Source organism: Entelurus aequoreus, linkage group LG02 (genome assembly GCF_033978785.1).
Source record: "Entelurus aequoreus isolate RoL-2023_Sb linkage group LG02, RoL_Eaeq_v1.1, whole genome shotgun sequence".
NCBI classification, from domain to species: Eukaryota; Metazoa; Chordata; class Actinopteri; order Syngnathiformes; family Syngnathidae; genus Entelurus; species Entelurus aequoreus.
The window spans coordinates 26,964,332-27,036,420 of NC_084732.1; positions in this window are offsets into that span (position 1 = coordinate 26,964,332).

Here is a 72,089-nt window from a genome sequence, read left to right on the forward strand (position 1 = left end):
GGAGAGCCCCGCCGCCCGGCGGAGGAAACTAATTGCGGCCGCTTGTACCCGGGATCTTGTCTTTTCAGTCATAACCTAAAGCTCATGACCATAGATGAGGATGGGAACGTAGATCGACCGGTAAATTGAGAGCTTTGCCTTCCGGCTCAGCTCCTTCTTCACCACAACGGATCGATACAGCGTCCGCATTACTGAAGACGCCGCACCGATCCGCCTGTCGATCTCACGATCCACTCTTCCCTCACTCGTGAACAAGACTCCGAGGTACTTGAACTCCTCCACTTGGGGCAGGGTCTCCTCCGCAACCCGGAGATGGCACCCCACCCTTTTCCGGGCGAGAACCATGGACTCGGACTTGGAGGTGCTGATTCTCATCCCAGTCGCTTCACACTCAGCTGCGAACCGATCCAGTGAGAGCTGAAGATCTTGGCCAGATGAAGCCATCAGGACTACATCATCTGCAAAAAGCAGAGACCTAATCCTGCAGCCACCAAACCGGATCTCCTCAACACCTTGACTGCGCCTAGAAATTCTGTCCATAAAAGTAATGAACAGAATCGGTGACAAAGGGCAGCCTTGGCGGAGTCCAACACTCATTGGAAACGTGCCCGACTTACTGCCGGCAATGCCTATTCAAACAATAAATAGAAAATCAAAATTTAAAAACACAGAGGACCACACAACTCACGTAGTGTTAAAAGCCACAGAATAAAAGTGGGTCTTAAGACGAGACTTAAAACATGGATGGGCAGAGTGTTCCAGAGCTTAGGGCTGTCTCCCCTGGTTTTAAGTCTGGTCTTGGGCACCACGAGCTGGAGCTGGCTATCGGACCTCAGAGCGCGCGCAGGAGTGTAAATTTGGATGAGGTGCCAGTCCATGCAAAGCTTTAAAAGCAAACAGCAACATTTTTAAAAATCAATTCTAAAATGAACTGGGAGCCAGTGCAAAGTCTCAAGAATTGGGGTTATATGCTCGCGTTTCCTGGCCCCTGTTAGAAGTCGTGCTGCCGCGTTCTGGACTAACTGCAACCGGGAGAGAGCTTTTTGGCTAAAGCCAGCACAAAGTGCATTGCAGTAGTCCAGGCGACTTGAAATAAAAGCATGCACGACTTGTTCAAAAAGGTTAAAAGATAAAAACAATTTTACCTACGCTAAAAGACGAAGATGATAAAAACACGATTTTAAAACGCCATTGACTTGTTTGTCAAGTTTAAAATCACTGTCTATAGTGACGCCAAGGCTGGTGACTTTGTGAAAATGTGTGGAAAAGTTGCGAGGGTTGGACAAACTAGTAGGTTGAATTTGCATGAACTGGCGCCATTGTGACATTGCGATTGGTTGATCAAAATGGTGTACGTGTGAACACTATATGACATACTTCAAATAACTCTTACATTCTTTTGACAGGTTCACCCATGTAAGAAGACTACCACAGTGCATACTCTGCTGTAAGTAAGGCGCCTAATTCACATGCCTGTAGCCCAGGGTGTTTGTGTTATATGACAATATAATATCAAATCTGACAGAGGGTGATTAAAAGAACATAACAGTGCTGAATAACCGCAGTCTAGTGTGTGTGTGTGTGTGTGGGCGGGGAGGAGAATATAGCTTTGTCCACGTTCTATAGTATTACCTCCAGCTCCCCTCATTAGTCTCTCTGTTAGTCTTTGTGTGCGGGCAGCAGGAGGTTTCACTCCAACAAAGCTTCCATCAGCACGACTCGCCTGGAAGACCTTCTCTTGCAGAATTTTTTAACTGCCCAACAGGCTAATTACGTCCTTGGCACGTGGCCTCCACCCCCCCCCCCCTCCCTTACGGGGCAGAGTCAGAGCGCGTGTCTTCGGCGAACGCTGCAGGACGACCTCCGACCTCGTGACACGCGGGCGTCGGAGAGACCCAGCATGGATTTGGTGTTTTGATCACATTTGGTAAAACGGCATCGCAGCATGAAGTGACTTGCAACATGTGACTGCACCTGCGGAGTCAATTACATATCAAACGTTGTTTTGATTTCTGAGGAACAAAGGGGGACACAACTGGTTGAGGTGATTTGATGCAATGTTTTGGAGTAATATAATTTCACAGGAGACAAATTGTTCAATAATGTGTTTTTTTGTACTAAGTTAACATGATAAGCTTACCGTATTTTCTGGACTATAAAGCGCACTTAAAATCATTTAATTCTCTCAAAATTCGACAGTGCGCCTTATAACCCGGTGCGCCTTATGTAAGGAATAATTCTGGTTTTACTTACCGACCTTGAAGCTATTTTATTTGGTACATGGTGAAATGACAAGTGTGACCAGTAGATGGCAGTCAAACGTGTAGACTGCAATATGACTCAAGTAAACAACACCAACATTTTATATGTTCCATTGAAAATATAGAACATTACACACGGCGCTGAAAAATCTTTAAAAATGTTTTAGTTTGACTTTGGTCAGCTATGAAGCTGCACCGCTTAATGGATTGTTGGCACATTAAACATATGAGTATTATTATGGTGTGTGTATAAGGTAAGACATATTATCAGCGTTTTGTTTTGCTATATTGTGCAAAATCAAATTGTCTTACCTTCGTACCTGCTGATCTGTATTTGGGATCTGCATAAGTCCTGAAAATTTGCGCTCTTCCGCCTTTGTAGTCTGTGGGAACACCTTAGTCGATAAGCTTCTTCTTTTTCCCTATCTTCTTGTCATGGGACATTAATCCTCCGCTGTTGCCATTTCTAATTCAAAGTTGTGTAAAGTTCTTACTTATATCTGCCATGAAGGCGCTTAAACATACCGGTGTAGTGAGTTTACATTATTCACCCAAGGAACTTTAGTTATTAGAGAGGTCCGGTCGGACGTTTTTTCACGGGACACATTTCCGGCGGATAAGGAGATGCTGCTCCGTTATTGATTTAAGTAAAGTCTGAATGTCATTAAAACAGTTAGCTTCATCTTTTGACACTTCTTCCACTCCCGTCCTTGCACGCTACACCGTTACAACAAAGATGACGGGGAGAAGACGCTGTCAAAGGTGAGCCACGTAAATAAGACCGCCCACAAAACGGTGCATCCTGAAGCAATTGTCAGAAAGCGGCTTGAAGATGATCTGTAAAACATAATCCATGCAACATTTTGACCAAAGAACCACCATTACATGTTATGTAGACCACAAGGAAGTGTTTTACATTAAGAAAAAAAAAAAAAGACTCCTATAATCCGGTGCGCCTTATATATGAAAAAAGATTGAAGATAGACCAGTCATCGACAGTGCGCCTTATAATCTGGTGTGCCCTACGGTCCGGAAAATACAGTACTTGTTTTTTTTTTTAAGATTGCATAATGATTTCGCTTCATGTTTACTCTGTATGCCCTGGCTGAGGTTCAAACCGACACCCTGAGTGTGTGAGCCATTACTGTATGCCACCATGCAGGTATTATTAGACAAATGAGAGTAATTTATTTTCTTATTTTACTACCTTACTCGTTGCTATGAGTTTGGTTGTGCTCCTTCGACGCTCCTAAATTCAACTGCTGTTCTTTTTACCAATCTCACTGCTGCTTGTTAGCTTTGACGCTAATTTAGCTGTTGCTCCTTCATTGACAAGCTAACCAGCTAGCTGCCAAGCTAGCGAAGCTAGGCTAGTTTTGGTTCGAGACCCATTACTCGCTCAGAGGACAGTAAGAGCGCGCCTCAATGAAGGAAAGCCACCTTCTGCCCAAGACGTATAACCAACTTAAGCTAGACGCCATCCAGGTCTGCCACAGCCGTCATTAAACACGCATCACTGGCACGAGCTCACTACCATCCGGCTTGTTGATAACTCCGCCACTAGCCAGCTGCCATCCGTACTCCAACCAGACACCAACTGCACCAGCAGCCATCCGGCCCGGCTACGACTGCACCACCACTTAGCCGCTATTCGGTCTGGCTACAATTGCGAGACCAGCTAGCCGCTATCCGATCTGGCTACAATCGCGCCTCTAGCAAACTGCGCTTTCAAAGAGCCGCCATCCAGCTGGGCAATCTGCCCCGACAACAGCTAGCTACCACCACCAGGAGGGATAAGGCCTGCTAGCATTAGCCAACTGATCCATACCACCACCTATATAACCTCATACAACCTCTAATTTGTACATCAAAACTCATACCACCCAAGAAAAACATTTATTCAAACGAAGTGGATGAACTTAAATAAAGTCAATGGAGTTTTATGAGGAGAAGTATCAGTCATTAGCAAACAACAAAAACAAATCATGCTTTTGGTAGAAGTTAAAGAACTTAAGCTACAAAATGTTGAAAAAGATTGAAAACATTGCTGCCCTCGTGAACAGGGTAGCTAACCTAAAACAATATACAATAATTAGTGGCCTGATAATTACAGGTTTGGAAATAAAACCGTGCTCAGGCATGTGATTTGTTCGTCTATAGTCAAAAATCTGTCTTTTTTATCTCTGTAAAAATATATTTTTTAAATTTCCTTTTTTCTTCGTTTTTTCCGATCTACAATGTGTGTTAAAATCTTGATCCGTCTCTTTACCATACCTGCCAACAACTATGGTTTTCCCGTAATGAGTATGGTTTTTGATAATCCAGTGGTAAAAACTACGGTTTTCCATTAAAAATTACTAACTTAAAAATCGAAGCTACGTAGCGAAGCAACTCCACGGGCAGGGGACAAAATGTATGGGAAACATTAATGATGATTTGTTGGTTTATGTATAACAAAATCCATGATTGGTTGGTTGGTTTACTATGACGAGTCACGATTGGTTAAGATTAGGGCAAAAAATTACGGACAGGCCAATCAGAGGCAAGATACGGCGGGTCATCGAACCAGGAAGGGAAATCACAACAGACACACACATCACAAATGACAACAAAAGAGTCCGAGAAGAGAAGGAATATTCAACCGGGCAATTTATATATTAAAAAAACTAGTGGAAGTTGGCAGTGGGATTCTCTTGTTGGAGGGGAGCGGTTAAAGAGTGGGCTGCGTCTTCCTCCAATAAGGGCGTACATGGACGACATGACAACAATAACAACAACAAATGCATGCACCAAACGCCTACTGGATAAACTCCAGGGAAACATCAAATGGGCACGAATGGAGGTCAAACCAAGCAAATCCCGCAGTATCTCCATCATCAAGGGCCAGCTCACCAATGAGAGGTTCCACATCAACAACGAGCCAATACCAACAGTTCTAGAAAAGCCTATCAAAAGCCTTGGCCACTGGTATAGCGCAGAACTCAAAGACTCCAAGCAGGTGGACCAACTCAGGCAGGATACAATCAGTGGCCTCAATCAGATCAATAACACCGCTCTCCCTGGGAAGCTGAAACTGTGGTGCTTTCAGTTTGGGCTGCTGCCCCATCTCATGTGGCCAATTTCCATCTACGAGGTCGCTCTATCCCATGCCAATCGGCTGGAGAGGCTGGTGAATGCACAAGTGAGGAAATAGCTTGGACTGCCGAGATGTCTTAGCAGCGTAGGCCTGTATGGCAACGGAGCCCTCTCCCTACTGATCTCAAGCGTGGTGGAGGAGTACAAATGTGCCAAATCAAGGCTAGAAATGACTCTCACAGACTCCCGGGATCCATTCGTCAGAGGTGCTGCTCCAACCCTAGCGACAGGGAGGAAATGGAATCCATCTGCAGCAGTCGCAGTGGCAAAGACTGCCCTCAGACACCGGGATATAGTGGGGCATGTCCAATATGGCAGAGGGGGCCTTGGTGTGGAAGCAACAACACCCACGTGGCAAAAGGCAACTGCAACCGAACGGCGGCACATGGCGGTGGAGGAAGTGTGCCACCAGGAGGAAGCAGCCAGGTGTGCCAAGGCAGTCTCCCAAGCCCAGCAGGACCGCTGGATGAGGTGGGAGGGCGTGGAGAGGAGAACAATCACGTGGAATGAAATATGGAGCATGGAGTCTAATAGACTAAGTTTCATCATTAGAGCCACATATGATGTCCTGCCCTCTCCAACCAACCTGCATCTCTGGTATGGAGAGGACCCAGCCTGTCTCCAGTGTACAGTCCCGGCAACCCTCAAACACATCTTGGTAGGTTGTTAGACCAGTCTGACTCAAGGGAGATACACCTGGCGCCACAACCAGGTACTGAAGTGCTTGGCTGCCGAACTTGAGAACAAGAGAGCGGTCACCAATGCCATGCCTCTAAATGCTCAGGCAACCTTCCCACGCAAAACAACTTTCATCCGGGAAGGAGTGAAACAGCGGACCAAGCCATCACCTCCAGACTTGGGCCCACTAAACGCAGCCCGATATTGGGAAATGCGGGTAGACCTCAGCCAGAGACTTATCTTCCCACCTGAAATTGCAGCAGCCAGCCTGCGCCCAGACCTGGTCCTCTGGTCCATGTCCTGCCGCCGTGTCTTCATCGTTGAGCTAACAGTCCCATGGGAGGACGCTATCGATGAAGCATTCGAACGGAAGAGGCTGCGATATACCAACTTGGCAGCTGAAGCAGAGGCACGGGGCTGGAATGTGAAGGTGTGGCCCGTGGAGGTGGGCTGTAGAGGCTTTAAGGCCAGTTCCACCACAAGGCTCCTGAAAGAAGTAGGAATCAGAGGACAGGCCCAACGCAAGGCTATTAAATAACTTTCCACCGCAGCAGAACGGAGCAGTCACTGGCTGTGGCTGAAGCACAGGGATGCAGCATAGGCTGCCAAATAACCACGTGGTGCCACCATGCGACACACACCCAGGTCTGATCAGCCTGTGGTGGGCCAACCTCGGCAGAGGGTGTCTTGTGATTAATGGCCGAAACGCCCAATGACGTTGGGGAACACAACTGAAGATGTGTTGTACTGGTGGCACCACGTGATTAGTGCCAAACTCCACCCTACCCAAGAGGACATCTCCAACTCCATTTAATTGTTGTGCTGAATATTTAGGGATCTTTAACAACTAGTCCTATTAAGAATCCTATTCCTTAGATTTTTCTTTTAGCAATGTAGACGAGGTCCAGGAAACCCACAAAGTGTCTACTTGGCCACATTTGGACAAATGTATGTGTCTGGATAAAACAATGCCCAACACATTCATTTCAGTTGTTTACCACGTAAGCCCAAATCAAAACTGCTCTCAACATGGAAGATGTGGAATACACATTTAAGAACACACATGATTGTGGCAGACATGTGATGACTTTGGCTACAATTTTATAGCCTGTCTAAATGCTACATTTCATTTTCATTGGTGTTTTAGAACAAGACAGTAGCTGACATTTTGCTCATTATTTCTACTGTTTACATTTTGACATTGAATAATTAAATCATTTTGAAACATAAACATCACGACTGCAAAATATTAGAATTTGGCTATAAAAGCCAAGGCAGAATCCACTAAAGAAGAAACAAAAAGGAAAATGTAAGCTGCTCAGAAATTTGCCAGGAAGGTTAATCTCAGAGCCATCGAAGCAAAACTGCCAAATTAATGTGTAAATAAAGTAAATAACTAGATGAACCATCTGTGGCTGTGAAGTGAACACTAGTAAGGCTGTAAATCAGGGGTCCCCAAACTTTTTGACTCGGGGGCCGCATTGGGTTAAAACAATTTGGCCGGGGGCCGGGCTATATTTATATATATATACATACATACATACATACACATATATATATATATATATATATATATATATATATATATATATATATATATATATATATATATATATACATACATACATACATACATACATACATACATACATACATACATATATATATATATATATATATATATATATATATATATATATATATATATATATATATATATATATATATATATATATATATATATATATATATGTACATATACATATATATAAGATATATGCACTTTCCGCGCGTGCGATGATGTCACGTTATCGATGAGAAAATGCATTTTTAGACAATATGATTTGCCTGAGCGGCTAGGAGACTTTGTGAGTAGCAAGCGGTACAAAGTGGAAAAGAAAAGACAGAAAAAAATATTTAATTTTTTTAAAAAAACAATTTTATACTTGGGACTTCCCGCGGGCCTGATTTTGGACGCTGGCGGGCCGTAGTTTGGGGACCCCTGCTGTAAATACTGTATAGAGTAAGCTAACCCATGTGGTTCCTGTGGATGTGAACACAAATTGTACAAACCCCGTTTCCATATGAGTTGGGAAATTGTGTTAGATGTAAATACAAACGGAATACAATGATTTGCAAATAATTTTCAACCCATATTCAGTTGAATATGCTACAAAGATAACATATTTGATGTTCAAACTGCTAAACTTTTTTTTTTTTGCAAATAATCATTAACGTTAGAATTTGATGCCAGCAACACGTGACAAAGAAGTTGGGAAAGGTGGCAATAAATACTGATAAAGTTGAGGAATGCTCATCAAACACTTATTTGGAACATCCCACAGGTGAACAGGCAAATTGGGAACATGTGGGTGCCATAATTGGGTATAAAAGTAGATTCCATGAAATGCTCAGTCATTCACAAACAAGGATGGGACGAGGGTCACCACTTTGTCAACAAATGCGTGAGCAAATTGTTGAACAGTTTAAGAACAACCTTTCTCAACCAGCTATTGCAAAGAATTTAGGGATTTCACCATCTACGGTCCGTAATATCATCAAAGGTTCAGAGAATCTGGAGAAATCATTGCACGTAAGCAGCTAAACCCGTGACTTTCGATCCCTCAGGCTGTACTGCATCAACAGGCGACATCAGTGTGTAAAGGATATCATCACATGGGCTCAGGAACACTTCAGAAACCCACTGTCAGTAACTACAGTTGGTCGCTACATCTGTAAGTGCAAGTTAAAACTCTCCTATGCAAGGTGAAAACCGTTTATCAACAACACCCAGAAACGCCATCCGCTTAGCTGGGTTTGAGCTCTTCTAAGATGGACTGATACAAAGTGGAAAAGTGTTCTGTGGTCTGACGAGTCCACATTTCAAATTGTTTTTGGAAACTGTGGACGTGGTGTCCTCCGGACCAAAGAGGAAAAGAACCACTATCGCTGAGCGAACTTTGTTATAGGCGCAAAGTTGAAAAGCCAGCATCTGTGATGGTATGGGGGTGTATTAGTGCCCAAGACATGGGTAACTTACACATCTGTGAAGGCGCCATTAATGCTGAAAGGTACATGCAGGTTTTGGAGCAACATATGTTGCCATCCAAGCAAGGTTACCATGGACGCCCCTGCTTATTTCAGCAAGACAATGCCAAGCCACGTGTTACATCAACGTGGCTTCATAGTAAAAGAGTGCGGGTACTAGACTGGCCTGCCTGTAGTCCAGACCTGTCTCCCATTGAAAATGTGTGGCCCATTATGAAGCCTAAAATACCACAACGGAGACCCCCGGACTATTGAACAACTTAAGCTGTACATCAAGCAAGAATTGGAAATAATTCCACCTGAAAAGCTTAAAAAATGTGTCTCCTCAGTTCCCAAACGTTTACTGAGTGTTGTTAAAAGGAAAGGCCATGTAACCTCAGTGGTGAACATGCCCTTTCCCAACTACTTTGGCACGTGTTGCAGCCATGAAATTCTAAGTTAATTATTATTTGCAAAAAAAAAATAAAGTTTATGAGTTTGAACATCAAATATCTTGTCTTTGTAATGCATTCAATTGAATATGGGTTGAAAATGATTTGCAAATCATTGTATTCCCTTTATATTTACATCTAACACAATTTCCCAACTGATATGGAAACGGGGTTTGTAATTACTGTAGTGACTAAATAACACAGTGACTGAAACAAACAGTGATTCTTTTGGATGAATGGGGTATGTATTTATGTAAACTCTGTTGATAATTGTTCAATTCTTTAAACACTAAAACATCTTTAAATGGTGCTTTTTTTGCCCAATTTTTGCATAATCAATTGCTGAAAAACCAGGAGCTTCAGCTTCCTTGTTCCCCCACCAGGGCACCGCCCTGGACCTGGCTGGGGGACCTGCGGCACCCAGACACCGGCTTATTTTCAGTCTTTTTCATTAAGATCAAATCACATGCCTGCGTGCATATGTCAGAGCTGTGACCAAAAACCCAGACCATGAATCAGACGGAAGGGACAAAATATCAATAGAAGACCAACAATTCTTTGTTGCACTCAAAAGGGATTATAATGGACACAAAAAAAACATTGAGGCATGTCATCCTCTCCTAAAGAGAAAAAAGAAGACAAAGCAGCCATTATCTTGAGATTTGCGAACAGAAAGCATAGGTTGGAGCTTCTGAACATCTAACCAAGAATAGCGCAGATATTGCCAGAAAAGCAACTACGGAAGCAACACAAAACACAATCTACTAGGAGATCAAGCTATAAGGTTTTCATAAAACTGAATGGAACACCACAGGAAGCCAGAGTTATAGTTATTAGAAACCTAGAAGACCTGGTAAAATACTGACAAAAAATGACATCTTTGTACTTTAAAAAGTATACAAATTGGACTAATATATCTTACCATGGGCATGCACTCCAGCAGTACATCATCATGTATGGAATTGGAAAACTTTCATGACATGGACAATACAAATCTGGAACTAGAAAATGAGATAGATTCAGACAAAAACAAGTTCTCCCAGATTAGGAATACTTGCTTTTATTACACAGAGGAACAATATAACACCGACATTCAGTACGACAACAAACTGACAATCATTCATTTTAACTGCAGACGCAAATTATACCAACTTGAAGTATGTTCCCAAACAATTGAAGAAACCCTTCAAAGTAATTGCTATCTCTGAGACATGCATTGATGAAAAAAGGAATGGATTTTGAACTAGATGGATATGAACTAAATTACATAAACAGAACCAACAAGAACAGAGGAGGAGTAGCTGTGTACACGATAAAGGACTTGCACTACAAAGTGGTAAAAGACATGTCATTTGCTATAGATGATATATTGGAATGTATAACCATTGAATTATGTCATGAAAAAAACAAAGACTGTATTACTCAGTTGTGTTTATAGAGCACCAAAGTTGAGTATTGAAACGTTTACGGATTAGATTAAGGAAACCTTCAATCAAAAAAATCTATCACAAATGATTTTTCTTATGGGGTGACTTTAACATTGACGCTTTGAACATTAACAAGCAAAATAAAACTGATGACTTTACAGGTACCATGTATAGCATGAGCTTATATCCTAAAATCACAAAACCAAGCAGAGTTACAGGACATGGTGCCACACTCATTCGTAATATACCCTATTTTTCTGACTATAAGGTGCACTTAAAATCCTTTCATTTTCTCAAAACTCAACAGAGGCGAAAGTAGTACCGATTTATAACACTGGAGACAAACTGCCATAGTTTTCAAAAATTATCGAAAAATTGTTCAACGACAGATTGGACAAATTAATTAAAAAAAACACTTGCAGAGAATCAATACGGTTACTGAGCAAACATTTCTTCATCGATGGCATTAATGGAAATAACGGAATAAATTATCAATAATAGATATTAAACAGTATGCAGCAGCAATATTTATGGACCTTACAAAAGCATCTGACACAATTAATCACAACATTTTAATAAAAAAAATTACAACGATATGGCATCATAGGGTTGGTCCTGAACTGGGTAAGTAGCTACTTAACAAACAGGAAGCAATATGTGAAGCTAGGTGAATACACGTCCACAGCACTAAAAATAACATGTGGAGTACCCCAGGGATCAATACCGGGACCAAAATTGTTTAATCTTGATACGAACGATATTTGGTAAAGTTACCAAGAAGTTAGTATTATTTGCAGATGACACAACAGCGTTTTGTTCAGGAGAGAACACACAGAATATAATACAAATAATAACAGAATAAATAATTCAGTTAAAAAGATGGTTTGAAAAAAACAGACCATCTTTGAATCTCAGTAAAACTAGAATAATGCTATTCGGTAACAGTAGAAGAGAAAGTCAAACACAAATACAAATAGACGAAGGAGACTTTGAAAGGGTAAAAAAAACAATATTTTTGGGAGCAATAAATTATAAAATAAACTGGAAACCTCATATAAAAAATATACAACATGAGGTGGCAAAACTATGTCAATAATGAATAAAGCAAAATATTTTCTGGACCAAAAATCAATTACCGTATTTTTCGGACTAAAAGTCGCTCTGGAGTATACGTCGCACCGGCCGAAAATGCACAATAAAGAAGGAAAAAAACATATATACGTGGCACTGGAGTATAAGTCGCATTTTTGGGGGAAATGTATTTGATAAAATCCAACACAAAGAATAGACATTTGAAAGGCAATTTAAAATAAATAAAGAATAGTGAACAACAGGCTGAATAAGTGTACGCCATATGACGCATAAATAACCAACTGAGAACGTGCCCGGTATGTTAATGTAACACATTATGGTAAGAGTCATTCAAATAACTATAACATATAGAACATGCTATACGTTTACCAAACAATCTGTCACTCCCGATCGCTAAATCCGATGAAATCTTCCTCCCCGGTGGCGTCTCTGGTATGTCCTTTCTTTCTGCTGCTCTGTCGCCGTTCTCTGCTGCATATTTCACTACGTCCAGCTTGTAATCTGCAGTATATGATTTCCTTTTCGGTGCCATTTTAGTTCAGCCCTTCTCAGTTTTTATAAGTTACCACCAATGTTGATGTAATCCAATTTAATAGCTACGGCAGTAGCGTATAGCAGTTAGCATACAATGACCCACAATGCACTTCTGCCATGACCCTCCCCCGCCAAAATCTTATTGGTTGACGTGTAAGTGACGATTACTGTAGTGTGTGTGACGATTGCTGCCATTTGCTTCGTCTCTTACGCGAATGAGATAAATAATATTATTTGATATTTTACGGTAATGTGTTAATAATTTCACACATAAATCGCTCCGGCCAAACTATGAAAAAAACTGCGATTTATAATCCGGAAAATACAGTAATTTTCTGTATTGCTATCCAGTGTTACCATATCTGAGTTATTGTGTAGAAATATGGGGAAATAACTACAAAAGTACATTTCTATTCACTAATTGTGTTACAAAAAAGTTCAGTGAGATTAATACATAATGTTGGATACAAAGAACATACAAACCTATTTATTATTGAATCAAAAATAGTGAAGTTCAACAATGTAATGAATTTGCAAACTGCCAAAATTATGCACAAAGCAAACTATAACCTGCTACCCAAGAATGTACAACAAACCTTCTCAACAAAAGAGGAGAAATATAAACTTAGGGGAAAATGTAACCTAAAACATTTGCATGCACGTACGACAGCCGAGATTTTTAGCAGATCAGTATGTGGAATTCAATTACGGAATAGATAGTAAAGAAGTGAAACAATGTACTAATGTGATCCAGTTTGAGAAACTGTTCAAACTAAAGAAAGAATGTTCAAATCAAAGAAAGAATAATAATGGTACATTTCTTGAACTTGATGAAAATAAGATGTAATTCATCTCATCACCAATGACTTACCTAGTTACGAAGAAAACGGTTGTATTTACACTACATTGATTTGAAATGTTGGAAATGTGGACAAACTCGGTTCAGGGAGTGAAGATGTAGAACTAAATAAGCGTTGCTTCTATCTACTCCTTTTTGGACATGCTGTCAGAAAAATGTGATGCATCATTTTGAAACTGTATATATATTCAAATTAACCAACCAACCTGAACCTGAACTGGTGACAGCTAAAGTGTTTAGGCCGCAAAAGTTTCATTTAAAAACATTCAAGTGAAGCATAAGACCCCTTTTAACCTACTTTACTTGTTTTATACTGCAGTTTGGAGTCGCACGTAATTTCTGATTGGTCAATTGCTGTTTGCTGTCAATCATTGCAACGGGGGGAATTGTCACATTAGCAAGACTTCATCTTGAGTGGCTGAGTCTCCATTTAAAAGAGCGTAACTTAAAGGCCTACTGAAAGCCACTACTACCGACCACGCAGTCTGATAGTTTATATATCAATGATGAAATCTTAACATTGCAACACATGCCAATACGGCCGGGTTAACTTATAAAGTGCAATTTTAAATTTCCCGCTAAACTTCCGGTTGAAAACGTCTAGATATGATGACGTATGCGCGTGACGTCAATCGTTGAAACGGAAGTATTCGGACACATTGTATCCAATACAAAAAGTTTGGTTTTCATCGCAAAATTCCACAGTATTCTGGACATGTGTGTTGGTGAATCTTTTGCAATTTGTTTAATGAACAATGAAGACTGCAAAGAAGAAAGTTGTAGGTGGGATCGGTGTATTAGCGGCTGGCTGCAGCAACACAACCAGGAGGACTTTGACTTGGATAGTAGACGCGCTATCCGACGCCAGCCGCCGACCGCACGGATAATCGGGTGAAGTCCTTCATCGCTCTGTCGATCGCTGGAACGCAGGTGAGCACGGGTGTTGATGAGCAGATGAGGGCTGGCTGGCGTAGGTGGATAGCTAATGTTTTTAAAATAGCTCTGTGAGGTCCCGTTGCTAAGTTAGCTTCAATGGCGTCATTAGCAACAGCATTGTTAAGCTTCGCCAGGCTGGAAAGCATTAACCGTGTAGTTACATGTCCATGGTTTAATAGTATTGTTGATTTTCTGTCTATCCTTCCAGTCAGGGGTTTATTTCTTTTGTTTCTATCTGCAGTTAAGCCCGATGCTATCACGTTAGCTCCGTAGCTAAAGCGCTTCGCCGATGTATTGTCGTGGAGATAAAAGTCACTGTGAATGTCCATTTCGCGTTCTCGACTCTCATTTTCAAGAGGATATAGTATCCGAGGTGGTTTAAAATAAAAATCTGTGATCCACAATAGAAAAAGGAGGGAGTGTGGAATCCAATGAGCCAGCTTGTATCTAAGTTACGGTCAGAGGGAAAAAGATGCGTCCTGCACTGCACTCTAGTCCTTCACTCTCACGTCCCTCATCCACAAATCTTTCATCCTGGCTCAAATTAATGCTGTAATTGTCGCTTTCTCGGTCCGAATCGCTCTCGCTGCTGGTGTAAACAATGGGGAAATGTGAGGAGCCTTTCAACCTGTGACAACACGCTACTTCCGGTACAGGCAAGGCTTTTATTATCAGCGACCAAAAGTTGCGAACTTTATCGTCGATGTTCTCTACTAAATCCTTTCAGCAAAAATATGGCAATATCGCAAAATGATCAAATATGACAAATAGAATGGATCTGCTATCCCGGTTTAAATAAAAAAAAATTCATTTCAGTAGGCCTTTAAACTTTACTTACTTTGTGTACACTTCAGAGTCATATAACTTGGTACGTGACACATGTTAACTGTTAGCATAAAACTGTTAGCTAATTTTGCATACATTCACCTGAGGTTCATATAACTTGGTACTTATGACGCATGTAATCTTTTTTTCCCCAGACAATTTTGTAGCCATACGCTTCAGAGCCGTATAACTTGGTACTTGACACATGGTAACTGTTAGCATGCTAAAATTAGCATGCTACATTTTTTCGCCAGTTTTATATCCCTATGCCTCAGTCATATAAATTGGTACCTGACACATTCTATCTATCAGCATGCTAATGTTAGCATTCCAGTTCATCTTGCGCATTTTAGTTCGGATTGCGCATTTTAGCATTCACACACAATTTCTCCCGAAATTGCATATTCTAGTTTATCTTTGTATTTATTTTTTGCTGAACCTTGCCATGGTATATGTACAATAACTCTTCAAGTCTGGCCTGCTGCTGCACGCACGTGAGACAAGCTTGGTAACCCAAAATAGCTTGTAAAACCTCAAATGATAAATGACAATGACAGCAAACTTTGAATTTACAGCAAACGTCTACCTAGCCCTTTCCTGTACCGCCACAGTTCATAGAGTATAAAGGAAAATGTCACCCAATCATCATCAGTTAGTGTCTCGTGGTGCTGTGTCACTTATCCACATAATTATTGACTTTTTTGTAATTATGTTATTTGTATTAATTAAATGTTTTTATAGTTCTTTTTATGTTGCACTAAAAATTATGTATTGAAAAAATTGTTAACCATGTATTTCTATAACACCAAAAACATGTGTAAAAAAAAACATCAGATTCGGTGTCATGATCCGTTGCCCGGGTCATGTTATGTTTAATTTAGTATATCCTTAGTTGTTGTTTTTTTCTGTTTCAGCACCCTCATTTGTTTTCTTATTTGCCTTGGGCACTGATTTTCGTCACCTGCCTCTGATTAGTGGATGGGACGCTCACCTGCTCCCGGTCACTAATCAGAGAGCTATTTATATCTGCCTTGCACCACACTTCTTTGCTTCATGCAACGTTTACGTTGATATTTATTTTCTTGTGAGTTTAGAATTACTAATTTCTTGCTCCCTTGTTTTCGAGTTTCCTTGTCAAGCTGTGCCGTGCCATTTTGTTATTGGAATTAATCACCTTCTTAACTGCACACTGCTTCCTGACGTCCTTCTGCATCTTGGGGAAAATGACCACCGCAAAATCATGCGACCCAGACATAACATTAGCAGCCAACCAGCTTCCTGGGAATTCAGTGGGCTATTCCAGACCCAAAAGTCCAGGACCACATTTTTGTCCTGGTCTACCACTGTTTGCAAGCAGACTGAAACCCATCTTCCAATCAATCTGTTTAAAAAAGAAAACAAAAGAAAAGAATAAGCAGTATTAAAATAATGAAATGATAGTGGTCTCAATTTTGCTCGACTACGAACACACACATTTACTCGCGCTCACACACACATACATTTTCTTGTATTTGTTACCTTCTTGAGACCTCTGAAAAATGCCTACCTCCTTAAGTTAAAAGTACCCATGATTGTCACACACACACTAGGTGTGCCGAAATTATTCTCTGCATTTGACCCATCCCCTTGTTCCACCCCCTGGGAGGTGAGGGGAGCAGTGAGCAGTAGCGGTGGCCGCGCCCGGGAATAATTTTCGGTGATTTAACCCCCAATTCCAACCCTTGATGCTGAGTGTCAAGCAGGTAGGTAATGGGTCCCATTTTTATAGTCTTTGGTATGACTCGGCCGGGGTTTGAACTCACGACCTACCGATCTCAGGGCGGACATACAACCACCCTTTATAGATATATAAAGATTTGTATTTACAACATTAATAATATATACGTACTATTTAAATATAAAAAAGCTTGTTGTGAAAAATTAGTTGGAATTTCACAAGAAAAAGGTCACAGTTACACAAGAAAAACTTAGAATTTTGACAGTATTATGATGAAAGTCGTAAATTTACTCAACGCAAGTCAAAATTTTACAAGGAAAACTGAAAATGTGTGCAATATTATGAAAAAAGTGGGAATTTCACTCAATAACAGTCACAATTTTACAAGAAAAGCTTAGAATTTTGGCAAAAAGAAAAGAGTCGTAATTTTACTCAACAAAAGTCACAATTTTATAAGAAAACTTTGCAAATGTTGGCAATATTATAATAATAATCGGAATTTTACTTGGCAAAATGATGACAAGTCATAATTTTACTAAAAAAAAATCACTATTTTACAAGAACAATAAAAAAATTGGTAATATTGTGATAAGTCAGAATTTTATACGACAAATGTCACCAATTTTCATTAAAAAGTAATAATTTTACATAAACAAGTAATAATTTTACATAAACAAGTAATAATTTTACATAAACAAGTAATCATTTTACGAGAAAATATTGCAATATTACAGAAACAGAAAGAATATGAGAAACTGTTCCCAATTTTATAAGAAAAAAGTCAACATGTGAGAAAAAGACTGCTTTTAGTAAAAACATTTTTTTTGAATGTTTTGTTTTTTTTAACTTACTTCCAATTTATTACAATATGTCTCTATAAACATGTTAATTTAATTTTGTAATTAATGTTGGCCAAATGTGGCGCATTTCAAATTTTTACACACACTTGTTATTTCATATGTTGACCAGAGGGGGAGCACTTTTAAAACCGACACACAGTCAATTTGAAAAGTCCCTCCTTTTTGGGTCCACCCTAATTTTGATAGATTTCACCACCAGGGGAGCAAATTAGACATTCCCTATTAGATGCAATGGTTTTCTGTATTGGGACCATGATTTATGTCCTAACTTTTCCTTGTTGATGTCTCAAGAAGGGTAGAAATACAAGAAAACAGACACACAAGCACACACACACACACACACACACCACACACACACACACACACACACACACACACACACACGCACACACATGCAGTATGCCAATTTCTTTTGGAGGTGATATTCCAGATTGATACAGCTATTGGATTTCTGGGCATATTGTATCAGCCTTATTGGCACTGCATGGGAAATGTGCCCTTGACAAACAGGTTCATTATTGGATGACTTAATGAAAGCCTTCCATTCACGATAGATTACTATTCAAGACAAATGATGCACACATGCAGCTCACTGAGAAGTTGGAAGTAAATTAATTCAAAAAGTGTCAGCAAACACAGGTGCACACTAATTCCCCACATTCTTTGTTGTTAAAGAATTAAGCCACATGACCACAGAGCTGTAATTATACATCCTTTTTGGCATTTAGCCTCCTGTTTTCAATTTAAAAAGGGTAAAATAAATGGTAAACAACAAAAAAGTTGACTGCTGTAATTACTAGGGTTGTGACGCACACTAGGATCCAATTCGATACATACGGTACTAGGGCAGCCTTCGAAAAAGGATTGTCATAGTCAAATATAATTGGTTGGATTTGGCCCATAGTCGTCTGATCCTCATACAAAGTTTTTTGTTTTCGGCAAAGCTAATGGGGATCCACACACATAAGTATATATTTTTTACAAATTTTGGAGCCTGGAGCCTATCCCAGCTGCATTCGGTCGGAAGGCAGGCCGCATGTGATACAATCTGTGCGGTGTGCCTGGAACTTCAGCTAAGCAAACATAGTTTCCGCACAGCTGCCGCAATAGGTTGTATTCGGTCACGTGACTTTTGAACGTGATGTGTATTCCTGGTTTTGTCACCCTCTCCTGAGCAGAAGGGCGACACGGCAGCCGGGCTGGATCAAAAGAGACATCAGAGACGCTTTGCTGAACAAAACGTTGCTTTATTACAAGCGAGCGTCATTCTACAGGACTGCAGTACCTGGAGGAGGTCAAGTCAAAAAATGAGGCACTCCTAACTTGGATAAGCTGAACCACAGTCTTATATTCCTTCTTTCTCTGTCTGGGTGTGTGTTAATTCAAGAGAGTACAACCAGATAATGTAAGGAGATGTGACTGGGAAGACAACAGTTACCATAACTTGTAGGTTGACGTTTAAGATAAACATGGAGTCTGTCCTCCAGGATAGAGCTATCACTTTTGCATTCCGAAGCCTGAATTTATTGCCTCTTCTCGTGAGAGAGCTAATTCTAGTCCACATGCGAATGTTCAACTAAGGCTCCTCAATTTATTATGGGCTTAACCATTATTTATTTAAACCTGGTGGTTCGCTTTCTCCAAGATGAATATAAACATTCACCATATGTAGAACATATCCATCCATCCATTTTCTACCGCTTACTCCCTTCGGGGGCGCTGGAGCCTATCTCAGCTAATATGAGTTAATTAATTCTCTTTAAACGTAAGTCAACAAAGTGGTGCGAACATGGTTACCATGCAGCAAACAATAGTGATGGGATCGGCAGTTCTTTTGACTGTACTGAATAACTAGAATCAGTTCCTTAAATCGATTCGTTCAAAAAATGTGTTCACCGAATCACCCCCTCCCCCCCCAAAAAAAAAAAAAAAAATTGGGGGGGGGGGCGTGCGTAGTACAGACAGTACAGTGCAGACATTCGCGCACTGCGTAGGGACTCGCGTTAATCTAACAACAACAACAGTTGCAGTAGAAGGGATAATAATAATAATAATATGAATCAGAATTGATTCCCAAGGAGAAATTTATTTTTGTTACAATAACTGTGTAAATAATAGCCTATGTATGTGTACATACATTAGTTATTATTTTTATTTTAAATCTTCTCAAAACAGCCTGCTTACACTTTACCCCCGCCCCTTCTTTCTATCTCCTCTACTAGTCTACTCTCATTTTGTTTTCATGTGGCTTGTTTTCATGGGATCGGCAGTTCTTTTGACTGTACGAATAACTAGAATCAGTGACTGACAACGCCACACTGTGGCCGCAGTTCATTACGTGTACCGAATCACTTCTGCAGTTCTTTTGACAGTACGAATCACTAGAATCAGTGACTGACAACGCCACAAGGTGGCCAGTTCAGTACGTGTACCGAATCTCTTCTGCAGTTCTTTTGACAGTACGAATCACTAGAATCAGTGACTGACAACGCCACACGGTGGCCAGTTCAGTACGTGTACCGAATCTCTTCTGCAGTTCTTTTGACAGTACGAATCACTAGAATCAGTGACTGACAACGCCACACGGTGGCCAGTTCAGTACGTGTACCGAATCTCTTCTGCAGTTCTTTTGACAGTACGAATCACTAGAATCAGTGACTGACAACGCCACATGGTGGGCGCAGTTCAGTACGTGTGCCGAATCACTTCTGCAGTTCTTTTGACAGTACGAATCACTAGAATCAGTGACTGACAACGCCACACGGTGGCCAGTTCAGTACGTGTACCGAATCTCTTCTGCAGTTCTTTTGACAGTACGAATCACTAGAATCAGTGACTGACAACGCCACACTGTGGCCGCAGTTCAGTACGTGTACCGAATCACTTCTGCAGCAGCAGTACAGTGTAATTGCAAATCAGCATTTTTATAATGATGATGATAGCTACTAAACAACTACAACAACAACAGTTGCAGTAGAATGGATAATATTAATAATAATAATATGAATCAAAATTGATCCCCAAGGAGAAATGTATTTTTGTTACAATAACTGTGTAAATAATAGCCTATGTATGTGTACATACATTAGTTATTATTTTTATTTTAAATCTTCTCAAAACAGCCTGCCCTACACGTTACCCTCCGCCCCTTCCCCTCGCGTCGCTGCTGCTCAGCCTGCACGGATTTTCTTTAACTTTATGTGTTGAGATAATGGGGACGTGTGTTTGTTTTCATGTGGCTTGAGTCAACATTAGCCGTTAGCTTGGAGAATGAATGGAGAACGGATGCCAATGGCATGAAACATATCCCCGCGACGGGGGGAGAATCACTCGCGGCATTGGGGCAAGCAGAGCAGAGAGCGAGAGCGTTGACGTTCACTGAGTGATTCATGTCGTTAATCCGCGGTGAACGAATCGTTCGCTCAGTCCCTCCCCCCGCCCTCTCATTGGCTGCGTCGTTCGCCGACGTCGGGGTTCAGTGAGTCACAGAATGGGCCAGTTCCACTCATACCGGCATGGTCGCGGTGGAGCTCAACTGAACTGAGAAAGGAACGAATCAGTTCATGAAGTGATTCGGTTCAGTACATTCACTCAAAAGATTAGTTCTTTCAAACGAATCGTTCGCGAACAACACAACACTAGCAAACAAAGGTGCAGTGTTGCCAACTCATTAACGAATGTAGCTATTGGCTGTCCTTAAAGGCCTATTGAAACCCACTACTACCGACCACGCAGTCTGATAGTTTATATATCAATGATGAAATCTTAACATTGCAACACATGCCAATACGCCCGGGTTAGATTAGTAAAGTGCAATTTTAAATTTCCCGCGAAATATCCTGCTGAAAACGTCTCGGTATGATGACGTTTGCGTGTGACGTCACGGATTGTAGTGGACATTTTGGGACAGCATTGTGGCCAGCTATTAAGTCGTCTGTTTTCATCGCAAAATTCCACAGTATTCTGGACATCTGTGTTGGTGAATCTTTTGCAATTTGTTTAATGAACAATGAAGACAGCAAAGAAGAAAGCTGTAGGTGGGAAGCGGTGTATAAGCGGCCGGCTGCAGCAACACAAACATGTAGCGGCTACATCGTAGCCGGTGTTTCATTGTTTACATTCCCGAACGATGACAGTCAAGCTTTACCATTGGCCTGTGGAGAACTGGGACAACATAGACTCTTACCAGGAGGACTTTGAGTTGGATACACATTGGCCTGTGGAGAACTGGGACAACAGAGACTCATACCAGGAGGACTTTGAGTTGGATACGCGCTACTGTGAGTACGCAGCTGCGGCTTCCAAACATTTGATCGCTTGCCCGTACGTGCGTGCCGCTATGTGCATGTCTTGTACGTAACTTTGGAGAAATATATGTGCTGTATGAACTTTGCGGAGGTGAACGGTACTTTGGGCTGTGGGATTGAGTGTGTTGTGCGGGTGTTTGATTTGTATTGGCGGGTTATATGGACGGGAAGGGAGAGGTGTTTGTTATGCGTTAATTTGTGGCATATTAAATATAAGCCTGGTTGTGTTGTGGCTAATAGAGTATATATATGTCTTGTGTTTATTTACTGTTTTAGGCATTCCCAGCTGAATATCAGGTCCCACCCGCCTCTCACAGCATCTTCCCTATCTGAATCGCTTCCACTGCCCTCTAATCCTTCACTCTCACTTTCCTCATCCACAAATCTTTCATCCTCGCTCAAATTAATGGGGTAATCGTCGCTTTGTCGGTCCGAATCGCTCTCGCTGCTGGTGGTCATGATTGTAAACAATGTGCAGATGTGAGGGGCTCCACAACCTGTGACGTCACGCTACTTCTGGTACAGGCAAGGCTTTTTTATCAGCGACCAAAAGTTGCGAACTTTATCGTCGATGTTCTCTACTAAATCCTTTCAGCAAAAATATGGCAATATCGCAAAATGATCAAATATGACACATAGAATGGATCTGCTATCCCCGTTTAAATACGACAATCTCATTTCAGTAGGCCTTTAAAAGTGTTTTTTGGCAATTCCAACTTTGATGTAAAGTGGCACTTTCCATAATTTTCAGAAGACTGCATTGCGAAAGGATTAACCCTCCTTCTTCCTCTCACGGGAGATCCAGCCAGGAATGGGGCCATATGAATCTCTTCCCTACAGTATGAAAAATATATTAATGACTATTCTATATGAAAATGATCTTTTTCACCACAGTGCCACCTGCTGTGCACATGCATCGAGTGCAAAAATGCCACGAATAAGAAAGGCCGTCACATCGTGGGTCACAGTACAATCTTTTCTCCTCGGCACCAGAGCAGGAGGAGGCAAGCCGAGGCAGACGTGCTGTGAATGCAGTTGGAATTTTGCAACAGGGAATGCAGTGAATTATTGAAAAGCAAACAAGACCTCGGCGAGGGCTGGGGATAACTGTTCATTTAGGTAATGCATAGTGAGGGCACTGTCGAGTTCTCCTCTGAAAAGCAGCCGTGACGCCAGCAGAGGACTGGAAATATGAAAGCACATTGCAGCATATTAGTGCACTCATTCATCGTGAGTGGTTGCCAAGGACTTTTTGATTCGGTTGCATCCTATTAGAGCAAAACAATGGCGGATTTCTGGACTTGAATTACATTAGGCCTGTTTAATCTAATTGACACGGAAGGCAGAGAGAATGTATGCAGTATCCATTTAGTTTCCCCAAAGACTCACTGTCGTTTGTCTTTATGATTTTATAGCAGAGTCCAAATCTGGACTGAAAAAGCTATGTTATATAAATTATCATATCAAACTAAATATATTTTACAGTTTTCAAGCCAGCCAGGCTGGTGTAATAAAACCCCAAACTGAACTGTCCTAATTCATAATCGACTCTGTGGGAGTAACAGACTTGCAGATAGAATTAGGCAGTAAGAAGTGGTGTGGAGTTGCATGTTTTGTCGTCTTTGAAGGAACCTAATTTGCAGACAAAAGCGGACAGAATTTCCTCCGTACGGAGGCTGGACCCACCCTAGGAAAGGGGGTGAGGAGTTTGGTCGTCCAGGAAGATCTCAGAGCGGAGCCAGTTGAGGTAGCTCAGGAGAGCTACCTCAAGTAAATACTCGAAGATTCGACGATTTGTTCGGATGGGTCTGATTTGACTATATACTGTATATGACTTCGGACTATAAGGGGCACTTAAAATCCTCTAATTTTCTCAAAACTCAACAGTGCGCCTTATAACCCGGTGCACCTAATGTACGGAATCATTTTGGTTGTGCTTACCGACCTCGAAGCTATTTTATTTGGTACAAGGTGAAATGATAAGTGTGACCAGTAGATGGCAGTCACACATAAGAGATACGTGTCGACTGCAAAATGATGGCAGTCTACACGTAAGAGATACGTGTAGACTGCAATATGTCTCAAATAAACAACACCAAAATGTTATATGTTCCATTGAAAATATAGAACATTACACACGGTGCTCAAAAATCTATCACAATGTTTTAGTACGACTTTGGTAAGCTATGAAGCCGCACCGCTTGATGGATTGTACTGTGCTTCAACATACGAGTATTATTAGAGTTAGACTTAGACTTAGACTTCCTTTTATTGTCATTCAAATTTGAACTTAACAGTACAGATAACAACAACATTTTGTTGCATTAGCTCGTTGTAGTGCAGGATAAAAGAGCAATAAGGTGCAGATTTAAATGATAAATGATAAATGGGTTATACTTGTATAGCGCTTTTCTACCTTCAAGGTACTCAAAGCATTTACCCATTCACACACACATTCACACACTGATGGCGGGAGCTGCCATGCAAGGCGCTAACCAGCAGCCATCAGAGGCAAAGGGTGAAGTGTCTTGCCCAAGGACACAACGGACGTGACTAGGAAGGTAGAAGGTGGGAATTGAACCCCAGTAACCAGCAACACTCAGATTGCTGGCACAGCCACTCTACCAACTTCGCCACGCCGTCCCTTTAAAAAAAATTAAAAAAAATAGATTACTGTAAAGATAAATATATTGCACTTTTGCATATGCATCCACGTTTATGGATGTATGTTATATTGTCTTTATAGTCCAGCGAGTTAATCCGTTTTTGGGGGGAACTATTATGGTGTGTGTATAAGTTAAGACATATTATCCGGTGTTTTTTTTTGCAATATAATGCCAAGCAACTTTTCTTACTTTCTGGTACCTGTTGATGTGTAATTGAGATCTGCATGAATCCTGAAAATTTGCGCGAGTCCGCCTTTGTACATTGTAGTCGATAAGCTTCTTCTTTTTCTGTATCTTCTTGTTATGGGACATTCATCCTTCCACTGTTGGCATTTCTAATATAAAGTAGTGTAAAGTTCTTACTTATATCTGTCAGTAAACTTGCCATGAAAGCGCTAAAACATAACGGTGTAGTGAGTTTACATTATTCACCCAAGGAACTTTAGTTCTTAGAGTTCCGGTCTGACGGTTTTTCACGGGACACATGGTTGTTTCCAGATGAGGAGATGCTGCTCCATTAGTGATTTAAGTAAAGTCTGAATGTCATTAAAACAGTTAGCTCCATCTATTCACACTTCTTCCACTCCCGTCCTTGCACGCTACACCGCTACAACAAAGATGACGGGGAGAAGACGTTGTCGAAGGTGAGCCACGTAAATAAGACCGCCCACAAAACGGCAAATCCTGAAGCGAATGTCAGAAAGCGACTTGAAGATAGTCTGTAAAACATAATCTATGCAACATTTTGACCAAATAACCGCCATTACATGTTATGTAGACCACAAGGAAGTGTTTTACATTTAGAAAACAATAATAATAATGTTACCCCTTTAATGCGCCCTATAATCCAGTGCGTCTTTTGTATCAAAATAAACCTGACTAGATCTGCTCATCGGCAGTGCGCTTTATAATCCGGTGCGCCCTGTGGTCCGGAAAATATGGTATATACTTTGCAGTCGACATCTTCAGCCATTATACCACCCTCCTTCTACTGTAGGGTGGAGGCGGAGCTAAGTACCTCTGAGGCCCGTGCCTACTGCCGGTGTGTTGGGAAAATACATCGATTGCGTTCATCATTAGTAGAAGATTCTTGTGTGCATACAAATAGTTTTTAGAGGGAGAGATGTTGAAGACCCAAACACACGGCCAGCAGTTTTACACACATGACCACACCAGAAAGCAGCAACAGCCAAAATTGTGAGCAGATAAAAAATATCTCTGCCGTGGGCTCTTTGTCGCTCTGGCTCAGCATCCGCTTCTCGTTGGCTCCTTCTCTCATCTCCGCCTCTCTCCCTGATGTTTATGTCTGTCGCCCTTTCATACGGTGAAAGAGGATAATTACATTGTTTCCAGCTGCGCGTTCCACACACCTTATAATGATTGCGGTGTCTCTCCCGTCGCGCCCCGCCTCACTGCTCGCTTGCCGTCCACGCCTCCTCGCCGCCATCTTGGAGCGGGCTCCGATGTGCCCTGCCTTGCTGTCGGTCTGCCGGTCCCGCCTCCCCACAGTAATATAATTATTTATATATATTGTTTATATATATAAATAAATACAGTTAAACTACGCCCCTCCTGTCTGTGCCGTCTACTCCCACCTGTACACAACACCTGTGCCTTCTTCTGTAACGATTTGAACTGTCATTTGTACACACATATTTTTTGTTGAGTTTGCACTTCTTAAAGGCCTACTGAAATGTTTTGTTTTATTCAAACGGGGATAGCAGATGCATTCTATGTGTCATACTTGATCATTTCGCGATATTGCCATATTTTTGCTGAAAGAATTTAGTAGAGAACATCAACGATAAAGTTTGCAACTTTTGGTCGCTGATAAAAAAAAAGCCTTGCCTGTACCGGAAGTAGCGTGACGTCGCAGGTTGAAGGGCTCCTCACATTTCCGCATTGTTTACACCAGCAGCGAGAGTGATTCGGACCGAGAAAGCGACGATTACCCCATTAATTTGCGCGAGGATGAAAGATTTGTGGATGAGGTATGTGAGAGTGAAGAACTAGAGTGCAGTGCAGGATGTATCTTTTTTCGCTCTGAACGTAACTTAGGTAAAAGGGCTCATTGGATTCCACACTTTCTCCTTTTTCTATTGTGGATCACGGATTTGTATTTTAAACCACCTCGGATACTATATCCTCTTGAAAATGAGAGTCAAGAACGCAAAATGGACATTCACAGTGACGTTTATCTCCACGACAATACATCGGCGAAGCACTTTATCTTCGGAGCTAACGTGATAGCATCGGGCTTAACTGCTGATAGAAACAAAATAAATAAACCCCTGACTGGAAGGATAGACAGAAAATCAACAATACTATTAAACCATGGACATGTAACTACACGGTTAATGCTTTCCAGCCTGGCGAAGCTTAACAATGCTGTTGCTAACGACGCCATTGAAGCTAACTTAATAATAATAATAATAATACCTGGGATTTATATAGCGCTTTTCTAAATACCCAAAGTCGCTTTACATGTGTGTGTGTGTGTGTGTGGGGGGGGGATTAAAACAACTTTATTAGGAAAAGAAACTAAGAAAAGAAAAAAAAAAAAGAAAAATAATAATAATAAAGAAACACCAAGGGCAGGGTCAGTTTGGAAAGGCTAATGTGAAGAGGTGAGTTTTTAGGGTGGTTTTGAAGGTAGGGAGGGAGGGGGCATCTCTGATGTGCCTGGGGAGAGCGTTCCAGAGAGAGGGGGCAGCCACGGAGAAGGCCCTGTCGCCCCAGGTTCGGCGCCTGGTCTTGGGGACCTCCAGGAGGCCAGCATCACTAGACCTGAGGGAACGGGACGGGACGTGTGGCTAGAGGAGGTCAGAGAGGTAGGGTGGAGCCAGGTTATGGAGTGCCTTGTAGGTGGTGAGGAGTATTTTAAAGGGGATTCTGTATTTGACAGGCAGCCAGTGGAGGTCATGAAGGACAGGTGTGATGTGCTCTCTGGAGCGGGTTCCGGTGAGCAGGCGGGCAGCGGAGTTCTGGACATATTGCAGTTTATTGAGAGTTTTGGAAGTGATGCCGTAGAGGATGCTGTTGCAATAGTCTAACCGGGATGAGATGAAGGCGTGGATGAGGGTTTCGGCAGCAGAGGGTGTGAGGGAGGGCCGGAGACGGGCAATGTTTCTGAGGTGGAAGAATGCAGTTTTGGTGATGTGGTTTACGTGGGGGAGGAATGAGAGGGTAGGGTCGAAGATTACACCTAGATTGTGGATGTGGGTGGAGGTAGTGACAAGGGAGCCGTCAATGTTTAATGAAAAGTCCTGAGTGGAGCGAGTGAGGGAGTCGGGGCCAATTATAATTATTTCAGATTTGTTGCAGTTGAGTTTTAAAAAGTTTTTTTGCATCCAGGTTTTTATGTCTGTGAGGCAGGTGGTGAGGGTGGAGTGGGTGGAGTGGGTGGCTGGGGTGATGGTCGTGGTGGAAAGGTATAGTTGTGTGTCGTCGGCATAGCAGTGAAATTGAAGGCCGTGGTGGCGGAGGATCTGACCGAGGGGCAGGAGGTAGATGGTGAAGAGTAGGGGGCCAAGTACTGAGCCTTGGGGGACGCCGTGGGTGACTGGGGAAGTGGAGGAGGTGCAGTTGTTGATTGAGATGAATTGCTGACTGTCAGAGAGGTAGGATTTCATCCAGGAGAGGGCAGTGCCGGATAAACCAAGGGAGGAGTGGAGGCGTGATAGGAGGATGGAGTGGTTGATGGTGTCGAAGGCAGCACTGAGGTCGAGGAGAATGAGGATGGAGAGGGAACTAGAGTCGGCGGAGAGGAGGATGTCGTTGGTGACCTTGAGGAGGGCAGTTTCTGTGCTGTGGAGTGAGCGGAAGCCGGATTGGAACGTTTCGTATAGGTTATTGTGGAGAAGGTGGGATTTGATTTGGGAGGCAACTGCACGTTCGAGAATTTTAGAGAGGAAGGGGAGGTTGGAGATGGGCCTGTAGTTGTTGGGGAAGTTGGGGTCGAGACCGGATTTCTTGAGAATGGGGGTGATGGCAGCCAGCTTGAGGGCAGGAGGGACAGAGCCAGTGGATAGGGAGGAGTTAATTATAGTGGTGATGAGAGGTGAGAGTGAGGGGAGGCAGGCCATAACTAAAGTGGATGGGATTGGGTCGAGGATGCAGGTGGAGGCTTTCATGCCAGAAGTTATGGAGGATAGGTCAGTTGTGGTGATTTCGGAGAAGAAGTTGAGTGGGTGGTTGGAGAGTAAAGGGGGGGCATGATCGGGGGTAGGGGAGGAGGTGGGAGAGGAGGCGGCCAGTTCAGAGTGGATGGTGTTGATTTTTGATTGAAAAAATGATACAAATTCTTCACATTTGCTGGTGGTGAATGAGGTGGTGGTGGTGTCCATGGGTTTGAGGAGTTGGGTTACGGTTGAGAAGAGTATCTTGGGGTTTTTGCTGCCGGATTGTATGACGGAGGAGTAGTGGGAAGTGCGTGCATTGTTGAGGGCATCTCTGTATTCCTGTTGGTGTAGTGTGTAGATGTCCAGGTGAACAGTGAGACCGGTTTTCTTTGAGAGCCGTTCAAGCTGCCGGCCCTTGGCTTTAAGGTGACGGAGGTGGTCAGTGTACCAGGGGGCGGTGTGGGTGTAGGAGACAGTTTTGGTTTTTATGGGGGCGAGTTGATTGAGACAGGAGGAGAGTGCGCTGTTGTATCTGTTAACCAATTCAGTGGGGGAGGCGTTCAAAGTGAGGGTATGATCGGAGGTGGTGTCAATCAGTAGGGCGGAAAGAGAGGGGGGGTGGATTGATTTCATGTTCCGGTATGATATGGAGCGTTGCTGCTTGATAAGGGGGGTGGGGATGTCTATGTCCAGGGTGAGGGCCAGGTGGTCTGAGAGGATGTCTGTGAGGTTGAAGCTGGTGAGGTTGCTGATGGAGAGTCCAGTGGTGCAAATTAAGTCCAGGGTGTGTCCTTTTTTGTGGGTGGGGAAGTCAACGTGTTGAGTGATATTAAATGAGTTGAGAATGTCCAGAAATTCAGTGGCAGTTTTGCAGGTGGTGGAATCGACATGAATGTTGAAATCTCCCAGTAGGATGACTGAAGGTGAAATGGCACAGAGTTGGGTGAGAAATTCAGAAAGATCAGAAAGGAATGCAGGGTTGGGTTTGGGGGGGCGGTAGATGGTTGCAGTGACCAGGGGTTTGGGGCCAGGCAGCTTGAATGACTGGTGCTCAAAGGAGGAGGGGGTTGTGATGGTTACAACAGTGGGTTTCAAGTGTTGGCGGTATATTGTAGCTATACCGCCAGCACGACCGTCACGTGGTTTATCCATGTAGGTGTATCCTGGGGGTGTAGCTTTGTTGAGGTGAATGTATTCCAGTGGTTTTTGCCAGGTTTCGGTTATGCTGAAAAAGTCTATGTTGTTGTCAGTTATGAATTCACTGAGTATTGGTCCTTTTTTATTGAGTGAGCGGGTATTGAGCAGAGCAAATTTAAGGGATGGGTGAAGTTGGATGGGTGGGGGTGCTTTGGTTAACGGTTGCAGGTAGGCAGAGCGCACGTGTGGTTTGTTATTGTGATGACGTGTGACGTCACTGGGGGTGGGTCGGTTGCGTGACCAGAGTGATGGGATGCAGTGTTGTTCAGTCCGGGAGTAAATGAACTTTCTGCGGGAGCTTCTATGGATGTATCTGGGTCGGGGAAACAGTCCGTGTGTTTTGATGGCTGCTGTGATGTCTGGAGGTGTGGTGACGTGGTTGCTGAGTTTGAGGAGTTGCAGAGCGGAGTATTTGAGTCGCATGCTGGCAGTGGTGGATGTTAGCCTGGGATCGTTGGCAGACAGCCGCACACTTGTTGGCCAGAGATGGAGAGACAGGCACAACGCAACGATCCACAGCATGACAGAGGAGAGGAGAGAGGAGTTGGTGGAAGGACCCGCGCCGGTTGCGTGTTGTTGCTGCTAGGGCAGGGTAGCTGGAGGCTGGCTAGCTGTTAGCCACCAGCTGCGGATGGCGGTGGCTAGTTAGCAGAGAGCTAACCAGACAGTCGGCGGGTAGCCAGGAGGGCTATCCGCGGTGCAATCCGGGATAACAGTCCGGGAAACAGCTCGTAGTGGCAGGTTGTTGCTGGGCGATGCCAGGAGAATCAGTGGAGCCAGCGGGTGAGTGAAACATCTGTCATCTGTCACAAAATAATCCAAGCTGATGCCAGGTGACGAAGTGGGTAAAAGTTGACAAGTAGAAAACTACACACTTAAAAGTTAAACACACTTAGTATATAAAACAAAACAAAACAAAAAATAGATACTAAGTCGCATAAAAACTAAAACTAAGGCTAAGGAAGGAGAAGCGGCAAACAAGCGAGACGCCAGCGTCCTCTCCCGCCCAATCCAATGAATGTCTTAAATGTCTAACTTAGCAACGGGACCTCACAGAGCTATGCTAAAAACATTAGCTATCCACCTACGTCAGCCAGCCCTCATCTGCTCATCAACACCCTTGCTCACCTGCGTTCCAGCGATCGACGGAGCGACGAAGGACTTCACCTGATCATAGATGCGGTCGGCGGTTAGCGTCGGATAGCGTCGGATAGCGTCGGATAGCGCGTCTGCTATCCAAGTCAAAGTCCTCCTGGTTGTGTTGCTACAGCCAGCCGCTAATACATCGATCCCACCTACAACTTTCTTCTTTGCAGTCTTCATTGTTCATTAAACAAATTGCAAAAGATTCACCAACACAGATGTCCAGAATACTGTGGAATTTTGTGACGAAAACCAAGCTTTTTGTATTGGATACAATGTGTCCGAATACTTCCGTTTCAACGATTGACGTCACGCGCATACGTCATCATAGATAGACGTTTTCAACCGGAAGTTTAGCGGGAAATTTAAAATTGCACTTTATAAGTTAACCCGGCCGTATTGGCATGTGTTTCAATGTTAAGATTTCATCATTGATGTATAAACTATCAGACTGCGTGGTCTGTAGTAGTGGGTTTCAGTAGGCCTTTAATGTTGCCTTTTAAAAGAGAAACCAAGAAATGAGTCAATTTCTCGTTCAAAAAGGCAGCTGGACGGGCCATTATCTCTGCCTGGGTGAGCCTTAAATAAAATTCCTGTTATATAAACCGTGTTTCCATTCAGGTGTCTCTGATTTGTGCATGATTCAAGACCCGCAGCTGCCAAACACTCCCATTTTCTCCCGTGTCTCTATTTCACCTTAGTCCGCGTCGTGCTCCGTCTCCGCCATTGACGCCGGAGACCTAATAAATTGTGCCGCAAACAGCATTTTTATTCGTCAAAATTGATTCAGGCAGCGTGCGCGTCCACCCGTGGCTTACGACGGAATAGGTCTGTGGAAATCACGCTCGTATATTTGCATTGGACTTGACTCGCGGGGGCCACCCGTTTACACAGCTTGATAAATCCGGTCTTTGTCAGCGCGTGCCGGGTTTAGTTTTATGCCGCCCGGCCTCCGGGGGACTTGGCAAACTCATTTTGCGTTGCTTATGGTGCAAATTGGCAAGCGTGAGCATATTGTCTACTCTCATAAGACACAAGTCAACTCGCATTTTCCAAGTGTCAGTAAACTAAATCCGCTCATTAGGCCGGCGACTCTTATCAGTTGTTTATGGCAGCACGAGAACTCCTTACTTTATTGGCGGGTGATTCCCTCCGGCGCGCTCCGTCGTTTATCCGCCGCCCGTATCTTTGTATCTTGTGTAAAAGCTTACTGTCATCAAGGAGCCCTTTCTCATCTCCATCCACAGGAGTTATCAGTGTCTCCCATTAACGCGTAGCATGTGCGGAAAAAAAACAAAAAAAAAGAGCCAGCAGCCTTTAACTGATCTTATCGAGGTCATCCCCTGGATGGCGGCAAGGAAAATAAAACCGATAAGCCATCTTCTATAACTTAATTAGCTTTTTATCACACAATGCAATTACAAAATTGTCAAGCTGTTGGGTGTCGGGAACACTTTGACGGAGCGAACAATCCCAAAGTGGTCAATGCCACTTTGGAGAGTGATGGCTTCCGCCTTTTTTTTTTTTTTGTCTCTCAGGCAAAGAATGGGTTGTAAGTCTGCAGTAAAAGGCCAAGTCTGGAGGGAGCGATGTGTTTATTTAGTAAAGCGTCCTCAATGCAGAACACACAATTCAAGGGGCCCGGAGACACCGCGGCGATGCTGATAAGGGAGATTAATGGTGTTGTCCGAGCGCCGGCGTGCACGTGCAACCCAAATGTGTACGCTATCGGAAGCATCTGAAATCGGGGGGCGCCGCGTGAGGCGAAAGGACAAGGATGCAGCGTGGATGAAGTGGGAGAGCACTCTGTAAAGTGCAGACCTCGACCAAGGTGGAACAGAGGTATTCATTAAGGCTTTTATTTCCTGCCCTTTAGAATATTGTAATGCCCTGCTCTTCCCAAAAAGAATATCAGAAGTCTACAATTATTACAAAACCAGAGGGCAGGAGCATATTACACCAGTTTTAATGCCACTGCATTGGCTCCCCGTCCGCTTCAGGTTCGATTCCAAACTTTTATCTTTACCAAATACCAGAAGGAATTTATCCTATATTGCCCCCACAGCCTTCGGAACAGCCTAAGGCAGGGGTGTCAAACGTACGGCCCTAGGGCCGGATCAGGCCCGCAAACAGGTTTCATTCGGCCCGCGATATGAGTTTGCTAAGTATAAAAATGACCCTGAAATGTTTGAATGGAAGACACAGCTGTTCTAAATGTGTCCACTGGATGTCGCAATAGCAATTATTTGCCTCTTTGTAGACGATGCTACATATGTACAAAATAAACCACATGATGTTAGTATATCAGTCGAGGAAGATGATCAAACTACATGAATAACATACTGTAAATTGATTTTAATAGAATTTTTTCATCTTGACAGATTAAAAATTAACACCAATGAGTTGACTGATGAACATTATCACAACATTTATTCAGAAAATATAAATATCGACAAATAAAGTATATATACTATAATTATATAATTATAAATAATAATATAATATAATATATATTATATATATATATATGATATATAATATATAAATAATATAAATATATTCTACATATACTCTACATTTAAGTGCAGTCAAGGAACATATGCATTATACAGTCTGATGGCTGTCAGTATGAAGGACCTACTGTGTCGTTCCGTGTTGCATTTTGGGAGTCTGAGCCTTCCACTGAACGTGCTCATTCTCTCTGCAAGGTCCGACTGTAGTGGGTGGGAGGTGTTGTCCATAATGGCTAGGAGATTAAAAGATTAAGATTAAAGTACCAATGATTGTCACACACACACTTGATGTGGTGAAATTTGTCCTCTGCATTTGACCCATCCCCTTGGGGAGCAGTGGGCAGCAGCGGCGCCGCGCCCGGGAATCATTTTGGTGATTTAACCCCCAACTCCAGCCCTTGATGCTGAGTGCCAAGCAGGGAGGGAAACGGGTCCCATTTTTATAGTCTTGCTAGACTTCTCCTCTCTGACACCACCGCCAGAGAGTCTAGCTCCACTCCCACCACGTTACTGGCCTTCTCTACCAACTTGTCCAGTCTGTTTGCGTCCCTATTGTGATTTGTACAATTTCAAAATGTGCTTGTTCTACTTTCAGACAAAGAAAACTATTTGAAGTTGTCTTTATTTTTAAGTTAGCGTGCCCTGAGTTTACCCACTTGGTAGTAGATTTTTCTCCATGTGGCCCCCCACCTAAAATGAGTTTGACAGCCCAAACCTAAGGACTGCAGAGACCGTTATTTTATTTGTTTATTTTTTTAAAAGGTTAAAGACACACCTTTTTAATCAGGCTTTTCACTGATTATGTTAAACATTTTTATTCTTTATTACTTTATTTATTTTATTTTTGTGTTATTTTCTATTTAATTTGTTGCTAATAGTACTATAATTCTCTAGATGCCCCAAAAAGGGACAAGCGGTAGGAAATGGATGGATGAATGGATGCTATGTTTTTATTAATTTAATAATGTATTATTTATATTTTATTGTGACATTGTCACGTGGGGGGGTCGCAGCTGGCTGCGGGGTTCTTCTTCCCATGCAAAGACGGCTCCGGACGACAGCGTGAGGGTGAGCTTGGATTTATTAAACATAAATCACTCAAAACTATCACAAACAATAAAGCAAAAAAGGCAAGCTTGCCTAAAACACAAATGAAGCTGCTAATAAGCAGAAGCTATGGCATGGACTTAGAAACTTACTTGGTCAAAGGCATGAACCGGTGTGACATAAAGACAATGAACGCAGGACGAGTGAACAGAAAGAAAGACTTAAATAACAGACATGATTAACAACAGGTGCGTGACTCAAAACGTGAGACAGGTGCGTGACATGACAGGTGAAAACTAATGGGTGACCATGGAAACCAAACCAAACAAGGAAGTGCAACCAGGAACTAAAAAGAGTCCAAAAAACAAACACATGGCCAAAACAAAAACATGAACAGACATGACAGACATATATTTTATAAAATGTTCCATCTTATTTTTTTTTTTTAGATGGAGTCAATTTGAGTTATTCTCCAGTGTGGACGCCTCAAATGTGGCGTTTTTTTTCTCACTCGCACTGTTTTTTCTCAATTGTGTGTGTGTGTGTGTGTGCGTGTGCGTGTGTGTGTGTGTGTGTGTGTGTGTGTGTGTGTGTGTGTGTGTGTGTGTGTGTGTGTGTGTGTGTGTGTGTGTGTGTGTGCGTGCGTCTGTGTGTGTAAAAAAAGTGCTTTATAAATAAAGTTTGGTTGATTGATTGTGGTGTACAAAACAACACAGCAAATTTCTGGCAAATAACAGTGAAAACGTTTGAGTGTACCTATGATGAATTTCCTCTTTTCTGACTTATGTTAAAGGGGTCATATTATAATTTTTACGGACCATCTTCAAGCCACTCTCTGACCGTCTCTTCAGAATCTGGCGTTTTGTAGGCGGTCTTATTTACGTGCCTCCACTGCGCCTTCTCCCCGTCATCCATGTTGTAATTTTTAGCACTTCCATTGTTTTGTTTGGGAGCGATAGATGTGTTCTCGGATGCCAAAGGACAGGCAGCGTCACGTCAGCAGCAGCGTGCAGGTAAGAGTCTTTTAATCCACAAACAAGGCAAAGTACAAAAAGTGTGTGCTGCCAGCAAACGCTCGTGAAGCAAAAGGCTAACTTAGCGTAGCATGATAAGCAAGTACTGAATGCAAGTAGACATAACAGTCTCCGTGGCGAACATCCATCCATCCATTTTCTACCGCTTATCCCTGCCGGGGTCGCGGGGGTTGCTGGAGTCTATCTCAGCTCCATTGGAACAACAAGAAGGTATTCAGCGTGTCAAAAAGGAAACGCAACTTTCGCATCTAGCGAACAAAAATCCCAAAAAGACTGGCAGGGTAAGCATCTCCTCATCCGTGGTTCACTAGTGCAATAACAACGCCGGAAATGTGTCCCGTGAAAAAACGTCCGACCGGAACGCTCTATTAACTAAAGTTCCTTGGGTGAATAATGTAAACTCACTACACCGGTATGTTTTAGCGCTTCCATGGCGAGTCTACTGACAGATATAAGTAAGAACTTTACACTACTTTATATTAGAAATGGCAACAGCCGAGGTGGAATGTCACATAACAAGAATATAGAAAAGAAAAAGAAGCTTATCGACTACGTAGTTCCTATCACAGACTACAAAGGCGGATGCGCGCCGATTTTCAGGATTTATGCAGATCCCAAATACAGATCAGCAGGTACCAGAAGGTAAAAAAGTTGCTTGTGCGTAATACTGCGAGACAAAACGCCAGATAATATGTCTTACCTTATACACACACCATAATAATACTGGTATGTTGAAGCACAGTACAATCCATCAAGCGGCTTCATAGCTTACCAAAGTCGTACTAAAACATTTTGATCGATTTATGAGCGCTGTGTGTAATGTTCTATATTTTCAATGGAACATATACAATTTTGGTGTTGTTTACTTGAGTCATCTTGCAGTCTACACATATCTTTTATGTGTGACTACCATCTAGCGGTCACACTTATCATTTCACCATGTAACAAATAAAATAGCTTCGAGGTCGTTAAGCACAACCAAAATTATTCCTTACATTAGGCGAGCCGGGTTGTAAGGCACACTGTCGAGTTTTGAGAAAATGGAAGGATTTTCAAGTGCACCATATAGTCCGAAAAATACAGTATATTAATTGTTTTAAATCATTGCTGTTATGCAGTTCAGCCCTACATATGGACCGTTACTGGGCCGCAGAACGGTGTTTTGGGGGAAAAAAGCATCTTTAAAGGTGGATAAGCAACACAATGAGTCATGATGCTGATTTTATGATCAATCAACTGATACTGATGAATGATCGCAAGCTACCAAGATTTTTAATTTTTTCTTTTATTTGATTTAAAAATGTTTTTCCAAAAATGTGTTTTTAAAAACAGGGGTCCTCAATATTCAGCGACTTGCTCCAAAAGTTAAAAGTTAAAGTCCCAACGTTAGTCACACACACAGTAGGTGTGGTGAAATTATCTTCTGCATTTGACTCATCATACATTTCACCCCCTGGGAGGTGAGGGGAGCAGTGAGCAGCAGCGGTGGCCGCGCTTGGGAATCATTCGGTGATGACCTTAAGTTTTATTCTGACTACAAAATGTAGTGGGTTCCTGCTGCACACAAGTGTGACTTAAATACAAACTTGTGATGTAGATTTTGTGTGATCGGTTAAAAAATCAACCAACCAACACATAAACCTTTGCACTTTTATAACTTGTTATAAAGTAACTATTCTGGTCAATGTTCGTAACATACATGAGAAGAAAAACATGCAGAAATATATAAATAAATGAAAAGGTTAAACAGAGGAAGCAGAATTGTCACAATCACGGTGGGAAAAAAAAACCTGATATGTTTTGGTGTAAGTGTGGCTTCAGAATTTGCATGGATATTGCATTGCATTCGCGGCTGCTGTGATTGTTTGAGTGTGTGTACGCGGGGAGCCCGCTGGTCTATTATCACCTTTGTAATCTTGCCGCAGTGCAATCACACTTTTGCTTCTGAATGTGATGTTTTTATTTTGTCACGAGGAACTGTTCATGAGTGCCGTGCTGCTGTCGCAGGACCCAAACAGTCCCAAGCAATGAATGATCAAATAAGATTTATTTGCTGACAAAAACACGCATCGGTTCTTTTGCATATCTGTGACAACTCATTTTGTTCCTTCTTTGCTTTGTCGGAATGCACTTCTAATAACTAATAGGTTGTGCCTCTAATACCTTGCTATGTATTTGTGACTGTATAGTTCAACCAAAGAGTGTCCATTCCTCACGTTTCGGCAACCATTTGTATCGTATTGTGGAGGGGGGGGCGTGGCCTGCGGGCCTGCCGCGGAACGGGGTTTGCCACAACCGGCCTCGAAGACAGCGATAGGTGCGTAGATGGTCCAGGTGGGCCTTGATATCTAATCACCTGTCGCCTTTATTAGCAGCAGCCGGAATGAGACACGTTGTTGGAGCTGGAGCGAGCGAGAAATGGACGAAAACAGACACCTTGCTGGAAAGGAAAAGAATGGCATTATTATATGACAACAAAACAGTGTTACACCCTGAATCCCGGGCTCTCCTGGCAGTGTGTGGTGGTCTGCAGAACCCACTAGAGTGCATTCTCTACACATATCTTCTTAAAGGAAAATACCATATACATTTAGAGAAGTCATAGTACAGTTTGTGTGGCATTATCCACTGAAAATTAGTCAAAGCACATCCAGACTGTAAACCCGAATAAGTAAGCAGAACTCACAAAACTCATATTTTTTTAGTTCATAAACTCAAATATTGGAGTATATCAGATCGTAAATATTTGGAGTTTATGTTAAATGTACTTTAAATTATAAGTGAATTAAACTTACCAATTAAGCCAACTCAAAAAATGTCCTCCTCGTGTCTGCTGCCTGTAGAGGAAGTGCACGCAAATGCTACAAAAAAAAGCACTTCCTCTGTGTGAGTGTGTGTGTGTATGTGTGTGTGTGTGTGTGTGTGTGTGTGTGAGCGGGCGTGCGCGTGCGCATGCATGCAAGAAATGATATATACATACACACACAGAGTATAATAACAATACAAATCTATAATGCAATTGATTCATTCTTAATTTATTCTTGATTTGATTTATTGATTTGTTCTTTCAAAATAGGACACAATTATGTTTAATCTACCGAGTTTTAAGTAACTGTGAGTTAATTATTTTAGCAGTTACATAATCTGCAAACAAGTTAATATTAATTAAAAATAACACGTTTAATAAACTTAAAAAGAAGGAAAATGTTACTCACACCCAACATGTTTTAAGTAAGTACAACTTTTAACAACTTTTCAAGTTTACACTACTTAATCTAATTAATTATTTTGAACATTCGGGTTTACAGTGTTAGCCTAGTGTTCGTATTAATGCATTGTGTAATAAAGCCATTACTTTTACTAGTAACGAGTAATGTAATTACTTTTATGTACTTTACAATGCTGTTGTTCGATGTAACATTGCACAATACTTGTGATGTGGTTTTATGTCAACATGACAACGTCAGAAGCACAGCAAGTTTAATGCAGGAAATATCTATTTTACTAACAAAAGGAACAACCGGCGCCACACTAACAATCTTGATATCAAATAGGAAGAGGCAACATCCCACAGCAAACAACACCAACACACATACACACACTACTACAACTGGGAATAATGAACAACAAATCAATGATTAAAGTGACAAGCTTGTAACCCGACAATACTCTGTTTGTCAACAAGGAGACAAGACCGCCTTTAAAGCACATTCAATCTCTTTATTAACCAGAGGTAACACAAGCCGGTCCCGCAACAGCTAACAAACACACCTGAGCTAATGCTGCTCAAGCTGTCTCTATCGCTAATGTCACACGTCACTTAGCAACAGGCACCGCCTTTTAAAGGCACACACACACACACACACTCTGCTCTCATGAAACGTCTTTCAACTGTACATGCCAGATATTTACATTGTGTTTTATCAATTGCTTTCTGTGGTAATTAATTACATTTATTGAAGAGTAATTATTTTATGAATTCAATTGCTTTGTTGGCAAAATAAAGAGTTACTCTGATTAATTACTTTTTTAAAGTTTTTTATTTAAAACACTGCCTTCAACTGAGCATAACTCACACTCTCAATCTTATTACCATCACACAGTATAAGTAAATATATTTCTTTCTTTTTTCCTATGATTTAATAATTCATCTAATATGCTGATGTGGTTGATGTTCTAGCTACATTTGAGGTGATAGTAATGGTTATAACAGAGGTATTAGTATAATTAATACAATTATAGTGTAGTAATTATTAGGGGTGTCCTAATCCGATATTGATATCCGATATCAGTCCAATAAAAAAAAAATAAAGTATCGGATGATATCGGCTTGCCTCTAAAATCTCCGATATAATCTCCTATACAAGCGGTCCTGCACGTGTTTTACTTGTGCAAAGCTTAATGCACAGTTAACATCTAAATGTCCCCCAACAAGGTTGATATCTCCTTGTATTTTAGTGTAATATTTTCTAGAATGTAAACATGGTGGCTATACTTTAGGCTAGGTGTTCTCTCTTTGACTAATTTCACATAATCAAACATTTCCTCGTACTTCACACTACAAAATAATACAACTATGATTCCTGATGATATCGAATCAGATTAATATCGGCTCAAGGCTCCAATATCGGCATTATATTGGATGTGGGAAAGGCGTATTGTGACACCCCTAGTAGGGTTGGGTATCGAGTATCGAGTATCGATTGGAACCGGGACTAACTTTCCGATTCTCCCGGTATCGTTCAAAAGTTTAAATTTCGATTCCTATTTTCGATACCCAGTCCGCCGACCGGAAAAAAAAATAAAAAAATGTCCGCCGAACTGGAAGATGAAGCCGCTGAGCACCAACGAAGAAGCGCCCACCGCCGGAAGTGTTAGCATAGCCGATCGAGTCAGTCGAGCTCAAGCATGGATAGCGGGCGTCGGCGGTCGAAAGTGTGGCTTTACTTTACAAAAAAAAAGATTAAATAACCGCAAAATAACAGAGCTCCATGTCCATCAAGAAACGAGTGGAGAGAGAGCTGCAGATGTACCAGGACGTTCCACCGATACTTATGTCTGACGACCCTGCTGCATGGTGGTGGTCCGGTGGAACCAACAAAAGACTTATCCTTTGCTGTCATATCTCGCTTTCTCCTAGTTATGCGTTCAAGCTTCTTCCACACCCAGCGAACGTGTATTTTCCACAGCAGGAGACACTATCTGTCCAGAACGCTCACGCATCCTGCCTGAGAAGGCGGATATGGTCATTTTCCTAAACAAGAACTGCCTCTGATTTTATACTGTACCTGCTGCTAATCTGGACTGGGTTTTGCAAGTTGTTTCTTATTGTTTATTTGCTTTTCTGCACCAGGTTAGCCCATCAGTGGGAGCACGGTAACATTTTTAAGTACCTGCAGCATCATACACTTGTGTGTGTAAATGTGTTTTCATGAGGTTTTCAAAAATAAAGCTCTCTTGAGGAAAGTGTACCCCTGGGAAAATGTATTCATAATTTATAATATTTATATTCAAGTTCATAGATTTGATATTTATATTCTAGTTGAAAACAGCCCTGTGAGGAATTTATAGTAAAGTTTATAAAAAGTTAATAGAATTAAAATTGATGGAGAATGTCAGACTATTTAATTCAGAAAGACTGTAGGTTAGCTAGCTCATTTAAAATATCCTAAACTTTTTTTTGACCCTGCCTCTTAAAAGAATCGGAATCGAGAATCGTCAGGAATCGGAATCGAAACGAAGAATCGGAATCGGAATCGGAATTCAAACGATACCCAACCCTAACCCCTAGTAATTGTATGTTCTTTATGCTCTTTATTGTCATTGCACAAGTACAACATTTCATTTTGACCACAAACCCGTTCAAGGTTAGACAAACATTGTACAACAACAGAACAAGAACGGTGATGGGTTGGCACTTATGGCGCCCCGTAAAAGGTGGGGAAAAGGTTGACACAGGGTAAAACGGGGTGATCTCAAACTGGGCTCCAACGGGGGCGAGGGCACAGACTGGAAAAAACTTGTTAAACACATATACAAATGTTGACACAGAAACCACAAGACTTGCAACAGGAGAGGAGGGGGAAGGCATCCGGCCCAAAGCTGCCGGGCACAAGGGGGCGCTGCTCCGTTGTCCGTCATACCATGTGGGGTGAAGCGCTGGCAAAGGCGTGGGATGGGGGAGGGGGTATGTGTGCATATGTAGCCATGGTGTGTGTGTGTGTTAAGTCTGTAGGCCTGGACTCGCTCTGCATGCGGTGGCAAAGGAACAGTTGTTGACAGGAAAGGAGTTTTTTTCGTCTTCGCTAATGTTCATTGTCAATACTGTTCAGTTCAGTTCAGTTTCAGTTTATGTCGAACATGCATACGATACAATGTAATGCATCACATATTTCCAGTTGTTTCATTACAGCACGTCCGAAAAGGAGTAGGGAGAATCTGAGCTTATTTAATCCAACCCCTTTTCATACCATAGCAATTTTATCCTATTACCTTGTTCTCTGTAACAGAACAGTGAACAAATAAATAATATACCATACTAAGTAAACAAATATTAAATACACAAATAAACTTTGTATCAATTAAAAAGGGTAATTATTCTTGTTCTTCATACTTTGTGAACACTTGTAGTTTGAACACTTACTTAAAGGCCTACTGAAATGAGATTTTCTTATTTAAACGGGGATAGCAGGTCCATTCTATGTGTCATACTTGATCATTTTGCGATATTGCCATATTTTTGCTGAAAGGATTTAGTAGAGAACAACGACGATAAAGGTCGCAACTTTTGGTCGCTGATAAAAAAAAGCCTTGCCTGTACCGGAAGTAGCGTGACGTCACCGGAAGAAGGACTCCTCACATTTTCCCATTGTTTACACCAGCAGCGAGAGAGATTCAGACCGAGAAAGTGACGATTACCCCACTAATTTGAGCGAGGATGAAAGATTCGAGGATGAGGACAGTGAGAGTGAAGGACTACAGTGCATATTTTTGCTGAAAGGATTTAGTAGAGAACATCGACGATAAAGTTCGCAACTTTTGGTCACTGATAAAAAAGCCTTGCCTGTACCGGAAGTAGCGTGACGTCACAGGTTGTGGAGCTCCTCACATCTGCACATTGTTTACAATCATGGCCACTAGCAGCAAGAGCAATTCGGACCGAGAAAGCGAAGATTTCCCCATTCATTTGAGCAATGGTGAAATATTTGTGGATGGGGAAAGTGAGAGTGAAGGACTAGAGGGCAGTGGAAGCGATTCAGATAGGGAAGATGCTGTGAGAGGCGGGTGGTACCTGATATTCAGCTGGGAATGACTAAAACAGTAAATAAACACAAGACATATATATACTCTATTAGCCACAACACAACCAGGCTTATATTTAATATGCCACAAATTATTCCCGCATAACAAACACCTCCCCCCTCCCGTCCATATAACCCACCAATACAAATCAAACACCCGCACAACACACTCAATCCCACAGCCCAAAGTACCGTTCACCTCCCCAAAGTTCATACAGTACATATATTTCCCCAAAGTTACGTACGTGACATGCACATAGCGGCACGCACGTACGGGCAAGCGATCAAATGTTTGGAAGCCGCAGCTGCGTACTCACGGTACCGCGTATCCAACTCAAAGTCCTCCTGGTAAGAGTCTCTGTTGTCCCAGTTCCCCACAGGCCAATGGTAAAGCTTGACTGTCATCGTTCGGGAATGTAAACAATGAAACACCTGCTACGACGTAGCCGCTACATGTCTGTGTTGCTGCAGCCGGCCGCTAATACACCGCTTACCAGCTACAGCTTTCTTCTTTGCTATCTCCTTTGTTCATTAAACAAATTGCAAAAGATTCACCAACACAGATGTCCAGAATACTGTGGAATTTTGCGATGAAAACAGACGACTTAATAGCTGGCCACAATGCTGTCCCAAAATGTCCGCTACAATCCGTGACGTCACGCGCAAACGTCATCATACCGAGACGTTTTCAGCAGGATATTTCGCGGGAAATTTAAAATTGCACTTTACTAATCTAACCCGGCCGTGTTGGCATGTGTTGCAATGTTAAGATTTCATCATTGATATATAAACTATCAGACTGCGTGGTCGGTAGTAGTGGGTTTCAGTAGGCCTTTAAACTGAATCATATTGGTGCTTTGTTTAATTTCTTTGGTTAATACATTCCATAATTGAATTCCACATACGGATATGTTAAAGGTTTTAAGTGTTGTACTAGCATACTCATGTTTTAAATTAGATTTTCCTCTTAGGTTATATTTCTCCTTTTTTGTTGAGAAAAATTGTATTATTACTGTTTACTTCACCAAGTTGATTCCATGAATACTGATACCATATTTGTAGACACTGTATCTGCTGATATTTTTCTATTATGCTTGTGTTTTTCTTGTCCTTTCCCCACATTTACCTCTTTATGTCTTCTTTCCCCCCCCTTTTAATCCCTTCCCGAGCCAGCCCGCTCGCTACTGACTTGTCACAGCTATTTCGACAATATGCTGTACACGCCGTACACTGACTACTCTAAAGTATATTCATATTGTCCCATTAAAGGACAGAATGTGAGGGGTGTCAGACACTGTGGCCTCTAAATGAAAATGAGCCATAAACGCTGCCTTGAAGAGATGAATGAGCTCCCTTACCTTGGTTCTGTCATGTAAGTTTAAAGCAACCTGTATCCAACACATCAATCAACGGGAGGCCTTTATTTACCTGATGCATTATTCATCATCACCGTGTGATGGTCTTAGCTCGGGGGTTTGATTTAAAAGGGGCCTCGGCCAATCTTTAAATGCAGGCCTACGAAGACGCATGTTAAAATGAAAGCAGCCTCTTTTTTTTTTTTTTTTTTTTTTGTTGTAATCTGCAAGGCATTTATCAGCAGGATTTCTCTAATGGGGATGTCACTGGAGGGGGAAGGAGAGGGAGGAGGAGGGAAGCTCGCTCTCTCCCCAGGCTTCAGCGGAGGCACCATGATGGAGATGGAGAGCCGTGTAAAGATTAACCCTATCTCCGAACGAGACCTCCAGTCATATTAGAGTGGCCAAATTGTGCTCTATAATCTATGTCCTATTCATCATGTTGCAATGATGTCCAAAGGCTGATGTCTCGTTAGCTTTCGTCATGAGCGAGAAGGTTCAACTTGTTGAACCTTCATCTACTGGTGTCCAAGGCCAATGGCAGCCCTCAGCTTCTTTCTTTTTGTGACAAAAACTTCCATGCATCCATCCATTTTCTACTGCTTGTCCCTCACTTGACATGTTGAATGTTGTGCTAATTTAGAGATATTTACCGCAGCTCTGTCCCAGTGTTTAAGTGGCTAAAGATTGTACTCACGTGAAAGAGTCCTTCAAAAGCACGCTCAGATAGACACCATTACATGTTCATATTCCTTGTTACACTCATGCAGGAGTTGCATGAGTTTCAGGAGGATGCACGCCTTGCCAAGCCGCTTCTAAGATACTAATTTTCACCGCCATGACGGAATATAAATTATATCCAAGTATTATTATCACTGGATGACTGAGGAAAAGGCTACACTTGCTTGCTTACTTGCTTATGGTTGTCCATCAAGTTCGATGACGACATCCACTTCTATCGGTGAGTTCGTTGGTGGCTGAATAGCCCTATCCTGGATAAACAAACCCTACTGCACGTAGGGCATGTAAATGTGGTGGTGGTGGTGGAAACGGCAACCGTAGGTGTATTCCTCCTGAGTCTTCTCTCCTGTCTCTTGGCTGTCCTATCCTCCTCCAGCAGGCGGGTGCCATCCTGGCACAGCTGACGCCAGGTGTTACGATCAGCAGCCACACCCTCCAGGGCCTCAGGTCTGATTTTACACTTCCTTAGTGCAGTCTTCAGCTGGTCTTTATATCCTTTCTTCTGCCCTCCAGCAGAGCGACGACCATGGTGTAGCTGGCCGTATAACACTTTGCGAGGCAGGCGGTCTGAGGGCATCCTTACTACGTGGCCCAGCCATCGTAGTTGGTGCAGGGTGATCATGGCCTCAATACTCCTGCAGTTGGTTTTTGAGAGTATTTCAGAGTGAGGCACACGATCACGCCTTGTGATCCCCAGGATGCGCTGAAGGCAGCGTATGTGGAACTGCTCTAGGGCCCTGATGTGGCGGCTGTAGGTTACCCAGGCTTCACAGCTATAGAGGAGGGTAGTGAGGCAGATAGCTTGATAGACAGAGACCTTTGTGTGGAGATGGAGGTTCTTGTTTTGGAAGACCCGACGCCTGAGTCTCCCAAAAGCTGCCGCTGCCTGCTTGATTCTGTTCTGGACCTCACTATCAACAGTGTTGTCATCAGAAAGAATGCTTCCCAGGTATCTGAAGGATGGAACAATTGGTATTTGTTCTCCAGAAACAGTGAAGACAGGTGATGTAGATGGCTTGTTGGAGCTCCACTGGCGAACTACTTCCGTCTTGTTGGTGTTGACGGTCAGTCCCATCCTGCTGTATGCTCTCACCGCAGCCGCAAGAACAGACTGGAGGTCTTGTGGGCTGTGAGATACAAGAACACAGTCATCTGCGTACTGCATCTCAACAATTCTCTCCCTCTGCAGTTTGGTGGTAGCCTGAAGCCTCCTGATATTAAAGAGGTTGCCATCTCGACGAAAGTCCACTGTCACACCGCTGCTGTCCTCAATCTCTTTGTGGAGAAGCTTGGTAACACATAGCAAGAAGATGTTAAAAAGCACTGGTGCTAGTACACACCCCTGCCTTACTCCTGTATGTACAGGGAAGGGGGCAGACTCTTGACCTCCTATGGTCACTCGAGCAGTCATTCCATCATGAAACTGACGGAGGATGTTAACAAACTTAATGGGACAGCCAAACTTGAGGAGGACTTCCCATAGAAGTTCTCTCTGAACAGTGTCGAAGGCTTTGGAGAGGTCGACAAAGGCCATGAATAGGTCCTGATGTTGTTCCCTACATTTTTCCTGCAGCTGTCTAGCTGTGAAAATCATGTCCACTGTGCTCCTATTCTTTCTAAACCCGCACTGTGATTCAGGCAGTATCGACTCAGTGATGTTATTAATCAGCCTCTGGAGCATCACTTTTGCCAGAACTTTACCGGCAACAGCAAGGAGTGAAATGCCCCTACTGTTGCCACAGACAGCCTTGTCACCCTTGTTCTTGTAAATAGTGACAACATTGGCGTCTCTCCATTGTTGTGGGACGTTCTCTTCAGCCCAGATCTTTGTGATGTACTGGTGCAATGTTCTTGTGCAGAAGTATCCTCCTTGCTTCAGTAGTTCAGCCGGGATGTTGTCATTACCGGGGGATTTGTTGTTTTTGAGGGAGCGGGTAGCTGATCGGACCTCCAGGAAGGTTGGGGGCTCGTCCAAATTGTGCATGACGGGAAGTGTAGGCAGTTCTTCCAGAACAGTGGGGTCTGCATCAGATTCCTGATTCAACAGGGTGCTAAAGTGTTCCGCCCATCTCAGCAGGATGCTAGGTTGGTCCTTCAAGGTTGACAGGCCGTCTGCTATTTTCAGGGGAGTGATGCAGCGGTTTGTTGGGCCGTAGGTCTTCTTGACAGCATTGTAAAAGTTATGCATGTCATTTTTATCGGCAAATGTTTGGATTTCATGTGCCTTTTTTCTCCACCACTCATTCTGCATCCTCCTAACAGCCCTTTGCACTTCTCCTGGAGCTCTCTGCCATTTCTGCCTGGCGCTACTGGATGAAGGGTTCTCTAGGGTTGCCCTGTGTGCTTTGTGCATATCCTTCAACAGGACATGGATGGTGTCCGAGTTTTCATCAAACCAGTCTTGGTGGTTCTTGCTCTTGAAGCCAATTGTTCGGGCTGCTGCCTCATAGAGAGCCGAACTGATAGAGTTCCAGTTCTGGTCAATAGAGTTCTCAGAAGAGTTCAAGGAAGACTCCACCGCCCCTAGTTTCTCAGCCAAGGAGCGGCGAAAGTCATTTCTTGGATCAGGGTTTTCCAGGCGGGCGCAGTCTAGCTTCTTCCTTTTGGGTCCTCGCCGTCTCAAGGGAGGGCGCACTTGCATGTGGACATTGGTCATAATCAAATGATGATCTGTCCAGCACTCTGCACCTCTCATGGCACGGGTGATGAGGACGTCTTTGATGTCACTACGCCTCACTATGATATAATCTATCAGGTGCCAATGTTTAGAACGGGGGTGCATCCATGAAGTCTTATATTTAGCCTTCTGCTGGAAGATGGTGTTGGTTATGGTCAGGTTATGCTCTGAGCAGAGAGTAAGCAGTCTCATCCCATTTGAGTTAACCTGACCAACCCCATGTCTGCCAAGTACTCCACTCCATATCCTGCTGTTCTGTCCCACTCGGGCATTAAAATCCCCAAGCAAGAAAATCTTGTCATTCTTGGGGATCCGGCAGAGAGCCTCATCAAGTGACTGGTAGAAGGAATCCTTGACCTCACTCTCAGATGGCAGGGTCGGTGCATAAGCACTGAGAAGTGTGGCGTAGCGATTCCTGACCAGGGGGATACGGAGGGTCATTAGTCTTTCACCAATGCCGACAGGTGTTTCAGTGAGTCTTGGCAGCAGTGTGTTTTTGATGGCCAGTCCTACACCATGCAGATGTTGTCCTCCTGAGGGGTAGCCTTTCCAGAAGAATGTGTAGCCCATACCTTCCTCAGTTAGAGAGCCTTCATCCAGGATCCTGGTCTCACTCAGGGCTGCAATGTCAATGTTGTAGCGATTCAGCTCTGCAGCAACCAAGGCAGTTCTTCTGTGAGGTCTGTCAGATCTGCCGTACGAGTCCAGGAGAGTCCTTACATTCCATGTTGCCAGTTTCAAGTTGCATGATTTTTTTATTTTATTTTGACCGCAGGTATGGAATGGCCCGATAGGTGCGGTATCCTATCCAGGCGAGATTGAGTGGGCAATTTTTAGGCCACCTTTTCTATGCCCGTCCTCTATTGAGGTGAGCAGTGCCGTCCCTAAAAAATGCTGCTCAAACACACAGGGGTCTGCCGAAAACAGCTTCCACTCAACCGAGCTGTTAGCGACCTATACCCTGTGCTGCTGCCGTGCAGGGTTCTAGCTAAGAGCTTCCAGTCCATTCAAACCTGCTCCCGTTGCCAGAAACCCCATCGCCGTCAGACTTCAACCAGATGTTAGTTCAGGTACTGTTCACCATGGTCAGAAGTGGGTACCTGCGCAAGGAGATATTCAAGTGCCAAAGGAGGTGCGCTTTCTCCAGTAGCACTATCTTCACCACAATGAGGTAAACCCGGTGGCGTGGGTGAGCCCATGACGACCAGCCCCCCATCATGACTGCAGGAGGTTGCCGGGTCCTTAATCTTTCAAGGCCTGCCTATTGCGCACCGCCAGCACATTGCTTTTCTGTCAGGGTGTGCTCCCTTAGCCTTTGCCTAAATAAGCTGACCCACAAGGCAATGGGGCTATTTACCCATAGTTGGGGCAGGGTTGACGGGCGTCAGGGCGTGTTCCACACAATGGTGGGCCTATACGCCACGTCTCTGGGGCCCACTGCTGCGCCGAGATTCCCTTCAGTTTAGTTCAAGGTCTGCAAAGACCCTTATCCGTGTGTGGCCACGAGGAGGCACTGAAGGAGTCTTGGTGGTGGAGAGGCTTTGTACCAGGAGGAGACTTACGCACTCGGCTCCTCTTTTCACCCCCCGAGGGGGGCTAGCTGGCGGCGGTAGCTGTAAGCAGAGAGTAGCAAGCAGAAAACAACATGCAACATGCAACATGCACCATCTACAGACATCTCTCTACTTCTACCGCACTAGACGCGTCACACACACCCTGTGTAAGACCCACACACAAAAAGGCTACACACACACACACACACACACACACACACACACACACACACACACACACACACACACACACACACACACACACACACACACACACACACACAAACACACATACTGGTTATCATTTGGAATGGGGACCTAGTTTTTGATCATCACTTGTGGGGACCACCCTTTCTACAGGTTGTTGTCAGGACGTGGACTACGGGGGGTTTGTTTTCCCGAGATGCAAGAGAAATTGGACCGGACATGGCGTGAAGGTAAAGACACGATTTAATTCTAACAAAAAGTGTGAACAAAAAGCGTGCGCAAGGCGGAGTAACAAACTTGGCTAAGAAACAAAAAACTAGCGCAAAGGCAAAACTATGAACATGAAACATATAAGCACTTACTGTGACAAGAACTGTGGCACGGACTATGATATCAATGAGTGGTATGTGTAGCGGAGGTAATGTCGCCAGGCCGACTGCCTGGCAACTACAAGCTTAATCAATAGTGTCATGATTAGCAACAGGTGCATGAGTCCGAACGTGAAATAGGTGAAACTAATGGGTTGCTATGGTGACAAAACAATGGAGTGAAAACAGGAACCAAAAAGAGTCCAAAAAACCAAACAGGACATAACTAAACAAAACATGATCACAGACATGACAGTTGTGGAGGCATAAAAAAAAATTGGTAAAATGGCCACCGCCCAGTTAGCTCATACATGTCTTTAAATCTCTGGATTGATGAAGTAATGTGCTGATCATTCTTACTGGGGACCCTGGGGAAAAATAGTTAATATGGTTCATGGGGACCAAATTTAAATAATTTTGCATTATTCACACAAATTTGTACGTGACTACTGAGGACCATTAAAAAAAAAAACGTTCAAATTAAATATGACATGATCCTCAGAATACAGCACTACAGCTGTCCTCTTATAGCAGGGGTGTCCAAAGTGCGGCCCAGGGGCCATTTGCGGCCCGCAGCTAATTGTTTACCGGCCCGCCACACATTCTGGAAATGCTATTGCAAAAGTTAAAAAAAAACATTAAGAAAAGTAGAATGAGGTGAAATCTAACTAGAAAAAGTTGCAATGTTGACACAAAGCTGCCGTGCAGGCTGTTTTTTTTTTCTTTTGTCTATCTTTATTTTTCTTTTTTTGCCATTGCTAAAAAAAAAAAAAAAAAACAATGTTATAATGAATTGTTGACCTATTCAAGGCTCCAATTATTTCAAATATTTCACTTTAAAATGTTTTATGTGGAAAATATTGCATATATTGTGTGGTTGCCATACAAAAACATCAATGTTTTCTTTGAAAAAAGAGCATAAAACAAACAAAAAAATAGTTCAAACGTAAAATTGACAGATATATCTGAAGTTGATCTCGTAACTTAAGTGTTGAAAGTAAAAAAAACCTAATACAAATGTATCACTTTGAGTGGAGCACCTTTTGTATCCTAAATATATTTAATGGGATTTTATTTATCTTTTCACTGTGATTACTCAAAAATAACAATGAATTAATATCAATGGTGTCTCGCATTATTGATGTTTTTAAGGCTTTTATTACTTCACATCAAACATTGCTTTCTGAATTTTTTGGGCAGTGGGGGAAATACTGCATATTTTTTTTTTCAGTTGTATTATAAAAAATAAAGTTGTCTTGATAGAAAAGGCATAAAACCTTTTTGTTTTTTTTAATTTGATATCAACCTAAAGTTGATATACTCTAGAGATTTACTGTAAGCGTTAAATAAAAAAAATAAAAAAATAAGTTGACTTGTTTTTAACATTTTAATGACTTAGACCCTTTATGGTCCCCGGGAGCCCTAAAGGTAAAAAAATAAACAAAATCCATATATTTTGTTATGATTTGAAAAGGAAAACTATCAAAATGGCCCCCGCAGGCTTTAATTTTTCCGTGTGCGGCCCTCAGTGGAAAAAGTTTGGACACCCCTGTCTTATAGGAAGTTTCACCACTTAAATTTTAAAGCAAATCCTGCATCTTCTGTGACATTACTGAAAACTGCTATTTAGCAGTAATGAAGTTGTCTGCAACTCCAACTACCGTATATAGAAGGATGGACAATTCTGAATGTGAATCATACTTTAAGGTAATAATGTTTTATAATCATACTGTATGAAAATGTCATCCTAAGGAACACTAAACCAGATTTCGTTTTTGGAAAAATATGTTAGTTTTAACTAAGGATGGATACCATACAGAAACACAGTACTATTAATGCCAGGATAACAAATGTTTCACTTTTCAAGAAAATTAATTTTCTCTTTTACCAATATTTCAAACACGTAAACAAAGTAACCCAAATTTCCCTGTAAACATGTTTTATGGGCCAAAGCTTAAAAATCACTTAGGCATCTTCAGAATGGATCTGAATATTATTTAAAAAGGTTTCCTTTTAGGGGACCTGTTGTTTTGTCCCCATACCGTCAGAGGTCCCCTAAAGGTGACTGTGTAAACAGATCCAAGAATCAAGATGATTTATTGTCAATTCTTAACTTGCACAAGACAAATAAGAACTGAAAATTATATATTTTCGGCACAGTCCCACTAAGAGCAGACATACGTTACAGGGAGACAAGACGAGACCGCCGACGGCGCAGCCATTTTTACGGCGCTCCTTAAAAAAAGGTGAGAAAAAGGTGATATTGGGAAAGGGGGGAAGAGTAAAAAAATATCAGTCAAAGGCTGGATCCACAAGAGGGGGTCCAGACTGAGTCCAAGGGAAAAAACCTCATTTGCAATGCAAACATAAACACGTTACATGTCATCACAACAAACTCGCAACAGAGGGAGGGGGAGTTGGAGCAAACAAGCGGTGTTGAAGGCGTTGGTTGGGGAAAGGGCGGGTGCGTGCATGTATACCCAATTGACGTGGGTGTGATGTAGAAATGTTTTTGTGGACTGGGGCCGATCTCAGAGTTCAACACCAGGTGTTGTTGAGAAAAAGGGAGGTCAAAAGCGTCCGACGTTGAGGAGTCCTCGGGGGTGTTTTTCAGAACAGCCTGTTCCTGATAGCGTCCAGGCCATTCGAGGGAGTCAAATCGTAGATTAGGATGTTGTTTTCTTTGAGCAGTCAAAAAACAATTACTTGCCTGCCCTATTTGTCCATGCTGGTTTCTCGCAAATTCAATTCAATTCTCCTTCTCAGCAAACTTCTCTATGGTGAAATCCATCTTGCGATTCAGATCAGAAATCGCTGCAGTCTGTGTTCCCACAGCCCTGCCCAATCCTTCCATTGCGACGAACAGCCGTTGGGCTCCTTGAGTGGCTGCCATTGTCTTCCGAATTTGACGATACACCAGGGCAATGCCCAGCCCAATCAGCAGGTGCCCCTTGATCACGGTTCCAAATAGGTAGATGTCTTCCACGTCCTCGATGGAAGGGACTGAGAGGCACATGATTCTCCATTTATCCCAGGAGTCTCTCACGTACCCCGCAGCAATGGTTCCATCAGGGCAGCCAGGCTCCCCCGAACCTCTTCTCCTTGTCGAAAAGAGTTTGTCAATTGCGTCGAGAGTCCAGCTTATCATATCCATGTTTGATGTTTAGATTTGACGACAGCGCAAAAAAAGAGGCTTCAAAAAAGTTCAGACAAGACAAAACGAAGAGAGCAAGCAGGGAAGGAGGGAGCTGAGAAAAATGTGACCGCCCTCACCATAGGCAAGACAGAAACAAGAGTGATGTCCCCATTAAGTAAGCATTGCCAGAAGGCACACACACACACACACATTCTTGTATTTGTTCACTTATTGAGACCTCCATAAAATGCCTACCTCTTCAGGACCACCCTTTCTAGATATATAAAGAGGTAGGTCGGTATTTATTGTCATTGCACAAGTACAACGGAACTTTGTTTTCAGCACAAATCCGTTCAAGATTAGACAAACAAACAGTATGCGGCGGTGATCCGGACTATTTTTACTTTGTTAACCTACGTTGCAGGGCTGAACTTCTCTGTGTGTATGTTAGCATCCCCCGCCTCCACCCACAATAGCAACATAACTCAAAAAGTTATGGATGGATTTTGATAAAACTTTCAGGATATGTTAAAAATTGGATAAGGAAGAAGTAACTCGATTTTGGCAGTGATCCGGATTATTTTTTACTTGGTTACCTTACGTTGCAGGGCTGAACTTCTGTGTGTATGCAAGCATCCCCCCCTCCACCCACAGAGACAAAGAGACTGGGTGACTGACAAGAGGGTTCACTCTGTTTATTTAATTCCGCTATACAACAAACGCACCCAGGTTCTGAAATTCATTCAAAGAGTGAACCCTCTTGCAGCCTGTTTGACAAACACGTGTGGACAATGAGGTTTTGTATTCATCGCTGGCTGGTTTGTATGTCCGTCAGTTCATGTCAGTCAACATTGCAAAATATATTGGCAGATTTTGGTAAAATGTTCAGGAAATGTCAGAAACGGGATAAGGATAAGGTGTGATCCAGATCAACGTATGTATTCAAGATTTTTTTTTTTAATATTCTTTACTATTGGGAGTTAGGCCTGACGCTCGGAGTCCTTTTCTAGTTATATTCTGCCATAGTTGCCAGCTTAAATTGATAAAATGCTTCTAAAATATACTTTTAAAGAGCCACGATCACACAAAGAGAAGAAAGCTATTCCAACATATTCTCTTTTATCTATTTGTCATTGCTGCATGCTTTTTGCTGCCATCCGAACGGGGCTCCACTTTTTAGGTGCACACCCGGGTTCAGATGATCGCCTTCACACTCGACCAGGCAAAGCGCACCAGAATTCATTTTAACGGAACCGAACATGACAGGTGTGAAGTCACCCCCAGTGTCTTGATTAAAAAAATGAAGAATATCAAAGGTGGTCTATGGGGTTTTTTAGGCACCTGCTCTCGGCTGATTTATACTTTAATCTTCTCTGTGCGATAGTCACTGTGTTCTGGGATGTTTGTTTGGATTGAGGGGACCAATTGTCCAATAGAAAATAGAAAATAAATGTCTAAAAAAGTCATATAGAAATATGTCCTGAGGTAAAAATAAAAAAAAACCTCTTGCTATCATAACAAAATATATGACAAAAAATCATGTTTAAGTAGCATTTGTACATTATTAACAGTTACAGAACTGTAAGTGTGATTTAAGCGTAGACTTATTTAGATTATTAGAAAAAGCAAAACAAAGCGTTATTATTTGGCACTTGCTGATATAAAGTATTTTCTAGTACGCTTTTATCTCCAAAGTTTTGACTAAAGAAATGTACCATATTGTTTGGACTATAGAGCGCACCGGCATTCAAGCTGCACCCACCAAATTTTAGAAGAAAAAAATATTTATACATATGTTAGCCGCACCGGACGATAAGCCGAAGATATATACCGGTACGGAAGATTTTGTAAATCTTTATACCTTATTTATTTCCAAACAGTGCCTGTAACACGGCAGTAAAACGGATGATCAAACAAAACAGAAGTCATTGTAATGGACCTTATAGCTGCAAAACTTAACTCTCCTTTCAGCTAAACAGACCCAATAACTCCACGGTGACATTTGGGTGAATTTGTGAAACTGAAACAATACAAAAAGAATGCCATTGTAAGTCAATAATACTAACAGACACTTGTAAACGTGTTAGCATATTCCGTAGTTTGATTGTATTACGATAACATGTACAAATATGCATGAAAACACATCACACATTGGACGGTTTAGTGCAGCGGTGTCAAACATAAGGCCCGCGGGCCGAATCAGGCCCGCCAACAGGTTTTATCCGGCCCGCGGGATGACTTTGCCAAGTATAAAATGAACCAACATTTTTCTATGAAATAAACTGCTGTTTTAAATGTGTCCACTAGATGTCGCAATAGCAATTATTTGTATATTTGTAGATGATGTTACATATGTAAAAACAAAAACAAAAACCTACATGATGTTAGTATATCAGTCGAGGAAAATGAGCAAACGACATGAATAACATACTAATTTGATTTTGATATTATATTTTTATCTTGATAGATTGAAAATTAACACCAATGAGTTGGCTGATGAAGATTATCACATAATTTATTCAGAAAGTATAAATAACAACTATTAAAGGTAGAATACTATTAACCACAACATGTAAGTGTAAAAAAAACCCAACAACATTATGATTTGTACATTTTCAGAATGTGCTTGTTCTATTTTTAAACAAAGAAAACCATGTGTAAAAGTTATCGTGCAGTGATTTTACCAGTCCGGCCCACTTGGGAGTAGATTTTTCTCCATGTGGCCCCCGATCTAAAATGAGTTTGACACCCCTGGTTTAGTGAGTATGCATTGATTTAGTTGCTTTTTAAAACTTACAAACATCGCTTTCTGTGATGAATGAAGAATCCTTTCGAGCAGAAACGCTATGAAGGGTTATACTTCCGGTTTAAGGCACAAAACAAGAAAGACATTTTCAAACCGTAGCACTTGCAGTGAGCGAACTTGTCCAAAAGATGGCGCCATGTCACCTTTTCAGTGTCTCTGTCGGTGTTGAAAAACATTTTCTCGAATAAAGTTAAAGTTAAAGTACTACTGATAGTCAGAAACACACTAGGTGTGGTGAAATGACCCACTGCATTTGACCCATCCCCTTGTTCCACCCACTGGGAGGTGAGGGGAGCAGTGAGCAGCAGCGGTAGCCGTGCTAGGGAATCATTTTGGTGATTTAACCCCCAATTCCAACCCTTGATGCTGAGTGCCAAGCAGGGAGGTAACGGGTCCCATTTTTATAGTCTTTGGTATGACTCGGCCGGGGTTTGAACTCACGACCTACCTATCTCAGGGCGGACACTCTAACCACAAGGTGTTGTGGTTGGACTAACGACAAAACAAAACAATAAAAACAAAACAATATGGCCTTCAGCAAAGTAAAATCCATAAATTAGCCGCACCGTTATATAATCCGCAGGGCTCAATGTGTAGGAAAAAAGGTGTTTATAATCCAAAAATACAGTGATATATGCTTTAAGGGTGGACTTCTTTAGCTTACACATCTTGTTAAAGCATCTTCTTTTGGAATAATTAAGGCACACAACAGGAAAAGTGAAACAAAAACTCATTCTTTGAAACTCGCTGATATGAAGTCTTGATAAACGGTTCAAACTCCGAAGTTTTGGCTTTAGAAACATATTTTAGCCAATCTCCGAACACTACGACTCTAAGGCATGTTTGAATTCAGAGATTTTACTGAATACAAAAACATGTTACTCCTAACAATGTTTCTTTTTCAATCAAATTAGAACATAAAGAACAAATATTGGTCAATATCACATATCCATGACATTAGTAGTACAAAATTTGGGTCATTTATAGGTATTTTTTTCCAAGTTACTTCAAAGCTCCACCATTTGTATCCGCTCTTCTGCCTGTTCTTTACAGCCCTCCGTCTTCCTCTTCATCGACTCGGAGGATCAATGGAGCCGCGTTTGTGGCGCTGTGAGGGAAGGTGTGACAAAAAGGAATGAGCAGTCAAAGGTCGCTGAAGATTACTACCTCCAGGATAAATAATGTTGTCTCTCAGGATGCAAGCTGTTCATTTTAATCATCCTGTTTCGATCCGGACATTTTTGCATTTTCAAGGGGTTTCCTGGAAGCCCATTCCATAGCATATTGTTGTTATATTATTATTATTATTATTATTATTATTGTTGTCTTGTTTTTAATAGCGTTTTTACAATGCATACAAACAACCTATTGTCCTAAAATCAAGCTAATATACCAACAGTAAGTGTAATACCCTGCTTCCATAATGTTAAAGTTTATAAGCTGTAAATGCCATCATCTACTTTTGATGAATGAAGTCCGTTTTCTATGACATCTCGATGCAAATGCAATCTCTTCTTGAAACCTGTCTTTAAAAAAGCTGAACATCCCATTTTCTGCTTGGCTGAACTGGCTCTAATGATCCCTTGATAATAGACTGGACTGGAATATGACTTCCATGACTGTGGAATCAACTTCAACTGTCTTATTTTTTTTTTGGATACTTGTTATCTTTCTTCATTTGGATTTATTTTGGCTTTAATTTTGGCTTTCACAAGCAAAGTCCTTCAAAAAAGACTGAAATCCTTCCAGGACTGTCATGGCAGAGTATCGTAATGATCTGTGTGTCCTTGGTTACAGAAATCCTGTAGGCTACAGTGCATTGAAAAGTAGGAGACTTTTTAACACAAATTAGCAATTGATCAGGGATTTTTTGAGTTCACTATTTTTAATTAGATGTGCCTGTTTTATTGGAAGTCTTGTCAGTCTTGTCTGTTTGAAATGTAAGGTTTTATGTGACTTTAAAAGCGAAAATGGTTGTCAATATACAGTGCTATTGTGTTGGAAAGAAATACATAGCCTACCATCCGTTCCATGTGTTTTGTATGGGACGGGTACCTTTCACATTTGAACCGATAGAATACCTATTCCTGGTATACCTGGGAATCGGTGCCGATATAATTTTTGGTACTCTGTGTGTGTTAAGGCAAACCCCAAAACCAGTGAAGTTGGCACTTTGCGTAAATGGTAAATAAAAACAGAATACAATGATTTGCAAATCCTTTTCAACATATATTCAATTGAATAGACTGCAAAGACAAGATACTTAACGTTCGAACTGGAAAACTTTGTTATTTTTGCAAATATTAGCTCATTTGGAATTTGATGCCTGCAACGTGTTTCAAAAAAGCTGCCTCAAGTGGCAAAAATGACTGAGAAAGTTGAGGAATGCTCATAAAACACTTATTTGGAACATCCCACAGGTAAACTAATTGGGAACAGGTGGGTGCCATGATTGGGTATAAAAGCAGCTTCCATGAAATGCTCAGTCATTCACAAACAAGGATGGGGCGAGGGTCACCACTTTGTGAACAAATGCGTGAGCAAATTGTCGGACAGTTTAAGAACAACATTTCTCAACGAGCTATTGCAAGGAGTTTAGGGATTTCCCCATCTACGGTCCGTAATATCATCAAAAGGTTCAGATAATCTGGAGAAATCACTGAATGTCAGTGATAATATACTAAAGACCTTCGATCCCTCAGGCGGTACTGCATCAAAAAGTGACATCAGTGTGTAAAGGATATCACCACAAGGGCTCAGGAACAATTTAGAAAACGACTTTTAGTAACTACAGTTGGTCGCTACATCTACAAGTGCAAGTTAAAACTCTACTGCGCAAAGCGAAAGCCATATATCAACAACACCCAGAAACGCCGCTGGCTTCGCTGGGCCCGAGCTCATCTAAGATGGACTGATGCAAAGTGGAAAAGTGTTCTGTGGTCTGACAAGTCCACATTTCAAATTGTTTTTGGAAACTGTGGATCTTGTGTCCTCTGGAACAAAGAGGAAAAGAACCATCCAGATTGTTGGAGGAAAGGCCATGTAACACAGTGGTAAATATGCCCATGTGACAACTTTTTTGCAATGTTTTGCTGCCATCAAATTCTAAGTTGATTATTATTTGCAAAAAAAAAATTATGTTTCTCAGTCCGAACATCAAGTGTCTTGTCTTGGCAGTCTATTCAATTGAATATAAGTTGAAAAGGATTTGTAAATCATTGTATTCTGTTTTTATTTACGAATTACACAACGTGCCAACTTCACTGGTTTTGGGTTTTGTAGTTATATTGCATGCAGTCTGCTTTTGACCCCCAGCCAAATTTTTTTAGCCCAATGCGGCCACCCAGTCAAAAAGTTTGGACAACCTAGATTTGACGTACCAAAACACACATCAATGTATCAAAACAGCCAGTAGAAGGTGGAAGAGGCAGCTGCATGTGTGTGTGCACTTAAAGGCCTACTGAAACCCACTACTACCGACCACGCAGTCTGATAGTTTATATATCAATGATGAAATCTTAACATTGCAACACATGCCAATACGGCCGGGTTAACTTATAAAGTGAAATTTTAAATTTCCCGCTAAACTTCCGGTTGAAAACATCTATATATGATGACGTATGCGCGTGACGTCAATCGTTGAACCGGAAGTATTGGTACTCCATTGAATCCAATACAAAAAAGCTCTGTTTTCATCTCAAAATTCCACAGTATTCTGGACATCTGTGTTGGTGAATCTTTTGCAATTTGTTTAATGAACAATGGAGACTGCAAAGAAGAAAGTTGTCGGTGGGATCTGTGTATTAGCGGCTGGCTGTAGCAACACAACCAGGAGGACTTTGACTTGGATAGCAGACACGCTAGCCGACGCTAGCCGACGCTAGCCGACGCTAGCCGACGCTAGCCGACGCTAGCCGACGCTAGCCGCCGACCGCACAGATGATCGGGTGAAGTCCTTTGGTCTTCCGTCGATCTCTGGAACGCAGGTGAGCACGGGTGTTGATGAGCAGATGAGGGCTGGCGTAGGTGGAGCGCTAATGTTTTTATCATAGCTCTGTGAGGTCCCGTTGCTAAGTTAGCTTCAATGGCGTCGTTAGCAACAGCATAGTTAAGCTTCACCAAGCTGGGAATTATTAACCGTGTAGTGTTACATGTCCATGGTTTAATATTATTGTTGATCTTCTGTCTATCCTTCCAGTCAGGGATTTATTTATTTTGTTTCTATCTGCATTTGAACCCGATGCTATCACGTTAGCTCAGTAGCTAAAGAGCTTCGCCGATGTATTGTCGTGGAGATAAAAGTCACTGTGAATGTCCATTTCGCGTTCTCGACTCTCATTTTCAAGAGGATATAGTATCCGAGGTGGTTTAAAATACAAATCCGTGATCCACAATAGAAAAAGGAGAAAGTGTGGAATCCAATGAACCCTTGTACCTAAGTTACGGTCAGAGCGAAAAAAGATACGTCCTGCACTGCACTGTAGTCCTTCACTCTCACTGTCCTCATCCTCGAATCTTTCATCCTCGCTCAAATTAATGGGGTAATCGTCACTTTCTCGGTCTGAATCTCTCTCGCTGCTGGTGTAAACAATGGGAAAATGTGAGGAGTCCTTCTTCCGGTGACGTCACGCTACTTCCGGTACAGGCAAGGCTTTTTTTTATCAGCGACCAAAAGTTGCGACCTTTATCGTCGTTGTTCTCTACTAAATCCTTTCAGCAAAAATATGGCAATATCGCGAAATGATCAAGTATGACACATAGAATGGATCTGCTATCCCCGTTTAAATAAAAAAAATTCATTTCAGTAGGCCTTTAATCAAACAGTTTGAAGTCAAATGAAGTTCAAAACAAATGTTTGAATTGAAGTATATATTTGCCACAGTATAATATTTAACAATGCTGTACAATTCTAATAAGACGGTGCTTTTTATATCCAAAATTAATGTCAAGCAATAAAACATGACACTTCGGTGCAAATCGGAGAAAGAAAAACAGCTGTTTATTTGCAAGGTGAGCTTCATGCTCTTACATTCATTTCCCGCTATGACATTGACAGCAAACATGTTACGTCCGCAAGTTTTCCACCTTGGTGGAAGTCCAGTTGCCGCTATGGATTATCTCAAATGTAGTCCATCATTCAGAAGAGCAATACAGCACAATGCTGAGCTCAAGTCACCCGCAAAGCGACTTGAACATGACATGTAACCGTGACAACCGCCTTCTCAGCATATTTTGCCACCATATTCCGGAACACTGTCCTTAAATTAGGTTTACTGAAGGGACTAGTGATTTGAACCCAGCAGTGGCGGCCCCTGTGGTCCGTGACATTGCTTGCAATGTTTAATTAAGCCACATCTACTCTTGATGGTGCAAGTTTGGAGTCATGAGCCCCCCGAGGACTCGGGAATGGCTGAGTGAAGCACATTCATGTTGTTCCTTTGATTGTTTTCCGTCATTAAAGGAACAGTAGGCCCGGAGAAGTTAAGTCCGCGCCTGGTTTGATTCTTTCACGTATACTTGGAATGTTTTTGTCCAGGTTCGTTTGAACAGCTCGGAGATGAGACTTCCCGCCTTTCCTCAAATCGCAAATTACTATTTTTGTCTCAAAGAGAAACCTTTTCACTGTCTGAGTAAATGAGAAGCAGCAAGGCTCAACACCACTAACATTTCTCCCAAACGAGATTTGTTCCGCCCTAACTTCTAAGTTCCCTCTTTTATACGACGACGTCTCTCCCGATCAAAGTTTACAATGCAATCCCAGAATGCACCTGTGCATCAAAGCCACTGACCTTAGTGTGTACGTGGAAAGGGATTCATATGGCCACATTCCTGGGTGGATCGCCTGTGAGAGTAGGAGGAGGGTTAATCATTTTGTAATGCATTCTGCTGAAAATGAAGGAAAGCGCCACTCTACATAGCAATTGACGCTGTCGACAAAATTTCGATTTGCCAGAAAAACACATTTTAAGACATGCAACACTCCACTGCCGTCTAGCAGCTAAAGTGTATAGTGCACCCCCCCAATTTTGCTATGTTTCACGAGTCGGGTAAACCACGACAAATGGTGCCGTGGGAATCTCCTTCCCATTGGGAGTACACCCAATCAAATGGTTTACGGCAGGGGTCCCTAAACTTTTTGACTCGGGGGCCGCATTGGGTTAAAACAATGGGCTGAATATATCCATCAATCCATTTTCTAGCGTTTGTCCCTTATGGGTTCTCGGGGGATGCTGAAGCCTATCCTAGCTGCACACGGGCGGAAGGCGGGTTACACCCTGGACAAGTCGCCACCTCATCGCAGGGCCAACACAGGTATATATATATATATATATATATATATATATATATATATATATATATATATATATATATATATATATATATATATATATATATATAAATATATATATATATATATATATATATATATATATATATATATATATATATATATATATATATATATATATATATATATATATATATTCCTCGCGCATTATTGACTGAAAGAGCGCGCACTTTGCCAATGATGTCACGTTATCGATGGGAAAATGCATTTTTAGACAATATGATTTGTCTGAGCGGCTAAGAGACACAGAGAGTAACAAGCAGTAGGAAATGGATTAAAAGGATGGATTAAAAAATATATATATATATATATATATATATATATATATATATATATATATATATAAATATATATATATATATATATATATATATATATATATATAATATATATATATATATATATATATATATATATATATATATATATATATATATATATATACATATATATGTATATATATGTATATATATATATATATATATATATATATATATATATATATATATATATATATATATATATATATATATATTTTATATATATATACATATTTTATATATATATATATATATATATATATATATATATATATATATATATATATATATATATATAAAATATGTATATATATATAAAATATGTATATATTTTATATATATATACATATTTTATATATATATATATATATATATATATATATATATATATATATATATATATATATATATATATATATATATATATATATATATATATATATATATATATTGTTTTTTACTTGGGACTTCCCACAGGCCGGATTTTGGACACTGGCGGGCCGTAGTTTGGGGACCTCTGGTTTCTATCAAATATTGGAATCCATTCTATTTTATTCAAATTTGCATAGTTTTAAAGTGTATGCAGTGAACGTCCATACAACCAACATAAACCTGTTGATTCAGTAAATACTATGATTTAATCAGTTATTTATTTATTTTATTTTTTTGAAAATGTGGATTCACCAATCACATAAATGTAATGCATTGTGAGTAAATTTGACTTATTGTGGAATCCTGGTTCTTCTTATTGTTAATCTGTCTTGACATAAGAAAATAAATATCAAATATTTTATGTGTAATCAAAATACATAAATCTTTCGGGCCTAAATCCGGCCTAAGTATTGTTTTAATGTAGGAAACCGAATAAGAATGACATGGAATACGAACGCTGAAGGGTAAAGAATTAATATCAGTCAATTTCCATGAAAAAATGATGATGATTGGTCAATGCTTTTCAATGAGGATCATAAAGCACTCTCAATAGCACTCACCATGAATACATTGTAAAATGTACAGTTAATACACGTGATCAGTATTGGCTGATCTCAGTCACGAATGATGCCTGACAAAAAGTATGATTAAAAAAATAAATACATAAATGTAAAGTGAATTATATTTATATAGCACTTTTCTCTAGAGACTCAAAGCGCTTTACATAGTGAAACCCGTTATCTATTTATTTAAGCTACATTTTAAACCAGTGTCTTGCCCAATGACACAACAGCTGTAACTAAGATGTCGGAAGCAGGAATCGAACCTGGAACCCTCAAGTTGCTGGCACAGACGCTCTACCAGCCGAGCCACGCCGCCCCAAAAATTAATACATGAAAAGATGACTACTGGAATAAATGAATGGATAGATATGTAAATACATGTGTGAATGAATAAATAACAACTGATACATTCATGAGACATAATTATTAAATGTCCTAAATATATTTCTACATGTATTTATTTTTTTATTTATACATTTATTTTTTGATACTTTTGTCAGGTATGGCCCTCCATAGATCTGCAGCATAAAGCCGTGATGTGAACACCCTGAGTTAAAGGGGACCAATGATGATTCTAAGGTTCATTTAGCACACTTTCTTGTGGCCTGGAAATTATGTATTGGATATGCAAATTTAGCATAAATGTTGATCCACAGTCACATTTATAACCTACTTTCTGCGTGTGTATGTAAGATGTCCGTTTGTGGAGGCGTCCCTAGATTGCAAATAAAACCACGCCCTGCCCTCTTTCCAAAAGTGTCATACTTTATCTTCTGAAAATGCACACTGTTAAATATATATTTTGTGTTTGTCTGGGGCGGGGGTCAGCAACCCGCGTCTCTCGAGCCGCATGCGGCTCGTTTGGGCCTCCTTATTGGCTCCCTGGAGCATTTTAAAAAAATAATTGAAAATGGAAAAAGATGGGGGAAAAATAATTTTTGGGTTTCAGTATGTTTTTTGTTTGAGGACAAACATGACACAAACCTTACCGATTGCTAGAAAGCCCACTGTTTAATATGTTTGTGTGTATGCTTCACTGATGAGAGGTTCTTGAACTCACCATAGTGTGGACTGTGACGCAACAGTTTGTTTACATGTAAAGTCTTCCACTCCTTCTTTAAAGTTAAAGTTAAAGTACCACTGATAGTCACACACACACACTAGTGTGGCAAAATTACTCCCTGCATTTGACCCATCCCCTTTGTTCCGCCCCCTGGGAGGTGAGGGGAGCAGTGAGCAGCAGCCGTGGCCGCGCTCGGGAATCATTTTGGTGATTTAACTCCCAATTCCAACCCTTGATGCTGAGTACCAAGCAGGGAGGTAATGGGTCCCATTTTTATAGTCTTTGGTATAACTCAGCCAGGGTTTGAACTCACGACCTATTGTTCTCAGGGTGGACACTCGAACCACAAGGACACTGAGCACGTTGTTTGTCTCATTTTGTCCACCAAAAGTTTTATGCTGTGCGTGAATGCACAAAGGTGTTTTTTGTTGTTGGAGTGCTAATCAGGCATATTTGGTCAGTACATGACTGCAAGCTAATCAATGCTAACATGCTATTTAGGCTAGCTGTATGTACATATTGCATCATTATGCCTCATTTGTAGGTATATTTGAAGTCATTTAGTATCCTTTACTTGTATCCTCTTTGTATATGCAAACCCCGTTTCCATGTGAGTTGGGAAATTGTGTTAGATGTAAATATAAATGGAATACAATGATTTGCAAATCCTTTTCAACTCATATTCAATTGAATGCACTGCAAAGACAAGATATTTGATGTTCAAACTCATAAACTTTATTTATTTTTTGCAAATAATAATTAACTTAGAATTTCATGGCTTTACACTGTATGAAAAAAAAATGACAACCTCATTATACTATTGGCTAAGTTTTATATTCATAAATGCAAGTTTCTCAATACCGACCTGTTTTTTGTGCCTTTAAAAAAGATTTAGAACTCTACATTAAAACACTATCTACCTCTAACCAAAAAGCTGTGAAAACGATGATGCTATGTTCCAAATGTAAGTTATTTACTGAGATTGAGTGAGCCTATGGCTTTGTACTTTGTTTATTATATATATATATATATATATATATATATATATATATATATATATATATATATATATATATATATATATATATATATATATATATATATATATATATATATATATATATATATATATATTGCATTCTATTTGAGTTACTTTGAATTTACAACCTCCTGGCACTGTTTTGTACTGTTTTTATACTGTTTGTACTGTTTTTGTACTTACTTTGATTATTGTTTTCAACTGTTTGTAAATTTTGAAATTTATAAATAAAGGTTTATAAAAAAATAAAAAAATAAAAAATGAAAGGGCCACACACACATACGCTACTCTCATAACACATGATTATCTGCACATAAAGTTTCAGCGGCAAACAACAACAATGGCAGAGACAACAACGAACGCAAACACCCCTGGCCTCACATAAAATTGATGTTCACGCTTCAGACAACCAAAAAAATAGTTAAAAATGCGTTGTCATATGTGTCTCCCCAAACAAGTGGACATTTCAGCTTACATGAACTCAACGTCAAATTTGAGGAAGCACATTGCGGTAAGTAACGTTAGTAGATATTTTGGCTGTCACCGTAGGCTGATGTTAGCTTCCCTGCTATGAATCACTGTCAAATGTACATCGTGTGGGGACATTTATTAACGCACTGCAGCCTCATAGACAGACAAACAGACACACACACACACACACACACACACACGCATGCATACAAACACCAATCAGAAGTGCACAGTGTGTTCTTAGGTGCAGCCCACACCTATCAGAGTTTATGGTTTGCGTAAAGGCGAACTTGTTATTTTCCTCTGCTTACTGAGCCTATGGTGCTGTTAAGTTATTGTGGCTCAATTTGCTTTATATTTTTATTTATTTTAATGTATTATTATTTAATATATTATTGTTTTAGTTCCTTAAGAGATATTCCTGGCTCTGGATTTGTTCATTGCTATTTTTATATTTTTGTGCATTATTTGTTGCCGCCATCATTAAACGAACAGGTTACTCATCAGTTACTCAGTACTTGAGTAGTTTTTTCACAACATACTTTTTACTTTTATTCAAGTAAATATTTGGGTGACTAATTCTTATTTTTACTTGAGTAATAAAACTCTAAAGTAACAGTACTCTTATTTGAGTACAATTTCTGGCTACTCTACCCACCTCTGTCATAAACTCAATTAGCAGCAATTAAAATCTCGATTTTTAATAGGGGGAATATTTATGGAAGGCTGGAGATGTCCTTTTTTACAAAGTGCAAGTGTGACGTCTCAAGTATGTATCCTCAAGTTGCGCCCTGTTCTTTTTTTGTTGATCTCAGCTCCGGAACGTGCGGGGGTCAAAAATACCACGCTCTCCGAGAGGTCACCCGGTCGACCTGAATGTGTCAGAATGCATCAAGCCGACGAGCTCAAATAGCACGTAATCGGACTACTTTGGAGGGCACAAATGTTTAACGCTGTTCAGAATGTCACACGTTGCAAATCTCCTGACAGTTTTTCTCAGAGGCGTTTACAGTCCCGGTGCAGCTCTACCACCTACTGACAAGTCATTGGCTGACAAGTGCCCTGAAAAAAGTTGGAAGTGAGGTTCACATGCTTGTTCTTGTACTGAGTTGACCCCTGGTGTATTGATACTGTAGACGCAAACACGTTAAATTGTATTCATTATACTGCAATCAGACATTATTTCAAAATATGACTGATGGCAACCAGCTGTGGCTCTTGGACGTGTGAGAACGAACTTATTGACCTCCGACACCATTTATTTTGGCCACGGTGTGTCCTATGTTGAGTGAAATCTGTGTTTTTGTTTTTTTTGTGTTTTGAAAATCTTTGGACATTATGAGAAAAACAATTCTGACTATATAATCGTGGCATGTAGATATGACATTACTTTTTTTTAGTTATTCATAATTATTTTAAGTAATTGTTATTCTTATCAGTAGATAAGCAACACTATAATGTTTTATCATACTAATGTTTCTATGTGATACAAGTGCATAACAGAACTATTTCAATGTATTTGTTTCCTTGATGTGCAATTGTAACATTTTCTACAGAGAATATGATGTTCTGTTTTGTAGTTATTTACCGTATTGTTCGGAGTATAAATCGCACCGGAGTATAAGTCGCACCTGCCGAAAATGCATAATAAAGAAGGAAAAAAACATATATAAGTCGCACTGGTCTTGGGCGCAGTTGGGTGTTCCAACAGGACGATGACCCCAAACACACGTCAAAAGTGGTAAAGGAATGGCTAAATCAGGCTACAATTAAGGTTTTAGAATGGCCTTCCCAAAGTCCTGACTTAAACGTGTGGACAATGCTGAAGAAACAAGTCCATATCAGAAAACCAACACATTTAGCTGAACTTCACCAATTTTGTTAAAAGGAGTGGTCAAAAATTCAACCAGAAGCTTGTGGATGGCTACCAAAAACGCCTTATTGCAGTGAAACTTGCCAAGGGACATGTAACCAAATATTAACATTGCTGTATGTATACTTTTGATCCAGCAGATTTGGTCACATTTTCAGTAGACCCATAATAAATTCATAAAAGATACTACTACGACTTAACTGCAAGTGTAAAACTAACTAACTAAATTGCATTCAAAAAACTTTTAAACTAACTTTTCTCTGATCTTCAATTGCACATCAGATTATGTATTTTCCGCACTATAAGGCGCACCTAAAAACCTCCAATTTTCTCAAAAGCTGACAGTGCGCCTTATATATGGACCAATATTGAGCCACAACAGGTCTCGCAACTACGGGATGCATAACGTAACCCCAGCCTCTACTTATAATGCGGTGCGCCTTATAATGCGGTGCACCTTATATATGAACAAAGTTTTAAAATAGGCCATTCATTGAAAGTGCGCCTTATAATCCGGTGTGCCTTATAGTGCGGAAATTACGGTATGTATTTTTCATATAATAATAATAATAATATAGATTTTTTAAATACATACAAATCATAATACATTGTTTATATTCTGACATGCAATTGTGGCTCAACTGGAAAAGTGAGGTTGTAAATTATTCTTTAAATACCATTTATTTCATACTACTACTATAACTCGTTTTTATACATGTCACAAATGCATATTCGAATAATTTTTAATTTATTTTACTATTGTTATAATTATAGAACTCATTTAGATTTTGAATTAGTTTTGATACTACTAATATTAATAATAATATATGATCATAATAATAGGTTTGAAGGATAACAAGCCCAAACATATGCTTATTTGACCTTTGCTACTCCAGTCTCCTGGCGCGTATTCACATGAACAAAACTTTTTCAAAGGCCAGAAGTAAGTTTTGAAGGGGAATATTTCTATATTTAGATTAAAGCAGCACATCTTTAAATGTTCTAAAGCTTGGCCACTGTGAATGTCCGTCCCTCCGCCATAGAAGATCTTTGGCTGTAATACTAAGCTGAAAATGTCAGCGCCTGCTTAAAAGGGAAGATTCATTACAAATCTCCAACCAGGGCGCGACCCCTCATCCGGCATCCCCTCTCTAATTTATAGTTTTTTTTACGAACACGATCTCCCTGATAGAGCTCGCCATCGTTTGCATAACTAACGTCCTATTTGCATTCATCAATTGCTCATTAATTAGGTCGCTGATCAAAGTCGTCACCGGGAGGGCGGCAAAGATAGACGGTGGCAGCTCTGCACCGTAACAAAGCAAAAAAAAAAAAAAAAAAAAAAAAAGTCGGGAGCTTTGGGCTGAGATCTAAAGCATCATTTCTTAAGGAGAGCCTGCTGAGAGATACTGCACTCTTATGTAAGTCATCATTATGAAGACAGGGGGAGAAGGCGGGCGAGCCACACTTATTCCGATCGAGCGGTCGGAACGCCCACGCCATCTACTGGTGGGCATGGGAGGTGAGGGGGGAAAGGGGGGGATTTTAACCACCGCTAATGACCACCCAAGGGGGCGATAGGGTAAAGTAACGCTCATGCCTTTTTTTTTTTTTTTTTGAGCAACGATGACATGAGTGATCCACCATCGGGCCGCTGCCATTAGTCATGTGAGACAAATCCAGGTTTTCTCCTTTTGTCTTCGCCGGGCTGTAATTTGTCTAGCTTCCGCACACACGTGACCTTACTCTTGACAAGGCGCCGACAAGGGAAAAAATAAATAAATAAAGGCGGGTTTGTGTACGGCAGCCATTGTGATATCTTGCTGGGACACACGAGTGGGCCGGCCTCAGATCCTCGCTCCGGCTACATCATCATCATCATCATGTGGTGGGAGAAAAAAAAAAAAAAGTCCACACGAGGGAGGAGAAGGCGCATGAATAGAAAGTGCTGACCCCCTCGGTTTGAAATATACGTAAAGGCCATGAATTATGAAGTAAAAATACGAGGCGGGATCAATTTGATAGGCATGGCTGGGTTGAAAAATGAGGGTTGACTTATTGTTGTGGTACATATTGGAATCCATCCACCTCACTGAGCAAAGTGTCAGGTGTTATTTTGCGCGGCACTCTCGCTTTCCCACAAAGAAAAACAAACCCATAATGCAGTCGATACAGGAGAACTTCCAAAGCGAAAACAATCATTTGTATTTTCCCCTCGCACAAAACAATGCAGATAGACCATAAAAGGCATTTACAGGTAACATTTTCATATCAACAGGTGTACTAAAGAAAATTATAAAACCGTATGCACTTAAAATCCTTTCATTTTCTCAAAAAACAAGAGTGCGCCTTATGACCCGGCGCGCCTAATGCACGTGTTAATTCTGGTTGTGCTTACCGACCTCCCAGCTATTTTATTCAGTACATGGTGTAATGATATGTGTGACCAGTAGATGGCAGTCACACATAAGAGATACGTGTGGACTGCAGGTTGACGCCTGTTTGTTCAATAAATGCCGCTGGCAAGCGAAACCAGAACTGTGATATTCCATTGAGAATGTACAAACCCCAAAAAACAGTGGAGTTGGCACGTTGTGTAACCCGTGAATAAAAACAGATTACAATGATTTGCAAATCCTTTTCAACTTATATTCAATTGAATAGACTGCAAAGACAAGATATTTAATGTTCGAACTGAGAAACATGTTTTTTTTTTGCAAATAATCATTAACTTATAATTTAATGGCAGCAACACATTGCAAAAAAGTTGGCACAGGAGCATTTTTACCACTGTGTTACATGGCCTTTCCTTTTAACAACACTCAGTAAACGTTTGGGAACTGAGGAGACCAATTTTTGAAGCTTTTCAGGTGGAATTATTTCCGATTCTTGCTTGATGTACAGCTTAAGTTGTTCAACTGTTGTCATATTTTAGGCTTCATATTGCGCCACACTTTGTCAATGGGAGACATGTCTGGACTACAGGCAGGCCAGTCTAGTACCCGCACTCTTTACTATGAAGTCACGCTGTTGTAACACGTGCAGAATGTGGCTTGGCATTGTCTTGCTGAAATAAGCAGGGGCGTCCATGAAAACGTTGCTTGGATGGCAACATATGTTGCTCCAAAACCTGTATGTACCAGTGGCGTGCAGTCACTAGAGGCAGGGGAGGCGGGGCCTCACCTGCCATCATGGAAAGAAAAAAAAAAGAAGAAAAAAAAAATAATAATGAAATTGTTATATGTATCCAGTGATTATACTAAAGTTATTTTCCATTTAACTTCACCAGTTTTAGATTATTTTTATTTTTATTTTCACATTTACCGTTCAAATACTGAGAAGAGACGGTGCGGTGATCAGCAGCCAGTTGAGGCACTTGTGCCTCACCATGGATTGCGACTCGGCTAACTGCTGGCCTGCTGTGCAGTGACACCGTATTGCTATATGAATTATATTGTACATTTCCATAGTTTAGTTAGCTGAGGTATATAATGTACAGTGTATTTTGTCAACAACTGTATGTGTGTAACATATTTTTAGTGCTGAGCGATCATAAATCTGCTGCGGAGAGACACTGTGTGAGGCTCGTCTCATAACCCCGCCTCCTGGTGCCAAGCACCTCCGCCGCAGAATGCACTGCCCGACGGGAGCACCGCGGCCACACCAACCAAAGCCCACACCCAAACCCTCCACGTGCAAGACCGAATCCACCCAAAAAAAAGTCACTTAACAAGAAGCCAAAAAGTGCAAAAACAACAATGCTCGCGCTGCAGGAGCCGCGAACGACCGCAGGGACACAACATTAGGTACAACTGCACTGCAGGTTCATATGTTTTTAAATTTGACTGTGATGATGCAGTCGTGCCTCACCAGACATTAACCTCACCGCACGCCACTGCTATGTACTTTTCAGCATTAATGGTGCCTTCACAGATGTGTAAGTTACCCATGTCTTGGGCACTAATACACCCCCATACCATCACAGATGCTGGCTTTTGAACTTT